The sequence below is a fragment of the Diadema antillarum genome, unplaced genomic scaffold, assembly GCF_040938485.1.
Source record: "Diadema antillarum isolate AM-2024a unplaced genomic scaffold, OU_Dant_1.0 scf00000150, whole genome shotgun sequence".
NCBI classification, from domain to species: domain Eukaryota; kingdom Metazoa; phylum Echinodermata; class Echinoidea; order Diadematoida; family Diadematidae; genus Diadema; species Diadema antillarum.
This window is the reverse complement of record NW_027271039.1, coordinates 1,059,060-1,131,148: the sequence shown is the minus strand read 5'-3', so window position 1 is coordinate 1,131,148 and position 72,089 is coordinate 1,059,060. Positions and strand designations below refer to the sequence as shown.

The 72,089-nt window shown below is 39.4% G+C and overlaps 4 protein-coding genes across 5 annotated transcripts in view; 3 read left to right on the top strand and 1 right to left on the bottom strand.

Moving 5' to 3' along the window:
* LOC139721796 (uncharacterized) overlaps positions 1–12,046 on the bottom strand; it is a 14,125-nt gene extending 2,079 nt beyond the window's left edge. The window contains exons 1-4 of one of the 2 annotated variants that reach the window (XM_071633119.1): positions 11,724–12,046; positions 5,790–5,993; positions 1,714–1,818; positions 1–603 (exon numbers count right to left, since the gene is read on the bottom strand). The exon at positions 1–603 is cut by the window's left edge and continues 2,079 nt beyond it. In XM_071633119.1, coding sequence (XP_071489220.1) covers positions 322–603; positions 1,714–1,818; positions 5,790–5,951 — 549 coding nt within the window. In that variant the 5' untranslated portion in view covers positions 5,952–5,993; positions 11,724–12,046 and the 3' untranslated portion in view covers positions 1–321. The remainder of the gene's footprint in view (positions 604–1,713; positions 1,819–5,789; positions 5,994–11,723) is intronic. The other variant, XM_071633121.1, reaches the window with a different exon arrangement.
* Positions 12,047–24,574: 12,528 nt separating this feature from the next.
* On the top strand, positions 24,575–27,451 carry LOC139721795 (echinoidin-like). Its single transcript, XM_071633118.1, has 3 exons — positions 24,575–24,716; positions 26,067–26,235; positions 26,922–27,451. The coding sequence occupies exons 1-3, from the start codon at positions 24,592–24,594 to the stop codon at positions 27,150–27,152; spliced, it is 525 nt and encodes a 174-aa protein (XP_071489219.1). The 5' UTR covers positions 24,575–24,591; the 3' UTR covers positions 27,153–27,451.
* Positions 27,452–34,070: 6,619 nt separating this feature from the next.
* On the top strand, positions 34,071–39,603 carry LOC139721804 (uncharacterized). The gene is made up of 2 exons (XM_071633127.1): positions 34,071–34,274; positions 36,017–39,603. The coding sequence occupies exons 1-2, from the start codon at positions 34,202–34,204 to the stop codon at positions 38,545–38,547; spliced, it is 2,604 nt and encodes an 867-aa protein (XP_071489228.1). The 5' UTR covers positions 34,071–34,201; the 3' UTR covers positions 38,548–39,603.
* Positions 39,604–52,539: 12,936 nt separating this feature from the next.
* LOC139721802 (uncharacterized) lies at positions 52,540–56,691 on the top strand. The gene is made up of 2 exons (XM_071633126.1): positions 52,540–52,709; positions 53,359–56,691. Exons 1-2 carry the CDS (start codon positions 52,637–52,639, stop codon positions 55,329–55,331), a joined length of 2,046 nt encoding a protein of 681 aa, XP_071489227.1. The 5' UTR covers positions 52,540–52,636; the 3' UTR covers positions 55,332–56,691.
* The last annotated feature ends 15,398 nt before the right edge of the window (positions 56,692–72,089 follow it).

Below are 72,089 nucleotides of genomic sequence, written 5' to 3'. Positions count from 1 at the left end.
TCAGAGTTTCATGTATGTCAGAGGTAAATTTCAAAATGAAACCCATATAACTGAGAGAAAATAGAACTAAGAAATTATAAAACACTAAAAGCTATTAAGAGTGAACATACAGGTGTATTCCATAAAAGTCATTTCTTTTTTAATTTTCTATTACTCTCACAAAAATACAATTACGTGGAAAACATAAGAAGCCTTAATTCATTGCCTCCTCTACCCCTGTTTCTTCTCTCTTTTTTCTGAAAACAAAGAAAAAGAATGAAAAACCTCAACTTGGTGACAACTCATGCTCTCTTCTGCCTAACAGTAGTACTGATGACACATCTAACGTGGATGACCACGGTTCTTGTTCTTCTTATTCTTGTGCTTCATCCCTTTGTTCTTCTTCCCCTTGTTCTTCCCCTTTCTCCCTCCACCGCCTGAGGAGGAAGAGGAAGAGGAGGAGGACGATGACGAAGATGATGAGGACGATGATGATGATGATGAACTTGAGCTTGATCGCCGCCGGTGCTTGTGCTTCTTGGCCTTCTTTGGTTTCTTCCCGGGGACCATCTCATCCGGAGCTCCTGACCCCTGAGGGTAATATCCACCAGCCTGCGGGGGGTACTGGGGACAAAGAGTGGGAATGTGGTACTGTGATGACATGCTGTGAATGAATATTGAATAATCTTCTACTTGCATATATCAACTACTTTTGTACAAGAATTTAAAGGAAAATGAAACCCCAAAATACATGTTGAGTGAATGCAGTAATATCAGTAGAATACAGCTGTGAAAGTTTGAGTAAATCAGAAAATCTATTCAAAACCTATATATTTTTGAAGTTTTGGTGTCAGATCATTGAGTTAGAAGACTGAATACAGATCATGACATCACAAATATATACACATGTAGCAGTACCGTACAAAAAATATAAAAAGAAATGTCAACATGTTTTCACTTTTTTCAGCATATCGAAAGAGCACAGAACTTTATCGGGAGAAAAAAACAAAACAGCATCACCGTTGACTGAGTCAATAACTTTGGGACCTGAAATTTCACTTTGTTGTGACAAATTGTTGTTATAACTGCCACACTGTGTTCGTTAAAATGGGAGTGCACTGTGTAACTAATAAACAAAAACAGTAATAATTGTGTGACAGTACTAGAGTCCTAATCATTATCGCCATAACTTTACATTATTTCATACATGAACGCTGCCTTTCAGAAACAACAAATTGATTCATACACAAAGTGATCATTAGTACTTGTGGCAGTCAATATCAAAATGCCAATTTAAACCAGCTACGGTTTGTGGAGAAAATTAGTGCGAGGATGTAACCTGTACAACATTTTTACAGACGTATTGCAGCATGGTTTTGGAGCGAAAACATATCATACTGACATACTTTTAAGTGATAGGGACCAAAGCAAGCTATCTTGAGGGAGGAGCAGGGGATAAGACGGGAAGTTGTACAGCCAGTGAGAGGGATAGAGTAAATTCTAAACATTCACATATCAAACCAAATGGAAAAAAGCTGTGGAACAAAGTGACACCCTAAACAAATAGTGGTTTTGCCCCACTTTGATACAGAAGCATTAAATGTAAAATGTCTGAAACATTAATACACAAGGAATAAAGCAAACCATTCCCCCCCCCCTCCCCAAAGTAAAAAAAAAAAAGGAGAGAAAACTAGGGCCTTAATGTCAAAAATTTGATGGATAACGAGATTATACCTGTGTGGGATAACCTTGAGGAGCCCCAGGGGTGGGATACGGCTGTCCTGGTGCCATCCCCTGTGGAGGAGGAGGTCCTGGGTTGTAGACCGGGGGAGGTGGGACCTTCACAGAATGCACGCATATAGAAAACAAATAAACAAACAAACAAACTAACAAACAAACATTAAAAAAACAAACATTAAAAACAATGTTGCCCTGATAAATGTACAGTGCTGTTTAAACATACATCACCAACTTTATTTTGAAAGCAAAATTTTATGACAAATGAAGGATTTTCTCCATTCCCCTGGATTTGATGTAGGGAAGGTGGACTGTAAATCTCAGAATGAAATAAAAATGGAGAAATTATGGTAACATTCCTATAATAATAACCATTCTTACAGATAATGAAGATTAAAATGAGATTGTGTGGTATATAGTACTGAATCATTCAGGCAGGAGGGACTGAAAAAAGAAGAAGATATATTTCAAGTTTCCATTAATAACATTAAACAAAAAAACCAAAAATATACAAAACATGTAAATAACAAGTTGATTTTCCTGCACAGGCAACTCCTATTATAATAAAGTCATGGACTCTTGATTGGCAGTTTCTTTCATTTTAGGGCAAGTCCAAGATAAGGTCCCCTCAGAAGGCTAAATTTCATCTTTGCTCAATATTGACATGTTTGGTATCATTTTGAACCTTATGAGTTGAAGTTTTGATTTCCGTGGAGGAAAAAATGATATTATGTAAATTTATGCAAATTTCAAGGGCTTCATTTGCATAAATGTGAAACACAGCGTTACGTATGGGACATTTATAAAAATTCATATTAATTCAAAGGAAAGCAAATGATATTTGATTAATATGTGGACATAAGAAGTTCATCACATAGTTTAACTTGGTATGAAAATTTAGGGATTATGCAAATGATTATGCAAATCAGCTCGTGTCCTATCATGAGATGTCCCATACGTAACAAAATGAGGTCATTTTTTTAGGTTTTTTCTGAAATTGCTTAGGTTATTTTAATGCCCTTTTGGAAACTTCTAATTTATTGTTTAGAGAAATTAAATACCTGAGAAAAAAGAAAAAAAAAGTAAAAGAATTTTTTTTTATTAGGCATTGAAATAATGTTACGTATGGGACAAATGCGTTTCGTATGGGACATCCTCATACATATTGCATGTGAATGCATGTAGCTAGCTGGGAAGGTCTCTCAGTATACAAATGGTCAATCATCCTGAAGAAAGCATCCCAACATTGTAGCTACTTTTTGAGTTACAGACACTTGAAACAATACATGAACTTGACTGAACAATTTTCAGAAAGGGGGAGGGGAAAATGGCAAAATACACAATGAAAAATCATCATTAAAGGGATGGTATAGTTTTTTTGTAGAAATGGGGATTCAGTCTTCAACATTTAAAGAGATGATTGGAAACCAAGTATATGAATTACTTATTAGAGCATAAAATCCTAAGACTAGAGGAATTCAAAGTTTATGTGATGGAGATCCAATTTGAAATGGTTGTGATATATATAATAGAAAAAAAAAGTAAAATGATTTTTTTTTTATTGCAAGTGATACACAAATTGTCCTTATTCAGTTTTCAGTAGTAGCCACAACAAAATTCATGGGTATACATACTGAGGTGTGACTCGAATCAATGACCTGACTGATAGACAGACATCATATGTCTACTCGATCACTGGGGTTCTACGCAGCAGGTATTGCTTATTTATTAAACTTAATATTTCTTGTGTCAAGTTGTTTTTTATTGAAACTAAATGGCAAACTGCCCTTCATCAATGGAAGTAAACACTTTAATAAACTATTCAATTTTTCAGTAGTAACTATTCTGATAAAAATAGGGCATACATACTCAGGTTGGTCATAAAAAATATAGAATATGATTGAATGTGATTATGATGGTAAATATCTGGGGAATATTGTTCCCTTGTCAATCTGGATCAGTATTTGAGTAATTTCAACTGATTCCACCTCAATGATTATGCAAAAACTTGTTTATGGGTATTTTGCAAAATTATTTTGCAAAATACCCATAAACATGGTTCTCCACACACTAAACGAATGGGGGACAAAGGGCATGCATACCCAGGTTGGTCATAAAAATATAAAACTATGATTGAATATGATTATGATGATGAATATTTGGGGAATATTGTTTCCTTGACAATCTGGATCAGTATTTGAGTAGTTTCAACTGATTTTACTTCAATAAATATGCAAAATACCCATAAACATGGTTCTTCACACACTAAATGAATGGGGGACAAACTGTCCCATACGTAACTGTCCCATACGTAACACGTCATGTCTGTCTTTAATTAGAACCTGTAATGAGAGCTTTTTGTCTCATGACATGAAACTTACCTGTGATAATCTTGAGTCTTGTGACTTTCATCACAGTGAGTTACAAGTTGTAGAATGATATACTTTCAGAGAGTTTTGAGGTTGAAAAAAATGTTCAAAAAAACAAAATTTTTCTGGTCCCATACGTAACAGCACTTATTTTCTCTTCTAGAATATAATTGTGAAGGTCATTTTTCTCAATTTTGAAATATTTGCTTTTAAAATTAGATAGCAAAACAGATGTATACAAGGAAAAGTAGAAATTACGCGGTGCGTAATATATGTCCCCGCCGGAAGTAGCATTTTGTAACAAAATGTGCAATTTTTATAGGTAAAAAATCAAGGTCAAAGGTCAAAGAAGTCAAAGGTCAAAATTCTGTGTAGAAGTTTTGAAGCCCTCACCTAGTGCCATCACATAAAGCAAATGGAATTGAAATTGGGTTAGAAATGGCGAAGGAGTAGCATTTTGTAGCCAATGTACAATATAGGTAAAAAATCAAGGTCAAAGGTCAAAGAAGACAAAGGTCAAAATTCTGTGTGGAAGTTTTGAAGCCCTCACCTAGTGCTATCACATAAAGCAAACGGAATCGAAATCGGGTTAGAAATGGCGAAGGAGTAGCATTTTGTAGCAAAATGCAGAATATAGGTCAAAAATCAAGGTCAAAGGTCAAAGAAGTCAAAGGTCAAAATTCTGTGTAAAAGTTTTGAAGCCCTCAACTAGTGCCATCATATAAAGCAAACGGAATCGAAATCGGGTTAGAAATGGCGAAGGAGTAGCATTTTGTAGCAAAATGTACAATATAGGTCAAAAATCAAGGTCAAAGGTCAAAGAAGTCAAAGGTCAAAATTCTGTGTAGAAGTTTTGAAGCCCTCACCTAGTGCCATCACTTAAAGCAAACGGAATCGAAATCGGGTTAGAAATGGCGAAGGAGTAGCATTTTGTAGCAAATGTACAATATAGGTCAAAGGTCAAGGTCAAAGGTCACAACTGAAATTCTGTGTAGAAGTTTTAAAGCTCCCATGTAGTGCTATCATATAAAGCAAACAGAATCAAAATTGGCTCATAAATGACAGAGAAGTAGCAAATTGAACAAATTGTAATCACACACGGACGGACGCACGGACGCACGGACGCACAGACACACACACGTACGGAGCCCGTTTCATAGTCCCCTGCTCGAACTCGTTCGGCGGGGACAATAATCATACAAAGACTTATCTGTCACATACATAATGATTTTGGGACATGAATCGTTACTCCACTGTTAAGAAAAATTCTGTTACAAGGTTCCATGTAAGGGGGGTTGAAGTCTAAGTCAAGAAGCTGTGTACATTGTGAGGTCTCTGTATGTAAAGAGTTGGGACAGGATTCCAGAGTGTCTGCTCAGTGTGAGAGAAATGTAGCACCCTCAAAGTGAATTTAAATGGTCTTCATAAAAAAGTTTCACAACTACTGCCGAGGATACAGAACTGGGCAGTATACAACTGCAATGTACCTTGCAGAAGAAAAAGAAGCAAATAATATTTGTTCAATTTCAAGACAATACATCCACTGTTATTGCAATTGCAGCATTATTGATATATTACAAACATGTACATCTACCCCATTGAGGCTGGGGTGATTTGCTATTTCCCACAGACAACTGCCCAAGCATACTTTGGATCAGTCTACAAAGGGGTAGAATACAGAATCAGTACTTATGAGATACTCACACCACCAGCTGCCGGAGGGGGTGGGTAAGCTGGGTAGGCTGCGGGTGGATAAGCCCCTGCGGCATTCGGCTGTGCTGGGGGATACTGGCCAGGGGCTGGTTGAGGAGGTGGGTATCCTCCCCCTGGATAACCATAGCCTCCATCTGGTGGGGGATAGCTCATAGTGTCTGTCTATGAGTCAATCCACAAAGAGAATCAGCTGTTCTGAGGATAAACATTACAAAAATGGCACCATGCGTTACATGTCATGTAAGGCAAATTTTTCACATACATGATAAAGGGGAAACTGGATATTACAAACACAGCTATAACGAGATATCGGTCATTACGCGGAAACTTTCCCACTCCCAAATTTCCTTCCACGCAAGTCTAAGTAAAACACTACAAAAACTATTACAGCTATTATGAAATAACCGCTATAACGAGATGAAATTTGTGACTTCCAAACAAAGAAAAACTTAATGAAACCTGCTATAGCGAGGTTAAGGGAACTCCCTTCAGGTAAAGCCTTACTTTGCCCGTGCGATCATGTTTAAAGATTGTATAGCTCGATGCGACAAAAACTGTGTCTTGTCTTCAGTGCACTCCAACTAGCACTGCATTTTGTATGTGTGTGTGTGTGTGTGTGTGTGTGCACATGTAAGTATACATTAATGCAGAGAATGTGCTAGGCGTAACTGTATGACCCTATGCATACATGACATCATCATGACGTATAGCAGGTGTGACGTAGTGATTGGCTTTCTACCAAGGAATTCTCCATCTTCAAACACGCAGGCATAATGTACACAATACAGAATGTGTCACATAAAGACACAGCATTATGCAGAACATGTTTGAGCTTTCCACACACAACACACACTTGCCATAAGCACATACCGATCCACAGATGACCGTGACACGATTGCAAACTATACATTTACAAATTTGAACATCCATTAAAGATTGATAAGAAACGCACTCTTGATATTGAATTTCATTGGCGAAAAACATTTTCGTACTCATGAAGGTGAGTAATTCCTTCAAACACATTACTGTCCCAGGTTATCAGTATTAATTGAAACGTGATGTGTACAAACTATAGCTGTTAGTCCCACATGTGCAAATTAATGTCATAATGTCATGCCTTTTTTCATGCCTACTGATATGATGAGAGCACTATATTTACAAGGAAAAAGACTCGGTCCCGAAGATCTCATCATATCGAGTTTCCCCTGTATACATGTGTAATGCATCTTCAATAAGAATCAAGTTATTGTTAACAAAGATATCTACAGTACCGTAGATATGTGTAAGAGAAAGAGAAATTTAACAGAAACATCATGACAAATAGTGCATTGCAATATTTTTTTTTTCTAGAAGCTTCAATTTTGAGAGAAATAAGCGCAAAACCACAATGTGATCAACAAACATGAAACAACATCACGCGTGTGCATAGAAGAGACATCTCCTTCACACTAACAAATTTCACATGTTTCAGGTGGAAATCTAAATTTTCTTTCATTTCTAAGATTGACTCTCTAGGTCATTGCAATTTTACAGGTCTACCTACATTACATGGGCTGTGGGTCATATCTGTTCAAACTTATGGGCTGCTAACACCCATTTTCTGAATATGTGACCTTGCACAACGAAACCAACAAAAAGTTGCCAGACATGGATTTTTAGTTAAGGGCAGATCCACAAAGAGCAGACTCTAAGCTTTAAAATGTATCTCTAAATATTGGAGAGAAAGCACACACTCTGGAAAAGTGTGAAAGAGACTCTGAAGTACAAGGTCTATTCACGAACCTAATCTTTACTAAGATGTGCTACCTGTGCAATGAATGGGAAAAAAGCAGAACAGGATTGTACAAATTGTAAACCACTGTGGCAAAAACAACAAGGAAAAGTAGAAATTACGCGGTGCGTAACATATGTCCCTGCCGGAAGTAGCATTTTGTAACAAAATGTGCAATATAGGTAAAAAATCAAGGTCAAAGGTCAAAGAAGTCAAAGGTCAAAATTCTGTGTAGAAGTTTTGAAGCCCTCACCTAGTGCCATCACATAAAGCAAATGGAATCGAAATTGGGTTAAAAATGGCGAAGGAGTAGCATTTTGTAGCCAATGTATAGGTAAAAAATCAAGGTCAAAGGTCAAAGAAGACAAAGGTCAAAATTCTGTGTAGATGTTTTGAAGCCCTCACCTAGTGCTATCACATAAAGCAAACGGAATCGAAATCGGGTTAGAAATGGCGAAGGAGTAGCATTCTGTAGCAAAATGCACAATATAGGTCAAAAATCAAGGTCAAAGGTCAAAGAAGTCAAAGGTCAAAATTCTGTGTAGAAGTTTTGAAGCCCTCAACTAGTGCCATCATATAAAGCAAACGGAATCGAAATCGGGTTAAAAATGGCGAAGGAGTAGCATTTCGTAGCAAAATGTACAATATAGGTCAAAAATCAAGGTCAAAGGTCAAAGAAGTCAAAGGTCAAAATTCTGTGTAGAAGTTTTGAAGCCGTCACCTAGTGCTATCACATAAAGCAAACGGAATCGAAATCGGGTTAGAAATGGCGAAGGAGTAGCATTTTGTAGCAAAATGTACAATATAGGTCAAAAAATCAAGGTCAAAGGTCAAAGAAGTCAAAGGTCAAAATTCTGTGTAGAAGTTTTGAAGCCCTCACCTAGTGCCATCACATAAAGCAAACGGAATCGAAATCGGGTTAGAAATGGCGAAGGAGTAGCATTTTGTAGCAAAATGTACAATACAGGTCAAAAATCAAGGTCAAAGGTCAAAGAAGTCAAAGGTCAAAATTCTGTGTAGAAGTTTTGAAGCCCTCACCTAGTGCCATCACATGAAGCAAACGGAATCGAAATCGGGTTAGAAATGGCGAAGGAGTAGCATTTTGTAGCAAAATGTACAATATAGGTCAAAGGTCAAGGTCAAAGGTCACGACTGAAATTCTGTGTAGAAGTTTCAAAGCTCCCATGTAGTGCTATCATATAAAGCAAACAGAATCAAAATTGGCTCATAAATGACAGAGAAGTAGCAAATTGAAGATTTTGATCACACACGGACGCACACACGGACACACGGACGGACGGACGGACGGACGGACGGACGGACGGACACACGGACACACACACGTACGGAGCCCGTTTCATAGTCCCCTGCTCGAACTCGTTCGGCGGGGACAATAAAGAGATTATCGGACTAAAGCTGAAATTGAGCATGCTCTATCAACACATTCTGTCCATAATTAAAGGACAAGTTCACCTTCATAAACATAGGGATTGAGAAAATGTAGCAATATTAGTAGAACACATCATTGAAAGTTTGAGGAAAATCGGTCAATCCGTTCAAAAGTTATGAATATTTGAAGTTTTTGTGCAGTAACCGCTGGATGAGAAGACTACTGCAGTGCACGATGTCACATGCGTACAACAATATGTGACCGTGCACCTCAAAACGAACATAAAGTCGCACACACTGATTTTGCGTGAGGACTGAAAAAAAGTGAAATGGGTCAATCTAGCCGAACTTGCCTTTTTCATATTTTCTGAAAGAGCGGGTCTTCTTTTACGTTATGCTAAAATTTGGCATCATAAAACGGGCAGGAAAGTGTGTTTTTTTAGCAGTGTATCTCGAACATTTTTGGTAGAATAGTGTGATTAGGTGAGTCTTTAGAATCCCTTTTTCATTTCTGAAAAACCTTGTCCACACTCTTCACTTACAACTCTGATAACTTTTGAAAGGATAGTGCTACTGCTTTGAAAGTTGGCATTAATTATGGACAGAATGTGTTGATAAGGCATGCTTAATTTCAGTTTAATCTGATAATCCCTTCATTGTTGTTACTCTCGTGGTCTACTTCCTGTTTTTTTGTCCCATTCATCGCACAGCCAGCACGGTTTGGTATTAAGATTAAGCGCTTGAATAGACATTGTACTTCAGAGCCTCTTTTCTCAGTTCACACTTTTCCTGAGTTTGTGCTTTCTTTCCAATATTTATATAGGTTAGGGGAATCCATTTGATTTGAGTTATACATCGTTTTAAAGCTTAAAGTCTGCTCTTTCAGAATATGGTCTTAACTAAAAATTCATGTCTGGCGACTTTTTGTTTGTTTTGAGGTGCAGGGTCACATATAAGGAAAATAAAAAGAGAATTTCACAAAATTTCATCTTTTGAAAAAAGTACACATTCCCTTGACTCGTTACCGACATACAGTGTGTATGTCATGGGTAATATTATTCCCCCTACCTTTAGAAAGAGGCAAGTCAAATGCTCTTTTATTATGTGAAAAAAATGAAAATATGTTGAATTTTCTTTACATTTTCTTTATACTGTTGTACTCATATGACATCACAAGCTGTAGTAGTCTCCTCGTCCAGCAGTTCCAACACAAAAAATTTAAAAATTCATAACTTTTGCATCGATTGTCCAATTTTCCTCAAACTTTCACTGATGTGTTCTACTAATATTGCTGCATTTTCTCAATCTTTATGTTTATGAAGGTGAACTTGTCCTGTAATGTCAACTTTCAAAGCAGTAGCATTATTCTTTCAAAGTTATTAGAGTTGAAAGTGAAGAGTATGCAAAGGATTTTCAAGAAATGAAAAAGGAGCCTCTGAGACCAACTGATCACACTACGTCCCTATCCAAAAAAAAAAAAAAAAAAACCAACAACAAAATTGTAGAATAACTGCAGAAAACCTACTTTCCCATTCATTTTGTGATCCCAAACTCAAGAATGATGTAGAAGTACATTGTAGAGCTCTTTCAGAAAGTATGGAAAACTAAATATTGACTTGCTTGACCCATTTCACCTTGAATCCACATGTAATATCAAGGAGCGCAATTTTTTTTTTTTTTTGTGATGCATGGTGACATATTTATACCCTCCCGTTCCTACACTTGAAATAACTTGGATTTTCTTGGTATCAGCGTGTAGATAAAATAGTAATCATCATTAAATCTAATGACCTCTTAGTGGGGAGGTGCATGGGTGGCGTACACTCGAAAGTAACAGCTGAGTGCACTCGTTCTTCCACTGCCTGTGTACTGACACAGAGATCAGTGATTAAGCTGTACAAAATTCATTAGCACCAGGGATTCTCTAGTATATATCTGGCTCAGGCCAGTCTTCCCATCCGATGATATCCACATGCTACCAGTTATCTGGAAGGGGGGGGGGGGGGGGTTAATGCTGAACTGAAATGTGATGTACATGTAGCATTTCACACTACTGGTTGTACACAGCAGTACCAGTGTAACATGATGCCTATTGATGGTTTTACCCTCTACTGATACTAGTGATAGTCAACAGTGAGTGTCCATAATGTGAGCAGATAGCAGGATCATACACTGCCTTAACCGCACCAGCGACCCAATGTTATGTTACATGTGGTACAGCCCCCCGCACCGCACTGGGATTACACTCACTGCCTGGCAGCCGCTATGGATGGTTGACTAATTATCATGGTTATGTGGTGTAGGCCTACATTTGTATATGCACCATAGTCAGGACAGAGGCTACAAATGTAGCTACCACATTTAAATTTACTGGGGTCTCAGCCATAATGATAGGATTAGAATGCAGAAGTGATTTTGCATATATGCCTACACACAGTAACCTGTCGATACTGGTGGGGCCAGGCCACACGCGCCATGCCATGGGCCTCGGGGCGCCTATCTATCTAGATAATCTACGTAAAGTTACGTACAATGTGCAGAAACGGGATAAACACTGACTTACTGACGTAGATCCCTACGCGTGGGACCATTGTATTGGTCAACTACACGCAACACATCAAATATGTAATGGATGTCACCACAGCACACAGCAGCAGCACTAGCAAGGTACAAACTTAGACTGTAATAAAGTTGATTTCCTCAAAGACAAAAGATGGGGCATTGCTATGAAAACATAATCATTGATATGACATACGGTATCTCACCTCTACTTGCTTTCCTTCACCAACTTTCTGGATGTACACTGATTTATGGAGATGACGTTCGCTACCGTCGAATAAGGTGGGTCACATCGATCGTCGGGGTGCTGCGTACCAGCAGCTGCAGACTGGAGATCCTCCGTGGCACCTTCAGTAAGGTCAGTAGGATGGGATGGGGGTTACGTAACTGTACAGTGTCACCAGTGGGTCAGTAATGTTGTACCAAGGAGGTACTAGGTCTAGTACCTCCTTGGTTGTACGTTGTACGTTGCTCGAACACAATTATGTACACTGTACTGAGTGTACTCTCTTTTACATTAGCAACCGTATAGCCCGACGATCGAGCTAGAGTGCTGTTGACCCAGTGACCGAGCGGCTCCGTCGATTTCAAGAGTGTTGAGAGTCTGTTGAGACGTTTTGAGGGAGGGCGCGTTTGCGATCAGCCGAGTCATCAACGTCATCGTCGCATTCGGCAGGCCTTATAAAATTCACCCAACAGTGTTTGTATAGTATTAGTTGAGACCTGGGACCGTTTCATGAAACCTTTTGTCGGTGATTTACACTGGCAACCGTTAAAAGCTACTGAAATCCTTGCGTCTGATTGGCTGATAGCAAATTTGTCGGTGAAAACCTCCGACGAACTCGTTGATGAAACGCCCCCCCGGGGGGGGGGGGGGGGTGTTTCATCAACGTTTGTCAGCGCTGACAACTGTCAGCGCTGACAATTTCAGCAAAATCCTCGGTTTTGATTGGATGAGATGCTCTGGTCACTGACTGTTCCTATGGTGATTGTCAGCGATGACAACTTTTTGCGCTGACAACCGGCGTTGATGAAACACCCCCCCCCCCTCCCTGATTTGAGGTTTCTAACATTATGGTGAGATATCAGATACCTCTTATGAAATAGGCCTACGAAGTATGAAAGAGCATGTAATATTCCAAGATGGATTCGCACGTTTATTATCTTGATGATAGGTCTATGGTTTTTGAAGTGGCTGAGATATCTAAAACAACGCAATCCTTATAAAAGGTCAGAAGTGGAGTACTTTTTTTTTATTAGGATAGCTTTGTCATAAACTCTTTAGGCCCTACTTTGTTTTCGGATACAGTTCCAAAACCGATTTTCATCTAATGCAATTTAAATTCCTCGTAAAATGGTGTGTATGCTCTGTATCATTTCTATAAGTGGTTTCTTGGTGATCTCGCGAATAGTTATACAAGCCCAATCCTCATCTCCACCAATAGGGGCCTATTTGGGGGGGGGGGGGGGGGGGGGGGGGTGGGGTGGGGTCGGGGAAGCTCGCCCCCTTTTTTTGTGCACCATACAAAGAAATACATAAGGTGTCATCACTTTGCCCCCCCCCTTTTTTTTTTTTGTAAACCCGGAAGTACGTAAGTGCACTAAATAGAATTTTGTCAGATGTTGCAGTGGATGTTGAAATGTGAGAGCGGAAAGGTTCTATTTTTCCGCTCGAGACTTTTTTTTTTTCTTGTCAGCTGAAGAAACCCGAAAATGGAATGGGAGAGATGGGCTGAGGACCTTTTCTTCGTTCTTTTTTTGTTTGTTTCCTTGTTTTCCCGGAAGTGCCCCCCCCCCCCCACTTTTGAAAACGCTCCGCAGGCCCTGAAGGGATAGACCTATACTCTATGGCTAAACCGGTACTGAACCAAAATGTAGGGCACAACTATTTCTTTGGTTTTTTTTTTCTTCTTCTTCTTCTTCTCTCTCTCTCTCTCTCTCTCTCTCTCTCTCTCTCGATCTATCTACTTTATCAGTATATCTTTTTTTATCTTCACATTTCGCCTAATGGCTAGTTTCCACTTTAAAATAAAGACAAAAGAAATGGAATGTATACATCTGTTAGCTTTTTATCGCATCTTTGTAGGGCCTATCTAATCACTTTCCGATGACTTGCCTTGAAAAAGGAAGAAAAGTTAAACCAAGGATTAACTTATTTGGTGGCCCTGCGAGTGCAGTGGGAACGTCGATCAGCAGTATGATATACAACTATGTTACAACAACAACAAAAATGCATCACCTACATAATATTCACGCATGTAAATTATCTTTTCTAGAGACGTGTTAAAAAGTACAGATTTTTTTTTTTCGATCTCGAGAGTGATTGGGCGTACATCGGTCATCAAAATGGTAAAGAATGTTCTTCTGCTCAAACTCTCCACGGGAATCTTTATAGACTATAAGATATTGTTTTTAGTCAGAAATTCCCAATATTCAGTCCATCCGTCCTTATACATTCTTAAAACGAAGTAAAAGTCTCTTTTAAATTATAAAGGTGAGAACATTAGACGTAGGCCTAATTGCTATCCAGATTAGATACATCTTCTCAAAGAGAAATCCGTCTCGCAACCTAAAAGTTTCCCAAATTAGCTCATGCGTCCTGTTTTCCATGAATCTTTCTTTGACGTTTCATCTAGTGTTCTTGTTGCGAATTCGTGAAGTGTCCAGGAGAAACTAATTCTATTTACTGGTTTGACAAATTCTACATAAGTCTGAGAAAGCGGGCCCTGTTACCTGTTCCAAGTTACTATTAGAAGCGAATTTCTTTACATCACATCCGCGCTTGATTTTACCTTCGGGAGCTTTCACTGACACTGCAGCAGGCTTCCCAAGACTGGCGTTGACTCATCGTAGATGGGGTGCATGCAGTATTGTAGTCCGAGAGATTGGGAAAATATACACAGTGTTGAAGACAACTGAGGGTCGCCATTCATGCAGTTCCATGCGGCCCACGCTAAATGGCCCCTCGATCCTTGTCCATCTTCGAAATTTGTTGCTGACTTTGGGCAGTATCTTGCTCCATTTATGTTGCTGTCTCAGAATAATGTGGCACACAGTGGGGTTTACACCATGGCACATAAGGAGTTTAACGTCCCTTAGTCATGTTACGGAGAGATTCATTGATCGGTGAGATTTAGAGAAGAGGATAAGGTAAATTATAGTAAACGTTGTCTCTCCTCGTGAAGTCAGTGGTCAGCTGCCTGTTTTTCAGCATAAGTACCTCAGAATAGTATGCATATGGGCGAAGTCATTCTTCCCAACCAATTGAGCTTGATAACTGCCAAAGCCCTTAATACATTAATAGTATCCTACAGACCATTACAATAATGATGCTGTTAACAACAGGGCGTAAAGGATAACCAAGGAGGTTCTAGAGATGGAGTAACAACAGTGTTATTCCTTTAGATCCCATGTTTGATGGCGCCACTATAAAGAAATATTTGAAGTATGTGCCAAACAGGATCTGCCGCACAGATACGAAGACAACTGTCTCGTGTCTCATTGCATAATCACCAGCCACTTTCAAAGGAAGATATTGATACATTGTTTGTCTTTGTGATGGTACAGTACTCTCCGCATAATCGGATGGGCTCGGGCAGAGCGTTTCATACCCGATTAAGCGGAGTACCCGATTAACAGAAGAACGCGTCTCATTCACAATGACACACACAATGTGTATTTACATGCACTGTACACTGCATCCAAACACCTACACTGTATGCTTAACACGCGTGCTTGCACGGCACATTATACATACCTTACATGCTCAGTCACGAGCAAGAATTTAATCAATTCAATCAATTCAATTCAATTGAATTGAGCAAGAATTTATACTCTTTTTATGGACAAAAATGTCTTCTGAAAACTTTGTCGTTTTACTATAGACCCCTCGCTAACATGCAGGCATTTTCCAAAATGAACACGTAACTTTGGGTGGACTAGTCACGTAAAACGTCGGGTTACTTTTCGAGAAGTGACTGAGGAAAAGCAAAATTATGGAGCTGGTGCATGAACTGATTTTCGTTGCAAACTTCTCGTATGGTGAATGTTGTTGCGGAGCAAGGGAGGAGCGCAAGATAGTGTGTTCAACTCCTGTCTGTTTATGTAGTTGTGAGTGCCAGCTACATTTGTAATGTTCGTTTACGTGCGGCAAGTCGGTACTGGTACATGTGTGTTTCATGTTTAATCACTCCCCAAAATGATAAGTTTTCTTTGCAAATGAAGCAGAGAACACGATTAGCCGTGGAAAATTTGACATTCGTGATTTATTTAAGTATTTTATCTGCGATAAATGTGGGTAGAAATTAGATTAGAAGAAAATTATTTACCCATTTATGCGGAGAGGCAACCCGATTATCAGGTAATTTTAATGTGCATTGGAATTGACTTTGACATTACTACCCAATTAAACGGAGTACCCATTTAAGCGATACCCGATTACGCGGAGAGTACTGTAATTACTTTTCGCTATCCCTTCTTATAAAATGTAGGTGGTACAGACACGAGCATGCGCGAATAGAAATCGAGCAAAAAATGCTGAAATAAAGATGAAAATTACTCGACTGGACATACCCGCGCACTAATCTGATATATCTATCAATAAAGATTTATAATTGAAGATTATTCAATATTAGTTTCTTTTGTGGAAATTAAGCAGAAAAGTGATAAGACCAGCTTTCCAGGATGGTAAAGTTTTAAACATTTTCACATGATACAGCTCTGATTTACTCCTTTGCGCAAATTTCTGGACGGAATTGACTTTTGTTTTACATGCTTTATCATTAAGTGAAATTTCATTTCATTTAATGAAATAAATAAGCAAAATATGGCCAACATTATGATAACGTTCAAAATGAATCTTCAGATTGCTCAGCAAGACGGCGGCGTCGAACATCGATCATCAAAGGCACAAGTGCACCTGTGGAATTCTTTTGTACATCAATAGAAATCTGACAACTGTTTGAATAATTACAGCCAGTTGGAACTCTATGTACAAAACCTCCTTGGGATAACCAAGGAAGTACTTATAGGCTCACCTACTACCTCATATAGGGATAACCTTCCTTATGAGTATTTGGTGCGCAGTACAATCGAAGCATGTTTTCCTTTGGTCGTGGTATAGATGTTCTCACCTTTGTTGTGATATCCCCCTCTTTTTTCATAGATTTTAAAGATGGAGACAAGTTTCTTTTCGTCATCAGCTGATGCGTCTGTGGCAAAGTGTTCCTCATTATTAGCATCACAGTAACATTTCTTTTTGTAGTCCACTGTGTTGAGAAGAAATACTGTCTTTCCTATGGCAGCTGGCACGGTCACGATACAAGTTTTTATTGGAAAGGTTCCTCAAACCTTTCATTTCTTGTGTTGTAATGTCACACCTGCATGGGAGGATTGGTATTCTTGAGAATTCCAACACTAATGATGAAAGATGGCTCTGTTGGAATTCAGACACTTGGCTTCAGGTGGTGCGATGCATGAACAAAATTAATTATTCCAGCGAAGCGTTTTCGGGAGCCAACTTCAGAATGCAAACCCTTCGCCAATTTCATAAACTAAATGGCCCGAATTCACGAAGATGGTACAAATGAAACCATGGTTTAAACCATGGACAAAAACCTTGAAGCGCCAAGTGTCGCATGGAATACAGTATTTCCTTACGAAATCAGTCATTTTGTCAATGAAATGATTATTTTGTAACGAAATGACAACATTTTTTTAAGTAAATGAATATTTCGGGCACGAAATAATAATTTCGTTAACGAAACGGTCATTTTGTCGACGAAATGACCAACAGGTACTGTCATGTGCGGATCATCTACGGGGACCTCCGGGTAGTCAAAATTGTTCTTTGCAAGTCGCACGCAATTTGAAGGCTGATGACATTTTATTTGTGACACGGCCTTAAGAATGAAGGACTTGGGTCATTCTTACATTCATATAATAGCGCCCTCTCTCATCCTTCTCTCATCTCTATAGCAGAATATCATGGATATGAATTAAAGAACGACCCGAGTCCATATAAATCAAAGAACGACCCAAGTCCACCTCACAAAATGGCCTCTCCACAATTAATGTAAATGTTAATTGTCATAATGTTCTAATTTGTACATACAATGTTGCCTTCCTATCACAGTTAAATAGAATATTATTGAACAAATAAAAAAGATATGAAGTTTTTTTTTTAGTTTACTCGAAATGGTCTTCCATGGACTTGGGTCGTTCTAATATTCATATACTCAATTACGTCGCGTAGTAATTCCAATTATGACGCGACGCAAATAATTACGTTGTGTTGCAAATAATTACAACACGACGTAATTCCAAATTACTGCTCAACGACTACCGCAGCGAATTAACGTAGCGACGTTAAATCAACCAATGAAATCGTTCGTTATTTGCTCAGTGATGCATCACGGTGCACGTGCCAAAGGGCTAGACACTCATTTCCTACAGCATGTTTGTCAGTAATTGGTTAGCGGGTATACCTTGAATACATATTCTCTGATACAATGTAGGCCCTATAATTTAGGTAATAAACATTTCATAGGATTGTACTGTCAACGAAATGACATATGGCTCGCTGTATATCAAGGAGGTGGAAAGGAACTTCCACCTCCCTGCTGTACAGCCAGCTCCGGTTTTCACCACCAGCACGCAGTGAGCGGATTGCATGCGCTTCATTCCTCCTGTTTTTTTCACACGCTATTACGAACGATCCCATTGGTTGAATTAACGTCGCTACGTTAATTCGCTGCGTTAGTCGTTGAGCAGTAATTCGGAATTACGTCGTGTTGTAATTATTTACAACACAACGTAATTATTTGCATCGCGTCGTTATTGGAATTACTACGCGACGTAATTATTTACGTTGTTTAGCATTGGGAATTGCAACACGACACTAATTCATATGTCATGACGTTAAGTCGTTGAGCAGTAATTCGGAATTACGTCGCGTAGCAATTCGAATTACGACGCGACGTAATTGTTTACGTCGCGTGCACTCGGTATGACAGATGTGCAGGTGCCCTGAGTTATGCGTAATTCATGAGGTAATCTCTCACTGGGTTTCGAGAAAAAAAAAGGCGATGTGATGGACAGATCTAAACAAGACGTCTTGCCGGTTTAACTATCCAGTCTTGTTCCAGAACCATCATTATTTTAAAACAACTAAGTTATTACACATCATAAACTTTTCAATAATTTACCGTTGAAATCTGTTTGTACACTGCCCCATAGTACATTATGAGAATTAAAATTACCGACTATCAATACTTTCGATAAAATCTCACCTTCGAAAGTAACATATTCAGAGTATCATCATACAATTCTTGCAAGGATTATAACAATTCACTACCGAGAAAACACAATCTTCAAAATATATATCAATCAGTTGTACTTATATTTCTTCGTTATGAATTCGAACTTCCTCAAACCGAACTGAGTCACGAACGTGTATCGTTACCCCTCCACCAGGTTTTCCATTTGTTTTTTCTGTTTCCTGACAGTGTGGTGTGTTAGGGAATATTCAACTCGGTATTATCGGCAAACAAAGATTCTTGCATACATATCAAATGAATTACTCCTTCATATTCATAATTCATATGTCTAATGAATTCTCATCCATGAGCATTCATCCTTTAGGCGTTCAACTGGAGAATGACCAGCGCAGTCAAGGTACACACTCACTGACAGAAACACCTGCATAATGAAATCGTCCGATTAAGGCATTAAAATCCTTTGTATAGGCCTAAAAATAGGATCCACCTCCGAGCAACGTGATATGGTTACATGAAACATTATTTTTATGATTACATGATACATGTAATTATTTTAGATATTTGGAATTAACAAAGCAAACAGATGACTCTGTTCATGTTAATATTTGCTAGACATTAAACAGTTTAAAAAAGAAAAACATAATGTATCTAAATCCAATCAGACACTCGTGTAGGCCTAAAGACATAACTATCTAGGAAAAGAAAACGGTTTTTCATTAGAAGGTAAATGTCCATTTTCCTTTCAATTTTTTTTCAATATTCTATTTGATTTTGTTCCAAAAAGCTAGAAAGTTATGTTCACTGGGCAGCTGATAGCTGATAGCAATAGCAGAGTAACAGCGGATAGAATGAAAACGAGAAGGAAAGATAAGTAGAAAGTAGTGGTTTTACAATATACATTTTCAAATAAATCATAATCATGCGCATGCCCAAATGACACTATACCTACTTCGTGTATATGCGTGTTATTTTATCTCGTAACGCCATGTAAAAAAGAAGAAGATAATAATAAATCTTTGCTGTAAATTATGTGACATTAAACGTCCGGTATCATCCTGCATACATCGTTTTCCCTGTACATGATGTACTACTACTCATATTTCGTAAAGCAGAAAAAAATGCGTTGCTTTCTCAGTGATTGACAGATATCCCCAATCTGGTACAAGGGTAGATTTTCTACGGAATATGTCTTGTTCTTTAAGTACACATGAAAAAAAAAAAACACAGAAATTCATTCTCGGAACCTATGAGAAGTGAGTTGACAGGCGAACTACTATATAAAAGAGATGAAAATATGATAAACATTTGACATAAATCAAAATTGCAAGCGTGCACCAATACTACCTGCTTCATGCGTATCATTGACATCACAACACCATGCAGAAATCGCTGCCGTAAATTATTGTGTCATAGCCGTACTTATCTTTCTTTTTACATCCTCTTTCCGTTCTCATATTACGTGAAACAGAACAAATTGCATGGTTTTCTTAACATGATTGACAGGTGTCCCCAATAAAGTGTATCTGTGTAAAGAGTGGATTTGCTATTGAACATCTTTTTTGTTTGTTTGTTTGCTTGCTTCTTTGTTGTTGTTGTTTTTTGCGCGCATGCGTGTTTTTCTTTTTTTTTTTTTGGGGGGGGGGAATTATTGTTTTTGTTAAGCGTGAAGAAAAAACCCCACAGAAATTAAGATCTCAAAATCTTTGAAAATTCTTGAAAAGAGAGCTGGCAGGAGATGATCAGGCCCGTAACTAGGGGGTGTGGTTGTTCATGTAGGCAGGGGTTCGTTCGACAACACGCACACCCACTTTGGTGAGCAGGTCACGGGTCCGTTGTAGATGTGTCACATATTATCCAAATCCATGGAAATAACCCTGATAGAGATTAAATCTCCAATGACAAGACATTAGCTCCAGCGATAACTCTTCCGGTCTTCAATATGTGCCTCATAAGGACTTTACAGGATTAGCGTTTGGGTTGTATTAGTTTTAGGTTGTGTGGATTGGGATTACGGTTAGGGTTATGTCTGTGGGTAGTTTTGTGTTTGGCTTTAATAGCTTGCAGATGTTTCATGGGAGCAATGTCTCTGGGGGCGAATGACCCCCTGACCCCCCCCCCCCCCCCCCACACACACACACTCACACATAAACACACTCACTCCCTCTCAGTGTAGGATTGAGAGTCTTCAGTATAAGAGTGAATGGCTGAGATAGATTTATGGTAAAAGAATGCTAAAGTATTGGTGGCGATGAGGATTGGGGTTTAACTTTTTTGCGAGATATCAAGAAATCCCTTAGAACATGTCATTCTAAGAGGAATCCAAAGTTTATATGATGAAAATCGGTTTTGGAATGGCTCAGACATCTGAAAACAAAGTAAAGCAAAGTCATTGTTATAAAAGGTGGGTCCAACCTTTTAGTGTAGGATCACTCTATTTGGATATCTCAGCCATTTCAAAACCGATTTGCTCTTTCACATTTTATAAGTAGTTTCTCGTCATCTCTCCAAAAAAAAATGCTAGAAATCTGAAGTTAGATCTCAACTTAAACTGTATTCAACCCCTTTGAGAACCAGTATCATGAACCAAACTCGACCATGACCGTTTATAGGCATGTTTGAGTTGTTCAAGAACATCATGCAACAGTCACAGATTTTTATGTCACAGATGTATGTGTCATGAAAATTGTTGAATTTGAGGAAAATAGCCATATGCTTGATGATAATGCTGGAAAAGAAAAGAATGAATTGTAGATTGATGCGATATCGAGAATAAAATAAATCCAAATCCGAATCAGTTCAACTCGACATCTATTTTTGCTCCCCCTGGACCACAATTGAAATTGAAATTGAAAATTGAAATTTCTGCGTACACAGCCATAAACTCGAATGAGGTCTCTTGCCCTCCTCAATTTACAGGGGTGGATCCAGGAATTCGGTAAAGGGGACTCGAGGCGCCTTTAAAGGGGATGGCTAGTAACTGATCAGTGGGAATCAGTGGGATTGCTGAGGGATGATTGTTCCAATCCTTGTGGGATTCATTTAAGAGTACATTATATATCTATTCTTGTGTGAAAACTATTTGCTTCAGAATGGTCTCATAATCATGTAATGTGCAGTTTAATGTTTCCAGGTAAGCGTCCCTGGTCAGTGACGGGGCATTAATCTGCACATTACTTGAATATGAGACTGTTCTGAAGCAAATAATTTTCACACAACAGTAGATATATAATGTACTCTTAAATGAATCCCACAAGGATTGGAACAATCATCCCTCAGCATTCCCACTGATTCCCACTGATCGGTTACTCGCCATCCCCTTTAACAAATTAAGGCCAGGGGCGGCGCACGCGCTCCCCCATTTTTTCTTCTTTATTTCTTTGCTTTAAGAAAAAATCAAGAGGGGACGCGCGCCCGGTGCGCCCCCGGTGCGCCCCCTCCTGGATCCACTGCAGTGCTATACTCATCACCAGGATGTCGCCATCCTGAAAGAAGTGGGTGACACCTTCAGCAACACAAATCAAACGGATTATGCTGAACTTGCTGAAGATACTTTTCTGATCATCTCCATGCCTATATACTAAACTATAAATCAACGTAAATAGGATAGAACAGTTGAGTATATAAACACGGAGAAGATCAGAAACTTTTCTTCATGGTAATACATAAGTGAAACCAAATTATCAAAGGTAAAAAAAAAAAAAATATCGATTTTGAAGTTGAAAATATACCCCTCCCAGAATATACTCCGCTGTAAGGTGTGGAAAGAGTGTATATTATTGAAAGGTTTCCTATTTCATAAGTTGACCCCCACCCCCATTCAAGTTCCCGTTACGTGCGGGTAGGACTAGGAGAGAGCGGAAATAAGATGATTATAATAGTAATGGTACTAATAATGATGATGATGATAATAATAATAATAATAATAATAATAATAATAATAACAGTAATAATAATAATAATAATAACAATAATAATAATAATAATAATAGCAATAATAATAATATTCATAATAATAATCATAGTTAGGGTCTTCTTTATCCAGGGTAGTGGTGTTACCACTGCTTTACCAGAGGGCCCTGCAATTATTATTACCCTAGCGTTACCAGATACCCATTTATACACCTGGGTCAAGATGGACATGGTGGGAAAAAACAACTTGTCCAAGAACGTAAGCACTGAGCGGCACGGAGTAGACTAGATACTTGTCTTTATGGTTGATACATTATAATCCATCAAACCAAACTATTAAAGGTAAAGGGAAAAAGTTATAAAATAAATTATTTGATTTTAACTTAGAAAATATACTCCCAGAAAATACACCACTACAAAATAGGAGATACGGTGTGGAAGGAGTATATAATAATTATTATTGAGAGGTCCACTTTTTCAAATTTTGACCCCCACCCTAATATAAATCTTAGTTACGGGCTGCCTGGGGAACTAGGAGTGAGATAAAATAAGATAAACATTTTCAGAAAAAGAAAATAACAAGCATACGCAAATGATATACCTACCTTATTCGTGTCATTGACATAATAACTAATTGCAGGAATCACTGCTGTAAATTATGTGATATTAAACGTCCGAACTTTCTAGTACATAAACAAGCACGTAGAAATTTGATCTCAAGAGTTGGCAGAAAAGCATCTAATAAGATAGATGGTATATGTCACTCTTGTTTTCAATGTTATGAGTGCTGATTGTGACCATACTCCTAGTATTCCATATGCATATAAATATATATACAAATCTATATATAAGGATGTGTGTACATATATATATATATATATATATTTTTTTTTTTATTGACCATACCCCCTCCCCCCATATACAAATCTTAGCTACGAACTGGGAGAACTAGCAGTGAGATAAAACAAGGTAAACATTGTCAGAAAAAATATCAAAAGCGTACGCAAATGATATACCTGCCTCATTCGTGTCTTTGACATGATAATTAATTGCAGAAATCACTGCTGTAAATTATGTGATATTAAACGCCCGATATCATTCTCAATACTATTCTTTCCTTACTTATATTTTGTAAAGCAAAACAAGTTTGTTGGTTTTCTCAAATTGATTGACAGGTGTCCCCAACTGTTAGTTGTATATAAAAAGAGTGAGATTGCTTATGGAAATATGTCTTCTTCTTTTTCGCTTTGTAGTACATAAACATTTTCAGAAAAATCTAAATCTTACACCTTATACGCAAATGATACTACCTGCCTCATTCGTATCATTAACATCATAACTCATTGCAGAAATCACTGCTGTAAATTATGTGATACTAAACGCCCGATATCATTGTCAATACCTATTATTTCCTTACTCATATTTCGTAAAGCAGAACAAGTTTGTTGGTTTTCTCAAATTGATTGACAGGTGTCCCCAATCGTTACCTGTAATAAAAAAGAATGGATTTGCCTAGCAGAATCTCTCTTCTTCTTATTTACTTTGTTCTACATGAACAAACACACAGAAATTTAATCTCGAAACCTTTGAGAAAAAAAAAAGAGTTGGCAGGAAAACGTGAAGAATATAGATGATATGTCACTCTTGTTTTCAATGTTTCAAGTGCAACAAAATAAATCAGATTGCCGTTTAAGTGGTTGAAATATGACGAGTGAAACTTTGACTTCATGAATCGGATTATTCAAAGTAATTCTGCTCCCGGATTGTCAGAGCACACGCTTCGGCATACCAGAAACACACGCAAATAATGCTATATATAGGGGTATTCTGCGAGGAGAAAAACACAAGGAGACCTATACTCACCAGACGTTGGTTTCCTGACATCACGATGGCTACTCCGAAGCTTGCTACCACATTCGTCGTCCTGCTCCTCACCGGTTTGCTCTCCGGACCGAGAGGGGTGGATGCCGGCTGCCCTGCTGGCTGGAGGCAAAACGGTAGCTTCTGCTACAGGTAATAGTCGCATAACTTACTCTTTCATCTCAGATTTCTGACGAGGTAATGAGTATTCTAATAAATTAGAAAATAAATAACTTCATATTAAAAAAAAATCCTCTATAGTATATTATATTAAGCGTTCGTTATAGAGTCATCGAGATTCGACAGTATGTTTTGCTACATTCCTATTAAAAATTGAGGTAAATCACAGCAAACGAAAGCAATGGCGACAAGAATGAGAAAATAGATCTTCACGAGAGAACCTTCAACATTAACTTTAATCAAAGTTATCTTCAAGCAAAGTGTAATCTAGGCAATTTATATATGTGGCCTTCATGCTCGTTTCACAATACGAATAATGCGAATAAGAGTATTGGATTTCCCAGCGTTTGTTCTAACTTGGTTTGTTGTGTTAATTTTTTTTTTTTTTTTTGCACATTTCAGTATCAAAAGGTTGTACCAAATTTTTGACACAAAATTTTCCCCTGCATATTTGGAACATTAGTCACTATTTTTGTGAAAGTCGCTCTCAAGGTTATACGGTCTTCGACTATGTTAGTCTCCGGCCTTGTAACACCCCCTCCCCCCCCCCCCCCCAAAAAAAAGCATTTTATATCCGAGACAGCAGTTACATAATGCGCTCAACGATTACCAAAGTAAAGACTACCTTAAAGACGTCAACTTTGTCGAAAAAAAAATCTGAAAGTTAATTTCGTTTCAGGACTAAGTATCGCTGGAAAAGGTCTTTGTTTTTGATACATGGCAGATTCACCACATGTATGCATGTATATAATAATATACATTGTATATATATATACATATATTCGTCTAAAAAGTATTCACTTCACAAAAACAACATCTGTGCAGTCTTTTGCAATCCGCCACTGATTACTATTTTCCTGGGTATCCCTTTACAGAAATCGTACCCTTATGCTATAGATGTTTTATAAGCATGTGTTTCAAAAGCAAAAAAAAAAAAAAAAAAAAAAAAGTCGTCCTTTTCCTGGCTGTCGCCTTAAACTACATTCAACTTATGCATTTGTTCTGGGACTCTACAGATTAAATTTATTTTATAGCGAACCACCCCCACCCCCCCCCCCCAAAAAAAAGGAAAAGTTTGATGAAAAATGAATGTACAGTGTACTTCTGTTTTAACGACGCATGCATCCACAGCAAACAGTGTCCTCAGACTGCCGACAAAGTCAGGATAATTTGCTCCATTTTTTTTTTCAGTCGGTTCAATTATGTTTTGCCTGTAGGACTTGTGAAAACTGCGCACTTGTCACTGTCGTCTGTTTTGTGATTTTGGTCATCATCATTGCAAGTAATAACATAATGGTCAATCCTGCTATAATGATTTGTTAGACTTTTCAACGAACAACGGACATGGGGTGCCGCCGAAAACCGTTGCAAGACTTTCAGGCCGCTCAACAGTGCAAGGTGCCCGGATGCCGCTGCGCACTTGGTGTCCATCCATTCTGAGTCGGAAAAGAACTTTGTGTACAACTACTTCAGGTCTCAGAGTGGAGTGCAGGTGAGGTTGGAATCAGCAACACAACAACAACAACAACAACAACACAGAGATACACAAATTATTACAAGAATAAAATTATAAAGCAGAGCAATTATTGATTTCTGAGTAGCCATGATGCACGAACGAACACTGGCGTTTTTGTTTGATTTTGTTTGTTGGTTGGTTTCACACAGTCTCATGTATAGACATGGGCGATCATGAATAATTACAGCAGCACCAATGAAATGAGAACAAGATAGAACCTACAAATAATACAGATTAACACTGACCATATTCTTGAAAACATAAATTTTTTAAAGAGCCATGGAAGAAACAGATCACGACGTCATCACGTTACAAAACTGAAAATTCAACGCTAATGTAGATCCTTATTGTATTACCTGGTCAAGCTTCATGACATTATGAATACGGGTTCTACGGGGTTGTTTCGGGCCTAAATACCATTGTCGTCCCTGAAAATGGAAAACGTGGGAAAAACCACTGTATCTTTATCACTACAAGCGTAGTATCATTGCAATATAACAGTTCAAAGGATTCAACATTCGTGTTTCCCCAATATATCAGATGTATCAATGGAAGTTGTGTCGTCTAAGTCCGAGCAGTTTACCTTACAATTATTATACACCACATGAAAGCAGTGAACACTGAAATAAAAGATAAAGGTCCACAATGTCCTCACTCGACAGAGCAACACTAAGATGTGGATCGGACTGAATGACATCCAGCGAGAGGGCACGATGGTGTGGAGTGACGGAACTCAATTCAACTTCAGAGCTTGGCTGCCCGGAGAGCCGAACAACAGTGGTAATGAAGACTGCGTGGAAATCGGACACAAGGCCTGTAGCCCGGCTAAGTGGAACGACCTCGCGTGCAGTAACAAATCTATTCGCCATTTCATGTGCAAAATGCGCGCCTAAAATTCCTGCCCCTAGAAGTTGCCGGTGTGCATGAGGGATGAGGCGCGTGTGCGGTCACCACTGACGGGCGAATCAATCTGACAACCGAAGGAATCAACCATTATTTGACAACAATGAGTAACCTTTATGTCTTTTATCATAATTGTAGGGAGAAAAGGGTTAAATTTCAGTGATGATCTTTTTTTCTGAAAGAGTTGAAACGAATAGCACTGACGAGTCTTGTAGTTTAAGTCATTTAATTTTCTCTCCTTTCTTGGCTAATACTTCACTTTACATTGTCCTGAATTGAGATGATGAATTTCCAAATTACAGGCGCTCGGTATCTCGTCGCATTGACTAATAAAATCAGTTTCATATATCATAACACAAAAATGTGTATTGCACGTGCTTTCGTCTTACGTCGTATAAAGAAAAGTGGAAGGATGTTGTTGTGTTTTGTTAGTAGAAAATTGGCAATGGTTTTAAGAATATACAACACTGAACATTAAACAGGACATGAAACAAAGAGAGAGAGAGAGAGAGAGAGAGAGAGACTGAGAGAGACTGAGAGAGAGAGAGAGAGAGCCATACAAAGGAATGTAGAGTTCACGATTGAATGAGATGGGTACTGTAAAAGTGGATATTTTTGCGAGACTAATTTTTCACGCTCGGCCAGGTAAGAAGAGTTTCGCGTGTTTTTAATTCCGCGGAATCAAGACATCAACTATTCGAACGTATGGGAAGTAGAAATAATCACGTACTTTTATTTTTGGGCTAGTTTCTGGGTGCAGCGAAATGCGCGAAAATTTCAACATCGCGAAAATTTCCTCTTTTACAGTAGCTGCTACAAGAGATCAGAATTATCGCTAGATATCGGGCGGAAGCTAGATCAATAAAGTTTGTAGTGAACATGACACCTGCAAATCATTTGCAGTATAAACAACATCTTACTCTACGCAAGAATGATTAATTTGGATAGTTTGATTATTTTGTTTAAAACATTCTTGTCGCCTGCAGAAAAGACAAAGTGATAGCACGTCGAGCTAGAGCTGTCTAGAGCATTTTTGCTGCATCATACATCGCTCTCAATTTCATGATAGACTCATTTCGTGCTTCCACGATGTCTCTTTTTTTTTACTTTTCTTGTCGACACATTACATAATACATGAACTGTGAATGTAATACTTAAAAATCTCACATAATGGAAGAAGGGTGTGTACAGTCTGGTTGAGGTGAGGATTTAGCTTTCAATGTTTTACGAGATATTCAGAAACCACTCTATGAGATGTCAAAGAGCATGCAATTCTAAGGGGTATCAAAAGGTTATTTGATGACAATCGGTTTTGAAATGGCCGAGATATCCAAAAACAAGGTGAAGCAAAGGGATCCTAATAAAAGGCGTGGCCCGTCGCCTTTTATTATTATCACTTTTTGGGATATCTCGGCCATTTGAAAACCAATTTTCATCAAATAAACGTTGAATACTTCTTAAAAATTACATGTTCTTTCATATTTCATAGGAGGTTTCTCCTTATCTCACTTATTAATGTTGTAAACCTGAATCCCCACCTCAACCAGTACTGTACAGTCCCTTTAACAAAGTGCGTAGGAAGTTCAAAGCCTTCTTCATCGCCATCCACAAAGTCATCCACATTCTGCCGATAGTGTAGCGCAGGTTTAGAGTTCAACGAATTCGAGTACGAGAGACAGACATCCGTGTGTGTCGTGTTTGTGGTGGGGGGGGGGGGGGGGGACTTGTAACAGTGTTGAATAAACTCATTTGCATATATTTTGCATACCATAATAGGCTGGCGTCATAGGGATGATTCGATTGGCCGCTACCATTTAGGTAGAGAGTAAACAGGTTTACTAACATATTCTGTTTTCATGTCTGCATTTCTGACAATGTTTCTTCGTGACAACATGAAAGCTTACCCGTGGGTTTGCCCAACGTATAGCAACAGCTGCACAATGTATATCAGGACGAAAGAAACATTCATGAGTTTGAATGATTAATTTATGTCAGTAGACCGGTCTATTGGCATGGGAAATATTGTTCAAAGAAGAAATCAAAACCAATAATAACGAAAAGACCGACTGGATGACCCGAGAGTTCAGTTGTTGTTGTTGTTGTTGTTGTTGTAGTGTTTGACGCGCGTCATTCACATACATCTGCGTGATATCATTATTTTGCATAAAAATAATTTCTCAGAAAGTAAACTAAATGCTTTACTCTTATTTTTAGGCACGGTATTTATCTGCTGTCATACGGTTAGGCAATGGCCTGGTGTATGCAGCTGGTGACAAACTCTGGTCAGCCCGGCTCGTTACATTGAGCAGGCTTCTCAGTCGCGCACACATGCCTAGATCACTCAATTTTCGCACTCAGGGCGCTCTGCCCAACGTATTATTATGGTACACAAGCAGACTCCCGACTGCGATATACAAACATCAAAACAATAGTTTCATATTTACGTTTAAATAAATAAACATAAAAATTACAAATGATGCTAATGTTACATTATGTAATAAGCACCCGGTTGTGCAATGTGCAAGTCTAAATCAGACAAAACTCGAATAAATAAGAACCTACATAAATCTATCAGGCTTGGGTCTTTTGGAAAATCCTCTGGTTCTCTTCACGTATAAAATCAATGCCTTTACATGGTTGTCATTTTCTGAGGATAATATCTTTCTTATGTCCCGTTGATCTTTGCCTCCAATGTCTACGATCAACATGGCTCTCGCTATCAGATTTTTTGGACAATCATGATTTATAAGTAATGACTTAAGTTTTCTTTTTCCGGACAGTGGGGGCAGTTGCCTGTTTCATGCAAATTCACTTTCCACTTGTCATAATTGAGTCCTATATTACCCATCCGGATTTGGTGAATAAGGATTTGTTCATTCCTTTTTTTTAATCTGCATTCAAATTTTCCAAAAACATGCTTCTGCACTTCTTGTAAAGGGACTTTGTTTCTTCCCATCTTTTTTGCCACTTCTTGTTGAAATGACTACTTAAAACATATCTAACCTAACGTCTTATTAAGTTCATTATTGATACCGATATGTTTCTCTTGTAAAGTTGTTTTTCCTGCTTTACTTTCAATTCAGTTCAATTCAATCATAGTTTATTTCCAATCAACGAAAATCAAAACATAATACAAAGTATACATGTCATGAAATAATTTTGTTCAAACATTTGCAAAAGATTCATGTAATATACGAGATAAATTATATATATATATTATATATATATATATATATATACATATATATAATATATATATATATATATATATATATATATATATATATATATATATATATACATATTTATATATACAATGATAAGGAGAAACAATACATACATACTTCGTGGGTGAGCGGAAAATAAATTCGATTATGGAAAATAGTGATCCACTAAAAAGCAAAGCTTGTGGGACATGGATCGCTAGATAAATAATGAGTAAATGATATATTATTCAAGGATTTTTGATAGCTATTATATTTCATATAGATTATTTAAGTCATTTGTCAAGATATACATGTAGTTATTTTGAGATACGCAGGTCGGGAAAAAATTAAAGATAAAGATACTTTATGCACTCTTTCATTGCCCATGATGCCACAGTGGTCGGACATTTATTCAAGATGCACTATCGTACTCCTTGAACAGGAGGTGCATCGAAGGAATGTGTATTTCTATCACACACACACACACACACAAAATCCTCAAATTTACATGTTCCAAGGGCCCGGAGCGCACCTAAACTGTCAGTAAAAATTACATCTCCTGTATATTGTACACATTACTTAGCTGCCTCGACCAGGTTAATGCAATAAGAATTGCAGCAAGTTCCCACCTATATAATGACGTGAAATCCTGCAGTCTTTTCGATTCAATGCATTTGTAATAGGGAATGTAAAAAGCAGCTCCTACTATGCCTGTTTTACTTCTGGATCCATCCGTGTATACATGCAAATAATAACTCCATTTCTTTTGTGTAATTTCTAAACTCCTTTGATTTTGAAACAATGGATTATCTGACTTCGATATTAACCTACTTAACTCAGTTGAGACATTCACTTTGGGGATATGCCAGAGAGGGATAGGCACATCGATGTAGACTTCCTCTTTCAACTGCATTACCCTGTTTCCAAAAGAGTTACCTGAATAAGTTTTGCTATCATAAAATCTGTATTACCAACAGTCCTTGACATCTACCAGCAAAGGGTGGTTTCAATTCTTTTTATATATCTTGCACTCAGCAACTTTCTCCGTATATCTAAGGGCATCTCTCCTGAATCTGTTTGGAGAGTTCTCAGGGAGGTTCCGACTTTGCTACCTGTTTTTTTTTTAATGATGTTTAATGAAAAATACATGTTCTTTTAAAGAAAATAGTTCGTTCCCATGGCAACGGCTGAAGACGTAATTTAAAAAAAAACAGGTGAATTCGTGTTCAGCACCAGTAAAATTGGGGAAATAGCACCAAAAAAAAAAGGAATCAAAATCTACAGAAAATTTTAAGAACAACTCGCCGTCTACTATAATACACATTATGCATGCATTGTGTCACTGAGCCACTGATCTCTATGTACTATCAGTGCACTGATCACTGTGAATGTGCATGTAATTGCTGTTCACGTCGATTGGCTGCTGAAGCATTAGGAGGGCCTGAGCAGTATGGGTGGCGGATTGTGATTGGTCAATTTAGTTTGCTGTTACCTGCTTCCTTTTGCCATTTTTTTTTTCATGCAATTTTGTGCACTTGCTTCCTTTTGCCACCCGAATATCTCAGTAATGGGCCAAAATTGTAATTTTTTGGATTTTTCAGTTAAATAGAGCATGCCTCAAATTTGCCAAATCAATAAAAAAGTCAATATCCATAAGAATGTCACTTGCTTCCTTTTGCCAAAGTAGGGCAGAATAGGCAACCATGCACCAAATAATTGCATTCAATTTAAAAGATGTTCCAAATGTAGTTTGTGTGTGTGTGTGTTGTTGATGTTGTTGTTGGTTTTTTTTTTCATTTAGCTTTGAATATAATCATTGTGATTTAAAAAGAAGATTAGTCTGCAGTGTAGGTCCCCCAGTTCATTCTAAAATGTGAACTTGGGCTTCACGGGAAGACATATACATGCACATTTAGGCACTGCATAGGCCTACAGACGAGCATTATAGGTAAGATCATTGTGTGTCAGTTGGTCTTTAAATGTATGCATTATCATCGATGGGGGTGGTTAGTGCTGGATCAAGTGCGTTGTCAGCATGCAGTATCATTGTCAATATTATTGAGATAAAAAGTAAAGAATACCTGAACATAAAACAATAAAACCATCAAAACAATCATAATTACACTACATGCAGGCCTTCATGGCTTGGGAATACCCTTTCTCCTTTCCTAAAATAAAGTCTACTTCATTTTCCTCGTTAAATTGATTGCACGAAGCAGGGACTTGATCGCCTGAAAATGAAATTGAATGCCGCCCAAACAAGCTCCACAGGACTATCACATGACTATCGCGTGAATTTGAATGCACGAGTAGGAAATGCAATGTTCGCACTTGGAAATTGAACGCCCAAGCGTGAATTTGATTTGATGAAAACGAAATAGAACTCCCATAAATGAAATTGATTGCTCAAATTTCTGAATTTGAATGCCGGAATATTTTTCGCGTGCGTGCGCTGTGTGAATTGGAATGCACGTACATGAATTGGAATGACAAAAGTATAGATTGACCGGGAAAACCTATAATAATTCAAATCATTCTTTTTTTTTTCTTTTCTCTCTCTTTTTTCTTTTTGGGTCCCATCTAGAAACGAATGGGTAGGCCTACATAACGCATGTAGATGTAGATGCAATGATGAAGCTACCGATCTATCTATTTACATTATTGTAACGATCACTTCACGTTGTTTCGTAGGCCTAATTTACAAATGTAATACATGTTGAACTTCACTGCAATACTGATTAAACTGGATATACGAGTTATTGGCTAGTATGAGTCAAAATCACAATTCAAGGTACATCAACTTTGCATGATAAAATAATAGAAACACCTGCAGAGTACCCTTCAAGAATAAAAGGCAACAACGAAAAACACTGCCCATACGTTTTAGTTGTTAGCCCTATCGTGACTTGGAATTCGCTGTTGCGAATTTGAATGCGTTGTACAAGCATTTTTAATTCGAATGCCCTTTTTACACTCTTGTGTGAGGCACTCATGAAATCGCATGCTGATGAAATGAACTTTTTACGTTTTTGAATGTCACTTTTGGGGACGGATTTGAATTTTTTTTTAAATGAAATTGATCTTTTAAAGTGTGAAAATGAACGGAAAAACCAACCTATATTACGAATATTTAATGAAGCACTTATAACAGTTACTATCCAAGAACACTCAGAAAAGGCTTAGAATTTAATCATAGAAAATATCGCCTTAGTGCTATGACAGTATAAGGTCAAAGTCGTATTGTTTAAATTTGTTAAGTCTTGTAGTTGCTTTTATTTTTTACGTGAATAGTTTTCTGCCTCACCTGCTGTTTACCGCGCACACAGGTGGCTTGACTTATCTTTTGTTTATAAATACCGTTTTGGGGGAAACACGGGGACGATACACAGGTCAACATCTCTACAGTTACTTTATTGACATGTCACGATAATTTCAGGTGTACATCGATCAAACAACGCCTTGAGCTTGCGTGATATCAAGTTATAGAAGGTGACCACTCAATCGATTGCTCGTGAACATAATCTTCTCTTAAGCGGGGTGAAGACCAACCCATTGTCAGGAGATATGGGTCAATATCTAAACCACGTTCTACAAACATAATTTATCCTGCATCATTGTAATGATACACCGTATGCTATGCTTAAAATGGGAAAGCAAGACTATCACGCCATCTCGACTCTGAAGCTATAAAAGGCTGGACACTTTCAGCGAAGAATGTGACAGGACATTTGGTCGTCGTCTGTGCAGTCAACGCCAAATCGTCTACTTCAACCCAGAGGCATAACTCTTCTTCCAGACCTGACGAACCAGCTGAGTGGCTCGAATTCGTAGCCATGACAACGCGGGTCATCTTCTACGCGCTTTTCGCTGTCTTCGCTATTTCGACCAGCTGTAATGCCTTGCCCTGTAAGTCTTCCAGTTTTTATTTTATCAGAAATTATTCATTGCCGGTTACTACTTAAGCAAGGGTAAGTCACCGGACATGGAATCGTGATATTGACTAAACTTAATTTTTTTTAATATTGTAAACTCTCAACACGCCATATTGTTTTCAAAATCCATTTGCTTAAATTGTAATACAGAACTATGGAACTCGAAAACTGCAACATAATGACACTCCGGGGGAAATCCCATTTTATCCTAATCAAAAGAAAATAATATAAATGAAATCTAATGTTGTGCTCAAATAAATAATTATGTCAACATTGCAGGTATGATAATCTACCAAAATGGCAGCAAATACCAGTAATCTGTATCAGAAGTAAAGGAGACAAATCATATTGCAAGATTAAATGTTTTACGAAAGGATTGAAACTATATGAAACGACGTTGAACTCTGTTAAAATTGACAGTAGACTACTAAGAAGGAGATTATGACATATTAAGTGATAACAAGTTCATTTCGCCTTTAAATCAAATATCAAATCGATGTACAAAATTGATGTTGCATCTTCAACATGACATAATGTTCAAGAAGATGAAGAGTTTAAATATAATCGTACACATACGTCACTTCTTTGATAAGAAATTATATTTTCAAATTGGGCAATAATAACAATAATAATAGTTATCATCATCACCATCATAACAGCCGATTTTTGTGCAAAATAAATTGAGTTTTACTATGGCGACTAAGGGCAAGTTGGCCAGTTGTGTTGGCAGCTAAAGCGGATCTAGGTTAAAGGCCTGCAGATTTCGCTTTGGAATGTACATGTGCGTCTAAGAAAAGTGCGGATCACTGTGATACTGTAATAACAAGATGGATAAATTTTTTTGTTTTTTGTTTTTTTTTCTAAACGACGAGAGTGCGAAATATGAACCAGAAATGTTCGCGTCTCAGAACTTACCCGATCATGTCAAGCTAATTCGGGCTCGTGGAAAACTCAGTCTCACATTGATGGCGGGGCCGAGTTGTCCCCTTGATTGTACAGTGTGGTACTTTGTGAGCGCTTCTTGTCCTGACTGGTCGAAGTTATGGGCAGATACAAGGTGCGCATCAAATAAACTAAAAAAAAAAATGAACGTGCGCCTATGAATACAATATGGCAATCACGAATTGCGTGTAAATTGTCTGAAATAGGGCCGAGTTGCCCCTGAGAACGAGTTAACCTGGACCTTTCTGGTAAATACCGACTTTTATTTTTGATTTCAAAGTACTCAGAAACAACTCATCATCCTGGCAAATCGCGTCAACGAGGTAAATTTCTTGACAGACTCTTTCGATATATTGCAAATAAATATCGAATGGAGCAACACAGGTTTTCCAACTCTTACTACTAGAAATATGTCTTTATTTAAAATGAGCCGTTATGTATTCTTTCTTTTACTTGGAGAAAAAATAAAAATAAACCATATACAACACAATCTGCCACTCGCAGATTTTCAATGGGCTACCACGATATACTATTATTATTATATCTGCCCAACATCTTAGGCATTAGACAGTGTACCTTATTTTTTTCTTATGCTATCTTTTACTGTGGCACCGGGCCAAAGAGTCACCGCCAACGTCTAGCCTTGTCAAAATACATGTACTTCCGCTATCGTTCACTGTATGAGACACAGAATGCACGTAGAATCATTTTCACTAGTAATTCCTTAATATTTCATTTCCGTGTTCTATACTTTCGTTGATACACGAACTACAGTTTCTCCTCGCCAACGAGATGGACGTGAACGAGTGAATGTCCAAGGCAGACCACGCTTAGGAGAAGAAGACATCATCCTCATACATCCAAATGATACACACCCACCAATCAATGGCTCAAGTCCTCCTCCAATCAATGGGACGCAGCCTCCACCAATCAATGGAACACGTCCTCCACGTCCACCACCACTGAACGGAGGAGGAAGAATTACTGGTAATGGCTTCTTCCGATCTGCTGAGCAAGGTGACTTTCAGCGTGAACAGGGATCCAGCCCACGAAGAGGTGCTGAGCAGGGAAGAAACAGACCACACCCACCCCCAGCAAACTCAACTCAACCTCCTCCTATGAATGGCACGCAGCCTCCACCAACAAATGGAACACGTCCACCACCACAAAACGGAGAGCAGGACAGGGACAGCGGTTTATCACGTCAAGCTAAGGAAGAAAACAACCAGCCGGGAGAACGGAATAGCGGTCGCCGGCAGCAGAGGCCCCGCCCACCTAGAGCTGCTGATCAGGGAAGAAGCAGGCCACGCCCACCCCCAGCAAACTCAACTCAACCTCCTCCTATGAATGGCACGCAGCCTCCACCAACAAATGGAACACGTCCACCACCACAAAACGGAGAGCAGGACAGGGACAGCGGTTTCTCACGTCAAGCTGAGGAAGAAAACAACCAGCCGGGAGAACGGAATAGCGGTCGCCGGCAGCAGAGGCCCCGCCCACCTAGAGCTGCTGATCAGGGAAGAAACAGACCACGCCCACCCCCAGCAAACTCAACTCAACCTCCTCCTATGAATGGCACGCAGCCTCCACTAACAAATGGAACACGTCCACCACCACAAAACGGAGAGCAGGACAGGGACAGCGGTTTATCACGTCAAGCTGAGGACGAAAACAACCAGCCGGGAGAACGGAATGGCGGTCGCCAGCAGGAGAGGCCCCGCCCACCTAGAGCTGCTGACCAGGGGAGAAACAGACCACGCCCACCCCCAGCAAACTCAACTCAACCTCCTCCTATGAATGGCACGCAGCCTCCACCAACAAATGGAACACGTCCACCACCACAATACGGAGAGCAGGACAGGGACAATGGTTTCTCACGTCAAGCTGAGGAAGAAAACAACCAGCCTGGAGAACAGAATGGCGGTCGCCTGCAGGAGAGGCCCCGCCCACCTAGAGCTGCTGATCAGGGGAGAAACAGACCACGCCCGCCCCCAGCACACTCAACTCAACCTCCTCCTATGAATGGCACGCAGCCTCCACCAACAAATGGAACACGTCCACCACCACAAAACGGAGAGCAGGACAGGGACAGCGGTTTCTCACGTCAAGCTGAGGAAGAAAACAACCAGCCGGGAGAACGGAATGGCGGTCGCCGGCAGCAGAGGCCCCGCCCACCTAGAGCTGCTGATCAGGGAAGAAACAGACCACGCCCACCCCCAGCAAACTCAACTCAACCTCCTCCTATGAATGGCACGCAGCCTCCACCAACAAATGGAACACGTCCACCACCACAAAACGGAGAGCAGGACAGGGACAGCGGTTTCTCACGTCAAGCTGAGGAAGAAAACAACCAGCCGGGAGAACGGAATAGCGGTCGCCGGCAGCAGAGGCCCCGCCCACCTAGAGCTGCTGATCAGGGAAGAAACAGACCACGCCCGCCCCCAGCAAACTCAACTCAACCTCCTCCTATGAATGGCACGCAGCCTCCACTAACAAATGGAACACGTCCACCACCACAAAACGGAGAGCAGGACAGGGACAGCGGTTTATCACGTCAAGCTGAGGACGAAAACAACCAGCCGGGAGAACGGAATGGCGGTCGCCAGCAGGAGAGGCCCCGCCCACCTAGAGCTGCTGACCAGGGGAGAAACAGACCACGCCCGCCCCCAGCAAATTCAACTCAACCTCCTCCTATGAATGGCACGCAGCCTCCACCAACAAATGGAACACGTCCACCACCACAATACGGAGAGCAGGACAGGGACAATGGTTTCTCACGTCAAGCTGAGGAAGAAAACAACCAGCCTGGAGAACAGAATGGCGGTCGCCTGCAGGAGAGGCCCCGCCCACCTAGAGCTGCTGATCAGGGGAGAAACAGACCACGCCCGCCCCCAGCACACTCAACTCAACCTCCTCCTATGAATGGCACGCAGCCTCCACCAACAAATGGAACACGTCCACCACCACAAAACGGAGAGCAGGACAGGGACAGCGGTTTCTCACGTCAAGCTGAGGAAGAAAACAACCAGCCTGTCGAACAGAATGGCGGTCGCCGGCAGGAGAGGCCCCGCCCACCTAGAGCTGTTGATCAGGGGAGAAACAGACCACGCCCGCCCCCAGCAAACTCAACTCAACCTCCTCCTATGAATGGCACGCAGCCTCCACCAACAAATGGAACACGTCCACCACCACAAAACGGAGAGCAGGACAGGGACAGCGGTTTCTCACGTCAAGCTGAGGAAAGAAAACAACCAGCCGGGAGAACGGAATGGCGGTCGCCGGCAGCAGAGGCCCCGCCCACCTAGAGCTGCTGATCAGGAAAGAAACAGACCACGCCCGCCCCCAGCAAACTCAACTCAACCTCCTCCTATGAATGGCACGCAGCCTCCACCAACAAATGGAACACGTCCACCAACACAAAACGGAGAGCAGGACAGGGACAGCGGTTTCTCACGTCAAGCTGAGGAAGAAAATAACCAGCGTAGAGAACAGAGTGGCTACCGCCGAGAACAGGGACCCAGCCCACGAAGAGCTCCTGAACAGGAAGGAAATAGACCACGCCCGCCTCCTTCAAACGCAACTCAACCTCCTCCTACGAATGACATGCCACCTCCAACAAGTAATGGGACACGCCCTCCACCACAAAACGACGAGGAAAGATTACCTAACAGCGGCTTCTTCCGTCGAGCTGAACAAGAAGACAATCAGAACGCAGGAGAGAATGCTGACCGCCGAGAAAAGGAACCCGAAAAGGCCCGCCCTCCTCCCGTGGATCAGGTGGCACCAAGCTTCGAATAGAGGGACTGGGAACGGCTTCTCTTACATCTATATGTGCACCAAAACACAACCTAAAGAAGCAGTTCAATAACTAATGCTACTGGCCCGTTATCATCTCGAGTTTTCATATAAAAGTGAAGCCATGTCATACTATTAGTTATAATTATCATATACCTGTATATTAACCATAACCAACTAATGATTAAACAAGAGGGATATTCAATGATAAACGCATACCAAGCATTTAATACATACAACAACTGTTCTGTCATACTGGAGAAAAGGAATATGAAGTGATTCTTCAACGTATCATTTTTTTCTAAAACAAAATATACGACGTTCTCTCTTACAATAATGAATGAACAGCTCCAGACTCTTGCTGATTCAAATCTGACTCATTAAAGAGAAGAAAGAAATGAAAATCTATTCCGGATACATTACTTTATCATTCAAGTTTTGACAGGCATGACATCTTTTGTTGGAACGGTCTCTTTTCTTTCTTTCTTCTAATTCGTTGTCCGGCTTGGCACACGTTTGTATTAGATAGTAGTACAAATAAATTAATTACTCCTTTCAAAGCATAATATCAGCCTTTGATTCTAGTCTCTTTGTGGATTTCATGTGTACCATAAAAAGTTGACTGCGTGTGCATGTGTCCATTGCTGTTCCAAAAATGCATGCCATCGCGTGTCTGAGTAACTAATGTTTTGTCTGAGTGTGTGTTTACTGGTTCGAACGCACAGGTATGTGTTGATGATGTATCTTTCCTGTTGTTGTTGTTGTTGTTGTTGTTGTTGTTGTTGTAAAGATACTGAGTATAATGCTTACATATTTCGATGATATTTCATCGACTATCAGGTTTGGATGTCATGATTTTGCATTGTACTGTCTTGCGGAGGTATTCCTTGATACATGTATTCCTTTGTCCCAACTAAGATGTGTGTTTGAATAGCACGCACACGCACACATGCACACGAACGCCAACAGACACACACCCATGCTCACATATATGATATAATATATACATATGTAGATTATTATTGAACAGGTTTTATTAAAAAATCATGTCTGGCAGCCAAAGGCTGAATTGCACATGTTTTACGATCATAGTTAAAAAAGCAGACAGATTATTTCGGTGCTCTGTACAAACAATCATATAAAGACATGATATAAAAAAAGAACAAATATTACAGAGGTCACATGTGTTAAATCAAAAGAAGTGATTAATCTATGAGGGTACCAGCCCAATCAATTCTGAAATTGCTTTTACAAAAACGAAACAAAAAAAGGTGAGATAAAAAATATCCTGTCAACATGGCAACACTAATTAACACAAAATAAAAAATCATTACTGTTTCAACTGATAATGAAATCAGTGAGGGTACCAGCCCATCAATACTCAGATTACTTTATCAAAAAGAAAAGAAAACGAAAAGAGAAGAAATGAGGAAAAGGGAAAAAAAATCACTGTTAACATATCATTACACAGCTAGTCATTAAAAAATTGCCGTTACTATTTCATCTCCATATATTGATTTTGATTTAAACAAAAGAAAAAAGTAAAACAATTTTCACACCTGCACATCACATCAATCACATGTGCCAAATTTCAATAAAATGAACAATATTTCTTTCATTCTTTTAACAATTATCACCATGACAGCTCATCCTGTAACGTAAATAAAATATATCTTTTAGGCCTACATATAAAAAAAAAAACGATATCCAACAGAAAAAAGAAAATTGATATCTCAAATCAAAATCTCAGATGAAAACATTATTATTATTATTATTATTATTGTTATCATATAAATGCCTACATAAAGAAGGCGAGCAAGGTGAAAACTAAAAAAAAAAAAGAAAGATTTTTATTACTGACAACTTTGACCAACTTTGAGCAAAGGAAACTCTTTTGTGTTATATCAAATATATAATATATATATATATACACGTATATATACAAAACTGGAACAATCGCTCGAAAATTTGTGTGCAGAAATAAACTGTAGGTGAATACAACATGAACTTTTATTCCAGTTTATTTCAAATCTTATTATCTCTCCAACACGTGGTCAACCTACTCAATATATATATATATATATATATACGTGTGTGTGTGTGTGCGTGTGTGTGCGTGTGTGTGTGTGTGTTTGTGTGTTTGTGTGTGACGCTACATCACAAAACCAACACAAATTCACAAGAAATTGATTTTTAGTTAATAGCAGATTCAGAAGTAGCAGGCGTAACAAAGCTTTAAAATGATGTACAACTCAATACAAATTGGCAATCCTAACTTGTCTACACATGGAGTCATCTTCAATGTCCTCTGGTCCTTCTTTAAACTTCTTGCACGGCTGAAAAACACATGTGCGTGACATCGTCTCATCTCCGTACACGTCCTGCAGCAATCTCAGCACATTTGACGGAGTTTTCCCCAACCGTGCCAGAAACTTAAGTTTATTCGTTGGTCTTCTCTCATTACTGAACGACCTGAAACAGAGGGTGTGTGTATAAAACTATGTAGAAAAAAAAAACAACAACAACAAACAAACTGATGGCTGCAGAGAGCTAAGATCACAGTTACATACTCCAGATAGATTACTTTGAAGATGAAATCTTTTAGGTTGAAGTGGGGGTTTGAAATAAACATTTTATGACACCCAGTCCTTCTCTGACACACCTCGAACTTTATATAGACATATACAATGTATTTGTAACCGTGCACCACAAAACGAACAAAAAGTCGCACCCCTTGATTTTAAGTGAGGACTCAAAAAAGGTGAAACAGGTCAACCAAGTCAATTTTAGGTTTTTCATATTTTCTGAAAGAGCTACCCTTCTTCTACATTATTCTTAAGTTTGGGATTATAAATGAATGGGAAAGTGCATTTTCCGCAGTTTTTCTACAACCCTTTTTTTGTAAAGTAGTGAGATCAGGTATGTCTTAGGGGCCCCTTTTCATTTCTTGATAATCCTTTGCATACTCGCTTTCAAGCTTGATAACTTTTGAAGAGATAATGCAACTGCTTTGAAAGTAGGCATTAATCAAGGACAGAATGTGTAAATAGAGAATGCTTGATTTCAATTTAATCTGATAATCTCTTCATTGTTGTTGCTCTAGCGGTTAACGTCCTGTTTTTTGTCCCATTCATTGCACAGCTAACACGGTTGGGTAAAGATTAATAAAATAGACATGAATAGACACATAGATCCTGTACTTCAGAGCCTCTTTTCTCGCTTTCCACTTTTCCAGAGTATGTGCTTTCTTACCAATATTTACATAGGTTTGGAGAGTCCATTTGTGACCTTGCATCACAAAACGAACAAGAAGTCGCACGCACTGATTTTGTGCGAGAGCTTGAAGTAGGTGAAATAGGTTAACCTAACCAATCTTGGCTTTTACATACCCTGAAAGAGCAAGTCTTCTTTCACATTATACTAAAGTTTGGGATCATAAAACGAGAACGAAATTTGGTTTTTAGCAGTTTTTTTTTTTTCTGGAACACATTTAGGTAGAATAGTGTAATGAGGTGTTTCTCATAGAGTCAGCTTTTCATTTCTTAAAAACCCTGTCCATGCTCATCACTTTCAACTCCAATAACTGTAGAAGGGATGATGCTACTGCTTAGAAAGTTAGCATGGATTATTAACAGAATGTGTTGATAAAGCATGCACACTTTCAGCTTAATCTGATAACCCCTTCATTGTTATTGCTCTGGTGGTTACTATCCTGGTTTTTGTTCCATTCATCGCACAGGGAGCGCGGCTTGTTATCTAAAGATTAAGCGTTTGAATAGACCCTGTTCTTCAGAGCCTCTTTTCTCAGTTCAAACTTATCCAGAGTGTGTACTTTCTTTCAATTTTAGATAGGTTAGGAAAGTCCATTTTTTTAAAGCTTAGAGTCCGCTCTTCCAGAATCTGGCCTTAACTAAAAATCCATGTTTGGCGACTTTTTGTTGGTTTTGTGGTGCAGGGTCACATTTATTTTCAATTGAGCTATACATCATTGCAAAGCTTGGAGTCTGCTCTTTCTGAATCTGCCCTTTACTAAAAATCTATGTCTGGTGACTTTTTTTAGATTTTGTGATGCAGGGTCACATTTATGATTAAATGTATCTACTTTATGTTTAATCGTAAAATTCGAAAATGTTGAAGGCTAATTCCATCTGTTGTGTTTAGCAGCAGTGTCATTTCCATACGGGAACCTGGTGGCCTGTGTACTAAGTCTATAGGGATTTCAGAATTCAGTATGGAACGGGTTAAAGTAAGGGATCATTGAATAATTACGTGCGCTTTAAACAGATGTTGTTTTCTACTATTGATTGGTGTCCCTTATTTTTCTGTATTGGTTTCGTATATAAAAGATGAATATTAAGACAAGGCTATTTTGAATCTTACTTTATAGTCTGAGGACAACAAATACTAACATTGAAGTAACCACCTTACCTGAACAGCCCTTTTATCACATAATTCTCGATCTTTGATTTTCGCAACTTTATAGACATGGTTATGCCATATAGAGTATTGTCTCTGGATCAAATCTAGAAAATTTTCTTTATGATTGTGAGGTCTGTGAGAGAAATCATCCAGCGATTTTTTGTTCTTTGCTTTATTCATGGTGACACAGATTCGATTAATATATAAAGCACACACATATATACACATATACAATATTTTTGCATTTGGTAGACATGCGGGTTAAACAGACTAAAAAAAAATGAACCATCGATTTCTATGAGACAGGTATCACAAAGTGCATCAACTATACCCCTTATTGTGTCAGAGACGAAAATGAAGTAATAACGTTGGAAATAAGATAATCTAGTAACGAATTGCAACAATTATAAATCATTGTACCTCTATGGAATTGCGGGCATAAAAGAAGGAGATATAAAAGCCCCAACGTCAATTTCGATTGTTATTCCTCTTTATATTAAAGTGAGGCAGTCCTCACGAATTAAAATATATATATTTTGTTGGTACCTCCAATGAACTACTTTCACCAAAAAAAAAAACAACTTTCAAATCACCAAATAAGCTCGTAAATTTTGGTTGAAAAAGTGTGAATCTGCATGGTGAATATGCTAATGAGCAAGTCCTGGCGGAGAGTCAGACGTCACCGAGGCACAACTCTTCCAAGCCGTGTTCTGCTCGTTAGCCGTACGCTCCCTAGTTACCCGGATGCATGAAGAAGTCGGTGGCTACTAGTATTTGACATTGTTTCTACGTTGTGTGTGTGTGTGAGGGTGTGTGTGTGTGTGTGTGTGTGTGTGTGTATTGTGTATTATAGTTGCACAGTTCACGTGTGGACGGTACAACTAGATCTACAGTAGATACCCCGTACGCGGTTTGCCCTTCACACTTTCCCAGTCTATCACAAGCGCAGCTGCAGCCCTGTCGCCGCTCATGCATACGTTCTAGTACGTACAGATTGTAGGTAGAAACGGTTCTACACAGCAACAGGCCTGCTAGTATACTATAGGGGCGACCGCATTCATCGTCGTCTGGTCAGGCTATCTTACATCAGTAGTTTTGCTCGAATCGTGCAGAAAATTTCCCAGGAAAATCCTTTTTTCCGTCCCAGACCCACAAAAGTATCGTGAAAGGTGAGCTGTATAGCTGGGAAATCTCGGTACAACGATGCCGAACGTAAGAAACTTAGGGCCTACAAAATTTCGATATCGTGTTGTGACCTACCTGTGCGTGGACCATTTGAGAAACGATGTTTTTACGTGGACCGGCAGGCTGTGGCCCTCGGTTATAAACCGAGAAAACTCCTGAAGCCAGATGCAATCCCGACCATTTGCTCACATGAGTTACAAAACAGAAACACCTCGAGCATCGAATTCGAAGAGAACCAAGGGAAAAAAGCGTAGAGAGGTAAGGAAAGTGGCTAGCTATGTTTCATTTACCGCGGGGCTGCAGCCGGGGTTGGACTGCAGTACAGTGCCACTGAGCTAGCTGCTGCAAGTGCCGACTGGACATGCACGGCAAAGTGGAGCGAAATCATATCCCTACGACCCCCTGTGTTTACCCTTCCCGGCTCACGTCATAGTTTTGTTTTGGTTTTTTTTTTTCGAGGAAAGGCGATATCTGACTACTTACAGAAATATTGAGATACAACAATATTTTCTTTGAAGAGTTCGACTCTCTCATGCACAGGTTATCTTCGGCAAAATCAGCTAGACGGTATGGTAAGAATTCGCGCGCAAGAATTATGCAACACAGACGGAAGATAGAAAAGGACCGTGCCTATTTGATGTCAAGTTCGTGGTATATTTGATTTAAAAATACATATAAATTTATGTTAACAATATCAATTTTTCATGAATTATATAAATCTAAGCTTGAAATATTTTGTTTGAAATAATAAAACCACAAACTTTCACATTATATGATAAAATTATTCTGATCTAAAACTAATCATTTCAACACTTAAATTGGTTTTTAGAGGCACGGCTGTCAACTTGGTGAGTAGGGCATGCATGACGTACCATCTTTTTGCCGGCTCGCTAAACACGATCGCTTGCAGGAATTTTTTTTTTTTCAAAAATCGCGTACGCAGACAGTTTTTCATTTCCACGCGTATTACTGGTGAAAGGTTATGTTTATTTACTCTTCTTAATTATCATTACAGTGAAAATCTCAGGACTGCTTCCCTTTAATACCACGTCCGAGTCTGCAGAACAACCTTCACATGTTTTCAGAGAAGCAGGACAGAGCCTGACGGTATACATACCTTAGCCTTGGATGCAAACTGGACCGTTGTGAGCACCGAGGAAGTCTCATTGGCTGCATCACTCGGAGCGAGTAGATTTAAAAGTCTGTCCGAGCCCTTTACTCACATTCTTCTGGAGGGAAGCTACGCTGAAATATCTTACCCTTGTTCTACAGCAACCAGGAACAGCAGAGCCTCATGACATTTTAGTGCGGAAAGATGAAAAGTCTACTCATGGCTTACTCACATTCAGACCGCAGAATATTATCATTTACTAATGTGGCCAATTAAAACAAACGGCTCCGCTGAACTAAGGAGGAAATGAAAGGAGCTCACTTTAATAGCGAGGGTGAATAATAGTGGATAGCGAAAATGGGCTGACGCAATTGGCTAATTTATGTAACCCCCGAACTGTTTATCATAACATACTGTCCTATGCATATTCATAAATTCAGCTGTCAGTGGCTGCTTTCGAGCGCTCTAAAGCGAACCAAAGCGAACTGAACCAAAGCGTACCGCACCGAACTGTGCCAGATTTGAAGCGTTCGAGCGCTCTGTCGAGAAAGCGTACCTCACGAGTTATTTTTTAGAAAAGGTCACGCATTTTTGTAGCAAGAATGTCATCCACCCTGAAGTAGCATTTTGACAGGTCGATCATATTGGGTATTATCAATTCGAAAATCTAATTGTAATTTTTGGGGCGACTTACTGCAGTATGTCCCCCCAAAATTACAATCAGATTTTCGCATTGATAACACCCAATTTGATTAATTCTTTTAAATGCTACTTCACGGTCTTAAGATATAACATTTTAGCTCTATTTTGCAGAAAACCCCATTCAGTTTGGTTAAGCGGTCACAGAGAAATGTGGATTGTTGTAAAGCATGTCATGAGTCTGATTCTTCCAAATTTAACAATTCAATGCTCTTGTGTGGGAATGATAGACAGAATTTGGACGGAAGAGATTCCTGACATGCTCTACAAAATTCCTCATTTCAGTTTGACCACTGAAGCAAATCGAATGAGGTTTTCTGTAAGATGTGGGCAATGAGTTATAGTTTCATACCCTGAATTTGTATTTAGATTGATACACTATTTTAAAGATATCATTGCGGAGGGCCCCGTTGTAATTTTTTGGGACATACTGTATATATATATATATATATATATATATATATATACAGTATATATTTATATATATATATATATATATATATATATACATATATATATCGAAACAAGAAAGGGAAAAACTGACCAGAAACAAATACACTGTAATGAATAGTGAGAACTTTGAGCAAAGAAAATGGGTTTTCATCGGGATTCGAACCCAAGACCTCCGGATTACTAGACCGGTGCTCTACCGACTGAGCTATTGAAAGCCCTAGATCGGTGTCCGTCCCAAACCCTTAACTCTCTTTGCTCGTGTGGTCAGAAGCTATAGTGTGTGTATGTGTGCCACATACACACACATTTCCCTGACATAAACCCAAAGGATGTAAATCAACTTTGGAATAAATGCGAGGGATCGCCGAAGCGATGCAGCTTTTTGTAATACATATCGAAACAAGAAAGGGAAAAACTGACCAGAAACAAATAATGAATAGTGAGAACTTTGAGCAAAGAAGATGGGTTTTCATCCGGATTCGAACCCGAGATCTCCGGATTACTAGACCGGTGCTCTACCGACTGAGCTATTGAAAGCCCTAGATCGGTGTCCATCCCAAACCCTTAACTCTCTTTGCTCGTGTGGTCAGAAGCTATAGTGTGTGTATGTGTGCCACGCACACACATTTGGGTTTCGGGTTCTCGGGTTCGAAACCCGATGAAAACCATTTTCTTTGCTCAAAGTTCTCACTATATATACGTATATATATATATATATATATAATATATATATATATATATATATATATATATAATATATATATATATATATATATATATATATATATATTCGTCTACATTCTGGAGCAGACAGATACTAAAAGTGTTTTCGTGAAGCATTTTCTTTTTTTCCCTCTCTCTTTTGCTTTTGCTTTTTGTTTTTGTTATGTTATGTTTTGTTTTATTTTGTTTTATTTTTATTTTTTGGCGGGCACATATCCGATATACCAGTGGTGCTAGTTCAATAATTCGATTAGTGATTATGAAAATTCAAAGATATCTCAAATTGATTATTCCCGAAATGCATTCAACATATTCTTCACATGTCCAACAAAAATGCACTCTGTCTAAAACCTGAAGTGGCAATGTACAAGAGATGAACAGATTTTACAGCAATTGCATTTCTTATTATATTATGTTCGTCTCCTAACTAAAGGAAACTAACCAAACTTTCACAAACGAACAAAGAACGGATATAACGATGGTGAAAACAACAGAACAGAAATGTTTTCACTTTGTGTGAAAGGTCTATGATAAGTAGAATTAGGGAGAGAGGGAGAGAGAGAGAGAGAGAGAGGAGGGGGAGGAGAGAATATGTAAATAAGTGGCGAGAATGCCAGAGAAGAAACAATAGAGAACAGAAGTACGTTTATAGCGATTTTATAGTTCTGGTTGAGACCAAACTTCAGGTTTTTAACATTATTTTGTGGGATATGAGAAACGTCTTATGAAATATGAAGGAGCATGTAATTCCTAGAGGAATCCAACGTTTTTTTTTTGTTTTTTTTTTATTAAAAATTGGTTTTGAAATGGCTGGGATATCCAAACCAGAGCGAAAAAGTAAGACCAACTTTGTTCTATTTTTTTCGATGTCTCAGCCATTCCGAAACCAATTTTCATCAAATTAACTTTAAATTCCTCCAAGAATGGTATGTTCTGCACTATGGTTTCTTGGTATTTCGCAAAAAGTTAAAAGTCCATTCCTCATCTCCACCTGCCCATCCTATACCATACCTTTAATACACTGTTTGTTTGTTTGTTTGTTTGCTTGCTTGCTTTTAAACTAATAGTGTAATGTTAACGTACTGAGATATTCAATGTGTTAAATTATCAACAAACAAGAGCATCAGTATTTGAAAAATATAATTGATCGGCAGAGAAACATTGTCTCTATGACATTAATGTAAAAAAAAAGGTAGAGTAATTTCTGACATGACATTTGCACATGTAAAGAATGACGAATTGTGACATTGTAAGAGAAATCCGTCGAAGATCATGTCATAATTATGAATTAATGAATGAACATTGCATCAGTTGTATCTCCAGAAGATATATTGAATTCAAAACAGATATTGAGACAGTTGAAGATGGAATGAGGTATTACTTTTGTGAAAAATGGCAGATGAGCATACTTTCATAAAGAAAAAAGACTTGGGCCCCTCTTCGTAAAACTTGTTATCAGTAACAGTAAGCGGGATATCAGAGAGTTGGGACTGGCTGATGTGTAAAAGTTTATTAATCAAACTAGATATTTCTATAAGCTATAGTCTATAAGCACATTCTGTCTATTATCATTAAATAAATACCAAATTTCAAAGTACCAACACCATCATTTCAAAAAGTTATTAGAATTGAAAGTGAAGACAGTGTAAATGTGTGTGTTTTTCAAGGAAATGAAAAGGAGCCGCTAAGACATTAATAATCACACTATTCTACCAGAGAAGTCTTCCAGAAACACTGGTAAAACACGATTTCCGTTTTGTTCTATAGGAAAAAATAGCTCTTTCAGAGAATATGAAAACCTCAAGATTGAACTAAGGTGGCCCATTTTACGTAAGATCAAGAGATGTGTATTAATCGCTTAAGTAACTATGAAAGTTAACATGAAAGCAAATTTAAGAAGATAAACCAAATGAACCATTACCAAGGAAAACACTTCACAATCTCGCAAACTTAAACATTCTGAAATTATTGTATAGAGTTCAAAAGGGAATTATGCGGTAATATTGGCAGCTTGTGTCTCCGAACACAAGACACTGACAAATTGAATGCAATCAAATGAAACAATGCTTGAAATGACTTTTCAAAATTTCTAAGCGATAGTAATTTCTTGTTAGATGAGTGCTGTTAAAGAACTATCTTTGAACATTTTAATAGGCAAACCGCAACCGAGGTCACGATCAGAACCTGACCCCCCCCCCCCCCAAAAAAAAGGGGATAAAATATTAAAACAAATAGCCAGCCAGTGGCACTGAAAGGATTGTATGTTTTATTCCTGTCATATGAGCATGATATACTACCTTCACACCCTACTTTGATGTAACCCACCCAGGCACGTCAAACAGTCAGAGATATCGCTACCTTCTACCACTACAACTCGGCTGGATACACAAACTACAATCAGGCCGTAAAAAAGATCTTGTTTAAACATAATGCTTGTGTTTGGGAAGAACACCAGCTGCTTTCTGCGCAATAATACCAATCCTCTTCATGTCGCAAAGCTGCGAAAATATCTCTTTTTTTCTCTCTCCCTTTAGTTCCTTCTCCCTGTTTCTGCACCCGCACGAACAAACATACAAACACACACACAAACGCACACATACAAAGACACATACACTAAAACTCATAATCCACAAAATACCTTAATGTTTTATTTTGTTTATGTTTTTGTTTTCTCTTGTTTTCGTTTTTCTTCTTTGCTGCTTGTTGTTTGTAGGTTTGTGTTCATAACCACAAATCATCAATTTAATCGTGATGGGTGAAGGGTCCGCTCAATAGGATATGCAAAGGAACTTAACACATACATCACCAAAGATGTTATTTCCTGTCCTTGTCTGAATCGATCGTTTTAGTATCGACAGCTGAAGCAAAGAGTGTAATAGAGTGCAGCTAAACGATAGCTCACTGTATTTTTTTCTTATCTGTTTCTTATTTTGTTTTTCATAGAACAAATTAGAAAAAAATGGGTAATTGTGTACTTTGTATTTGGATTCGATTTCTGTTGGATGAATTCAATGGAAAAAAAATGTCAGCTGAACTGAATTGAGCTGAAAATTGAATTAAAACCACACATTTCAACCAAAGAATATAAGGTATGTGTATGCATCTCTTTCAATTCGGTTATAATCATGTTCAAAAGAACATATCACCAAATCTTCAAATTCAAATACCGCAAATGCCGCAGTAGATTTACAACTATGTTTGACCAGATAAATGGAATTCTTCTTTATATATCTAGGCCAATTTAGATATATTTGTTATGGATTTGATGACATCAATGTAATATGTGCTCCACTGGACGAACGCATTCCGTTCCACTCATTAAACTTGAAGCAGGCAGTGAACTGACTGACAATCCAGACAAAACAAACAAACAAATAAACAAACAAAACAAACGACCAAACAAACAAACAAACAACAAGGATAACCACCAATGGGTATATGCTGTAGCGACGCACTAATGAATGAGGACCGACACCGAATAGATGAAGATTATTAATTACAAGACAGACTAGTTTGAAATGGCAAAGAAACCTGTTGTCAAACAGAAGACAGCTAGCCGCGATCATGATAAAGATACACAGCAAATAGAATGTGTTTATGACAGGCACAAACAAAGAGCAAGCAAAAATGAAATAAAGTGCAAATAAAAATCAAAAATGGAAAACAGAGGGGAATAAGGAAGAGAGAGAGAGAGAAGTAAAACAAGCAGTTATGAATAGCACAAAATAAGAACAGAAAATTAATGTCAAAAATTAGAAAGGAAAAGAAAAAGAGAAAGGAAATTGGTGCAAAACTTCGAATGTGAACTACAATATAAACTTTTGAATCTGTAGACCTTTGCATGTGATGTTAAAATGTCTGATGTGTCTCCGCGGATAAATTGTAAACGATTGTAAGCAAGCCGAGAATTCATAAGTTGACAACATAAATTTCAACTTCTGTTCGTTCAAAAATGAGGTCGGTTTCCTGTTTTCATACACTTTCGATGGCGTAAAAATGAAACTGCGTGCTTTAAAACAAAATAGTTTGGCGTTTGAATTTAAACTGAGGGACCGATAGACACAAAACGTAATTTATTCTTGAATTTTAATGACCATTTAATTGGAAGAAATAGATTTGCAAGAGATTGGAATTGACCGGGAAATTCTGTATCATGAATGTCATTATAATCTCTCCTTTAAGTAATGACGGTAAAATGCAATAAAAGAATAAAAACAAATGCATGTGCATTTAACATTTAAGGCAGAAGGGTAAAACATCGATGTTGTCTACGATTTGATTAGATAATGATTTGTTCTTTTTATGCGTGATGTGCTTCTCTGCAGCTGGTAATGGTATGGACGGAGATCTGAGCTGTTTGTTTGAGTTCATGTGCTTGACTATGTATGTATCTCCTAAACAAAACTGAGAGGCATATGTCGCCTTCTTTAAGTATAGAAATGACATCTGTGTTGGCTTGAAGTGTGTGTTTGTGTTTGCATGATTCTTAGTGTGGCTGAATGGGTGTGGGTAGTGTTGAATGTTTGCATACGTATAGTTTACTTCACGAAGGGAGTGTGAAACATCAATCATCGGTAATGAAACTTTGAAGCTTTCATAAACTTAACAAGCATTAACGTGCCTCTCACAAACATTACCAACTTCACAGCTTGTGTTACTTTCACAGAGTGATCGATAATCAGAATAGAACGCGGGGTAAATTTTCATCTTATCTCAAGGTACGTTACGACAAGCCTATGTTAAATACATGTAATGCTATTGATTGATATCGAGATCAAAACTGAAATGTAACCTTGAAGGTATAGGCCTAACCTTTATTCATCTAATGCTGTGTAATCAAATTGGGGTTGGCTATTCTTACATCACGTGGTTGGTGTGAATCCTATAAAACGAGCGGAGTTACATCGGGGATACTGCACATAGCTTAAACCTCCGGGTACTGTGGGTTTCAGCTCTTGAAGAGACGCTGTCTTCTAAAGGGAAAACCAATTTGGTCCTCGTCCCCAGCCATGGCGAACCGATTTTTTCTCAGTGTCCTGCTGGCAGTTTTCGTCTATCTGGCGAGCTGTGATGCATTTGTCAGTGAGTATTTCAAAGTTTTGTTTGTCACAGTAGATTGATATATGAAATAAAATGTTTTGCTGTATTTTTAAAGCAAAATCTAACACGGGTGACATGAAAGCCGCGCTCGCCTTGATACCATAATATGTATACTTCTATTTTTAATTGTTGACAAGATAAGGGAACTTGTATGAAAGTAAGAAATAAATTGGAATTGAATTGGATTGAATGTGTATGTGCGGATGTATTCAATCAAACACATTATCATAATTATCAGTGCATTTATTGTATGCAAATATTTAATACGTTTATGACATGGTGTGCAGTTAGAAACGATAAACTCAAATAATATTCAGTCGTTAATAAAGTAGGCTGAATCGGCCATCACAAAGATATCAAGAATATAAGAGCGTACTCATGATAATGTGTAGTACATAATCCGGTTTTGCTGTTAAGATCATACTACTCGTAAGGCAACAGGACACAACTGAAATAAACAAAAATGTAATAAGTGAAGTTCGCACATATCAAAACATTTCCATAAAATTCTTATATGAAAGAAATAATATTGACTATCGATGTAAACAATAAGTATTTTGATGATGATGCTCTTTAGCGTTCAAAATTAATTTCAACAATTCCTTTTTTCAACTTGTATGCTTTTCTGCAGTTAATCGTGATGAAGAAGCCACTGTGCCCGATGAGCCACGTCCTAACAACGGCTCCATAAATCCACCAGCCGAGGGGACACCACCACCCAGGGATGAGCCTACAGCTCCTCCTCCACCACAACCTACAGGACCACCTGCATCACCACCACCACCTCCCTCACAACCACCACCTGCATCACCACCACCCAATGGGGACAGTGGATCGGCAAACTTTGATAGTGCCGATGACAACCAGGCTCCCTTGGCAAACAACAGAGGTGACCAGGAACGTAGACCTCAAGGTGGAAACGGTCAAGTTGGTCCCGAAAATGCAGGCCGTCCCAGTAATGAAAGGAATGAAGGCAGAGCTGAACGTCCAGCTGAGAATCAGCAAGGGGCCGACCGTCCTCAAATCCGACAGGAAGGAGAAAACGCCGAAAGGCGTGGTGAGTCTCAGCAACAGCAAGCAGGGCGTCCTGAGAATGGTGGCAGTGAGCAAAATCGTGGAGAGCAGCAGAGGCCTGCCCAGCAAGCAGAACGTCCCTCTGAGCAGCAACGTAGAGCCCGTGATGTAAATGGCCTAAGAGGCTCACCCGAGGGCGGTGAAAACATCGATAGTCGTCCCGGAGAAGCTGACCGTCCAGCTGAGAACCAGCAAGGAAGACAAGCAGATCGCCCTGAGAATCGTCGCAATGACCAGGCACCCGCAGATCAGCAGCGTCAAAACGGCTCACCCGAGGGTGCTGAACGTCCAGCTCAGAACCAGCAAGGAGCCGACCGTCCTCAAATGCGACAGGAAGGGGAAAATGGGGAGATGAGTGGCGAGTCTGAACAGGGACGACCACAGCTTCCTGAGAATCGAGGCGACGAACAGTCTCCAGCAGAGCAGCAGGGACCTGAAGAATCCCAGGTGCCATCTCAGGAGCAACGTAGAGCTCGTGATGTAAATGGCCAAAGATCCTCACCACAAGCTGAACGTCCAGCTGAGAATCAGCAAGGGGCCGACCGTCCTCAAATCCGACAGGAAGGAGACAACGCCGAAGGGCGCAGTGAGTCTCAGCAACAGCAAGCAGGGCGTCCTGAGAATGGTGGCAGTGAGCAAAATCGTGGAGAGCAGCAGAGGCCTGCCCAGCAAGCAGAACGTCCGTCTGAGCAACAACGTAGAGCCCGTGATGTAAATAGTCAAAGAGGCTCACCCGAGGGCGGTGAAAACATCGATAGTCGTCCCGGCGAGGCTGAACGTCCAGCTGAAAATCAACAAGGAGGACAAGCAGATCGCCCTGAGAATCGTCGCAATGATCAGGAACCTGCAGAGCAGCAACAACAAAGGGGCTCATCCGAGGGCGCTGAACGTCCAGCTCAGAACCAGCAAGGAGCCGACCGTCCTCAAATCCGACAGGAAGGAGGAAACGGGGAGATGAGTGGCGAGTCTGCACAGGAACGACCACAGCTTCCTGAGAATAGTGGCGGCGAACAGTCTCCAGCACAGCAGCAGAGGCCTGAAGAATCCCAGATGCCATCTCAGGAGCAACGTAGAGCTCGTGATGTCAATGGCCAAAGATCCTCTCCACAAGCTGAACGTCCAGCTGAGAACCAGCAAGGGGCCGACCGTCCTCAAATCCGACAGGAGGGAGAAAACGCAGAAGGGCGCGGTGAGTCTCAACAACAGCAAGCAGAGCGTCCTGAGAATGGTGGCAGTGAGCAAAATCGTGGAGAGCAGCAGAGGCCTGCCCACCAAGCAGAACGACCCTCTGAGCAACAGCGTAGAGCCCGTGATGTAAATGGTCAAAGAGGCTCACCCGAGGGCGGTGAAAACATCGATAGTCGTCCCGGCGAGGCTGAACGTCCAGCGGAAAGCCAACAAGGAGGACAAGCAGATCGCCCTGAGAATCGTCGCAATGACCAGGCACCCGCAGATCAGCAGCGTCAAAACGGCTCACCCCAGGGCGCTGAACGTCCAGCGCAGAACCAGCAAGGAGGCAACCGTTCCTAGGTCCAGTAACTGTTCTAAGTAGAATAGATACCACGCCTACTTTCCATCGGCAGCAGTTCTACCTTCTTCGACGACCTGTATTTGATGTGATTATTAGCTTTCTCTCTTTCTTGACTTCCTCATGAAATCACATGCTGAAGATCGATTTTTTTTCCTGCAGCATAGTTTTGTTTAGATCAATAGGTTCTTCTTCGTGTGCTTACAACAAGAAATACTAAAATACTACCCAATAAAGACGAATCGTCATAGTGGTGACAATATAAATCTCTCAGTTTTCTATCCCAGTATCAGGTCTGTATTGTGATTTTTCTCACAACAGAGTTCCGAACATACTTTGACTCCATCCCTCTCACAAACCACTGTGTTGAACAGCAAAACTGAATAATAAACCTACCGTTATTTCTCTCGAATAGCTCCTCGGCCTCGGAATAAACCATTTAAGACATCATGGTTACACAACTTTAGGTCATGAAATGCGGTTATTGTTGTGTTGCTATGCAGACATACAAAGCGTCTCAATTGAGGTCCTATTTGCTGGATGACAAAATCTGCAACTATATCACAAAGTGTATTCTGTATAAATCTTGAGAAAAAAAAAATGTATCAACTATCTTATATCTTTTTAGGACATTATTTGCAAAGGAAAAAAATGTTTGGTTCAAGAAAAAGAAACATTAATATAAAGAGGCCTAATTGAGGTTTCCTTCTAGCGAGCAACTGGGAACACCTCTTTTCACGATGCGTACCAGCAAGAAAGGCACTCGCCAAGTACTAGTTTCTGTTAACACCTGAAAACTAGTCTTGAGTTTGGATGGCAGGCATTGTTCTTTAAGGGACGTAGGTGTCGGCTCACCTGAAATATCTTCTCGTTCTTTAATACTGATTCATCTTTTCTCCATTCCGGATTAAACTATAGTACATAAAAATATTCGAATTGTTATCGTATGTTCAATTATGTGTCCGTGTGTCCGTGTGAGTGTGATATTTAGCTGTAATTGTTAGGTTTTCCTTTATTTATAGCTTTAACCCGTTGAGGGCGAGTCCTGAGTATACTCGGACAGAAGTCTATTTGAAATGTGTGTTGTAGTACATAGCATAAAACAATCCGCCTACACGCACGCGTGGACACATACATACACACACACACACACACACACACACACCCCTAATACACACATATTTTAACTAGTACATGATTTTTCAGCGTTTTCATTATTCTTCTCGAATAAGCCCGATATGTCAATAGTCACATGATAAACGGGTGGTCATTTCATTATATTATAATACGTCTGAGAAATAACAGATTATCACCTCAAACTTTCGAATCCGTATTAGTATCAATAAATACCGCAACAATGTTTTTGGTGTTTCAGTTTGGTTGTTAGGGAATCAATAACAACTGCCGTTTTATGTATGTATATGACCGTGCACCTCAAAACAAACAACAAAGTCGCACACACTGATTTTACGTTAGGACTGAAAATAAGTGAAATGGGTCAACAAAGCCAAACTTGACTTTTTCATGTTTTCTGAAAGGGCAGGTCGTCTTTTACATAATGCTAAAATTTGGTATTATAAAACGGGCAGGAAAGTGTGTTTTTTAGCAGTTTATCTCGAACATTTTTGGTAGAATAGTGTGATTAGTTGTGTCTTTAGAATCCCTTTTCCATTTCTGAAAAACCTTGTCCACACTCTTCACTTTCAACTCTAATAACTTTTGAAAGGATAGCGCTACTGCTTTGAAAGTTGGCATTAATTATGGACAGAATGTGTTAATGAGGCATGCTTAATTTCAGTTTAATCTGATAATCCCTTCATTGTTGTTACTCTGGTGGTTTACTTCCTGTTTTTTGTCCCATTCATCGCACAGCCGGCACGGTTTGGTATTAAAATTAAGTGCTTGAATAGACACTGTGCTTCAGAGCATCAGTAGAAGAAGAACGCCGTAAAAAAATAAATTCTAGACCTTGAAGATCTTAAAAACGGAGCATAGCTCTCAAATACTGAAAGGCAAAGTCACACTCTTCATCATATATCACACATATGTATATGTGTGTGTGTGTGTGTGTGTGTATGTAAATATATGAAGAGTTTGTTCGCAAAAACCGATAAGTCCATTTTTGAAGATTTTGATGTACGGTCTCTGTCTTAAAGTACAAAATAATACCTTCTAAATGATATATTGGTCACTACATTTAAAGTACATTTTTGAAGTTATGGTCAAAAGAAGCAAAATTTTTCTTATCATTTTCTTTATTTTTCTTGACCTTTAATCACTAATATCTCCATTTGGCAAATATGGACTTATCGGTTTTTGCGAACAAACTCTTCATATAATATATATATATATATATATATATATATGTATATATATATATATAATTATGTGTGTGTAAATATATATATACATATACATATACATATATATATATATGTACATATATATATATATATATATAATTATATACATATATATATGAAGACGTGAATATAAGAACGACCCTTTTTTGGCCAAATTCAGTTTGACATGGGAAATTGTAGCTTATGCATGGACTCATCTTGTGTATAAATGATGAATCCTAATTACCCCCGGAAGTGCCTGGAATGAATGAGTTAAATCTTATATCAATGAATGTAAGAATGAAGGACTTGGGTCATTCTTACATTCATATTATAGCGCCCTCTCTCATCCTCTCATCTCTATAGCAGAATATCATGTATATGACTCAAAGAACGACCCAAGTCCATCACACAAAATGGCCTCCATTGTCATAATAATATATTTTATAATTTGTACATGCAATGTTGCCTTCCTATCACAGTTAAATAGAATATTGTTGGACAAATAAAAAAGATATGAAGTTTTTTCTAAGTCACTTTTTAATGGTCTTCCATGGACTTGGGTTATTATATTCAGATACTCATATATATACACTCAGAAGAGAGAATGGCATGAAACAAGCCTGTCATTTGTTTCTTGGATAATCTCCACAAAATAGTAATTTGGTTTTTGTATGTTTACTACAGTCATGACAGCGTTGCTACTGTCGAGGAGCAATCCTATTAGGGCGAATCGCACATGGGTTTTATGCACGTTTTCTTTTTTCTTCAGTATCATATTTGTTTGTTAATAGAACATTTAAGCTCAAAGGCGATAATATTTAGGCAAATATGAACTTCTACTTTTCTACATATTTCAGTAATATAAGCGTCAATCTTTAAAATATTACATACCCTGAAATTGGACCATCTAATCACATACAAAAGTCGATGAATAGAAGAGAGTGTTACAAGGTGCAGTTTCAAAGAAGAGGGATTAAAAAAAAATGTTGAAGATTATGGTCTCTCAATGATAACACGATCCTTACCTCAATGAAGGTATCAATTATCAAAAAGAAAACAAAAATATCTAGAAGAAAAAACAAACAAACAGTTAAACATAAATAGAAAAAAATGGTCATGAGAAATTTACTTCTCCATGTAAAGCATAACATAATATTATAAGGTAGATCCAGTAATGTAAATGGCCAAAGATCCTTTCCAGAGGGCGCTGACAACATCGATCATGGTCTCTGCGAAGCCGAACGTCCAGCTGAAAACCAACAAGGAGGACAAGCAGATCGCCCTGAAAATCGTTGCAATGACCAGGCACCGGCAGCAGCGTCGAAACGACCCACGAGAGGGTCCTAAACGTCAAGCTGATAACCATCAAGAAGACGACCGTCCACAAATCCGACAGCAAGAGGAAAACGGAGAGATGCGTGACAATTCGGGACAAGGGCAAACAGAGCTTCCTGAGAATAGTGGCGACAACTAATCTCCAGCAGAGGGTGAATGCCAAAGGGGTTCACCCGAGGTCGCTGACGAAATCGGCAGTCGCCCTGGCGACGCTGAACATCAAGATGAGAACCAGCAAGACGCCGGCTGTCCTCAGGTCTAGCACGAAGTCAACGATTCGACAAGCGCTGTGATCGGCCATAGGACGGCTAATAACCAATGCTACATTCCGCGACCTGAAGGGTATTACCTCGTACCTCCGAAATGTGACATACATACAAAGCGAATTCCATTGAACGCCAACCTTCCGGCAACGCTTTGACCTTCTTTAAACACATGTATTTCAACCAAGTGACCCCCCCCCCCCCCCCTCCGCCCTACTTCCACAATGTACATGTAGCCCTATATGATGTACGATATAACCATGTCAACCAATTGCTCTTTTATACTCTCTAAAAGAAAATCGAGTGAAAATATTCACTCTTTAAGGAGTGAATACCAAAAAAGAGTGACTTTGGGAGAAATTGGAGTGAATTTTGAGTGAAAACGTTGATTTTCACTCATTTTGGAGTGACCTCAGGAATCACTCAACATATGGAAAGGTTTTTGGCCAAAAGTCTACTAAAATCATTCTAGGGCTCACACCTGTAAATAAACTGGACTGTCCCAGACCCCTTCACAAATTCGTACCAAAGATACCAAAATAAATGAAGAAAAAAATTAATTAAAAATCAATGATGTAGTTTGGAAAAAAACTGAATAGCTGTAGATATTGAGTATGAATTCCTCTACAAACTGCATTTTGGTTGGAAGATGAAAGCTTTTCTGATGGAATTTGAGGGGACTATATTTCATTGGGTACGTGTACGGAAAATAGGTGATTTTTTGAGTGACAAGAACTCGTAGTCTGGCTTTGCGGACCCCTGGACAGAATTAGAGCAGAACAACCCACCCTGGCAATCTGATGGATGAAAGGTAATATCTCACTTATTCAGGTTAGTGAAGATGAAAAACCTCATTTCTCCCAGCTATTTTACAGAATTTTTTGAAATTTGAATTTTAACACACGTCTCTATGGGGAATTATTTACCCGTGTGAGCCCTATAGAGAATGCACGCAATACATGCAAGTCTATGGGAAGTATTCATCCCATACAAGCTCTGCTGGTTTATGTTGATCTTGTATTGTGTCAGATCTCTCTTCCTCCCTCCCCCTTCTCATCCCTATTCCCCACCCCCGCCTCCCTCTACCTCTCTCCTCTACTCCCCCCCCCCCAACTCTATCTTGCTACAATTTCTTTTCTTAGTTCTTGTGGTACTAGATCTTAGTACTGTAAATAGCAGTCATCAGTATCACACAACTTTGAATGACTTCTTGTATTGTGTATCTTGTATTGTATCAGATCTCTTCCTCCCTCCCCCTTCTGCTCCCTACCCCCCCCCCTGCCTCTACCTCTCTCCTCTACTCCCCCCCCCCCCACTCTTCCTTGCTACAATTTCTTTTCTTAATATTATGTTCTTGTGGTACTAGATCTTAGTAAATAGCAGTCATCAGTATCACACAACTTTGAATGACTGTGTTAATCTTGTATTGTGTATCTTGTATTGTGTCAGATCTCTTCCTCCCTCCCTTCCCCTCCATACCCCCCTCTCTCTACCTCTCTCCTCTACCCCCCTCTCCTCAACTCTGTCTTGCTACTATTTCTTTTCTTAATATTATGTTCTTGTCACTAGATCTTAGTACATAGCAGTCAGTCATCAGTATCACACAACTTTGATTGACTGTGTTATTTTAATGTATTTCTTTGTTTTGGCTACCACTGAAACAGCTCAAAATACATAAAGTTAGTCTGTTTGACAAAACAAAGTCTTATCAAGTACTTTGTAAGCTATAAGGTGATGATGACACACCCACAATCAAGGATAACTGCCTGGATCTATGTATTCATCTTATGAAGAACTGATCAAAACTGCAAGATTTATTTTAAAAAAAACCTAAAGGGCATGATTTTCTAAAAGTGTCCCTTTGAGAAGCTTTATAATCCTTGAAAGTGTAATTTCTCATATGATGTAGGGGCAAATATCATAAAAAACACATTTATGATGTTTAAAAGTCAAATAAGAAATATGACCTCCACTATAGGGCTCACACCTGTGAATAAAATGGACTGTCCCAGACCCCTTCACAAATTCGTACCAAAGATACCAAAATAAATGAAGAAAAAAATTAATTAAAAATCAATGATGTAGTTTGGAAAAAAACTGAATAGCTGTAGATATTGAGTATGAATTCCTCTACAAACTGCATTTTGGTTGGAAGATGAAAGCTTTTCTGATGGAATTTGAGGGGACTATATTTCATTGGGTACGTGTACGGAAAATAGGTGATTTTTTTGAGTGACAAGAACTCGTAGCCTGGCTTTGCGGACCCCTGGACAGAATTAGAGCAGAACAACCCACCCTGGCAATCTGATGGATGAAAGGTAATATCTCACTTATTCAGGTTAGTGAAGATGAAACACCTCATTTTTCCCAGCTATTTTACAGAATTTCTTGAAATTTGAATTTTAACACACGTCTCTACGGGGAATTATTTACCCGTGTGAGCCCTATACAGCTGAGAGTGCACGCTGCCCGCACACACAGAACGCGAAGGTTCTTGCTTTGAATTATTCATGAGCCTACACGGTCTGCCGCACACGTCGTGCACACAGCAGTGATACGGACTGGTCCATTGTCGAATATGGGTAAAATGCTGCAGAAACAACATAGGGGCAGTCATTAAACATAGCATTATATGGATAAAACCTACATTGACAACATGAATTACATGCTTTTCATGAAATTGTTTATATTATCTGTTTTTTAACTGACCACACACTCTCTCACACACACACACACACACACACTGACTGAGGTATCAATCATATATTGCTGACAGTCGTTTAATTCTCATACATGTGCAGCAACTTCAGTAAATTAATAGCAAAACCCAAGTACACTCTAAAAGATGCACAAATAGAAACTGAAAGCTGAATGTAGTGTAGATTCACAATCACGTTGGAATGTTGACCACTGCAAGTTCCACCGGCACTGCACTGCACTGTGCTTCATGCTCCACTCGCGGTTACCTGGGCACGTTCACCCCCATTACACAATGGTGCACTCTGCGTATATGAGCTTGCCGAGAAAGATATGATTATCGAACATCATCGAAGAAGAAAATTCCCGTTTTCTATATCTTCCCAGCAACATATAAAGTCATAACTGGTACAGTAGGTGGTCAGTTAATACAAGGGCTCACCGCTGACTTCAGGAAACTTAGAAATGAGAAATGCATATCCAATTTACGTTAAAACTCACGGTATATGAAATCATAAATCGTCCAAATGCAGCCACGAATAAACAGTGACGTCATGTTTCATATGATAATGAGCTTCTCTGTGTCGCTGATTGTGATTGGATTGAGGACGGGACCTTCTCAGTTTTTTGCCAATTCCGACAAGACCTACGATTCAATCACAATGAGTTTGACATATATGATAGAACATTTTTTTTGGCGCGTAATATGGTAGAAGCCCCAGCTTCATGTGCCATTTGGTTGCGGAGATACAGCCTTTCAAATAGGGAGGTATCACTGCATCACTTCAGGAAGTGTGTACAATCCTATGGGGCAGTTATTCTGAAGTGAACTCACAAAGCTGTTTTTGAGCAGCCAGTCCGACGTTATTAGAAGTCAATTTATCTTGTAATTTTAGTATTCTATAGAAAAATGTCCTAAGACTAGAAAACCACAAGCCCCAAGTCCACGGACATTACTTACTTTATGATATTTCTCCATTAATGACAGTGTCGGGTTTTGCTTGTGCGTCTCCATAGGTTATAACACAGGGTGCGCGCGCGCGTGTTCTGTGTGTATTAAAAGAGACAACCTTTCCATATGGATTTTGGAGTGATCAATGAGGTCACTCTAAAACGAATAGAAATGAAAATTTTCACGCAAAATTCACACAATTTCACTCGAAATTGATTTTCACTATTTTTTTTTTAGAGAGTAGCATGCATGTTAAGATATGCCAATATTTCAAGCAAAAACAAATTTTGTGTTAATTTTATTTTGATCCGTTTCTTTAAGATTTCAATAGATAATTAACAACTGCGGAAAGAACAACATAATTGAATTACATTCATGAAAGTATACTGTCCAAGCTGTTTATCCCACTAAAATATCTGTTTCGTCAGTATCAGTTTCTGGAAAAAAGTTATAAAAATTGCTTTACTGTGTCCCTCCCCCTATCGCTTGCACAACGAAAACAATAATGAAACATTGTATCTCGAATTACTCCCTCCCCCCTTGGGTAAATCTTTGTCGAAATCACGCATACTGTACATAAATATACAGAACAATAATTATAGCTTAAAACGACTTTTACTGCGCAAACATGTGTACAAGTATCTCCGCAGGATATTTCATTCGATCACACAGAAATCTTCCAATAGATATGTATTTCATATCTATCTGGGAGGAATTGCATATAATTATTATATATATAGTGCTAACAAGAACACACCTTCTGCTGCAGTGGGAGAAAACTTGACAAAGCTGTTTTTATCGGGGTTTTTTTCAGTCTATGTAATCTTGTTTCATGGTGCTGCTTGCCAGCAATAATGACATCGTGTAAACATTCTTTCCTGATCAATCCTTGTAAACCACATTCTATGGAGTGAAGATGGCACCAGGTATAGGACGTATGCGTGCGTTCACCTGTAATTGCTGCATGTCTCCCTATTTGATACTAATTTGCCTTTAAAACTCCATTAAAAAAAAAGAATCATGTTATTGTCTTCTATATTTGTCGGTGCGTTTGTTCGTGTGAGTGTGCGCGCTCTTGGATTTAAAGGTCAATAGGGTAATGCAGTTTCTTTTCTCCTTAAGATTAAAGGTTTGTATTAACTTTGATCTAAACAGTATGCCATCGAAACGTCGTTTTATTACTCTTTAAAACATTGTCGTATTCCAAAAAGGAAAGAAAAAAAATCTGCACACATACGCACACACACATATTATACCATGCATATAAAAAAAAAATGGAGGGCTACCATTTCATAATTGTCAGCTCTGGAGAGTGCAGTATTAGTTGTGAGGAAAAAGGAACTCTTTCTCTATACATTGATACCTAATTATGTTGAAAATTTCAAGCATGACTGAGCAAATGAACTTAAACGACAACAATCACAAATTGCGATTTTTCCAGCTCTGAGTGTTATCGTAAAGGAACAACGCATGTCTCATGCCGTTTTCATAATCTCATACATTTTCGGCCTGCTCCTGGTCCGAGCTAAATTACCCGCGCGAAGAAGTAAAAATTGCGTTCAGTAACTATAGCAGTGCCGCGCTACTTTTACGATGACCCAGTCATAAACTCGGTCACGTAAAGAAATATATGCCATGGTAACTGAACGCGTCATGGACAGAGCGGAAGTGCATTTTCGCGCGACAATTGATGTGCGTGTCGCGCGCTTATGAGCTGAGCAGCGGAGCTGTGACCTTTATTAAAGGGAAGCAGTCCTGAGATTTTCACTGTACTGATAATTAAGAAGAGTAAAAAATATAAACTTTCACCAATTTATACGCTTGGACATCAAAAATTGTCTCCGTATGCGATTTTTGAAAAATAATTCCTGCAAGCGATCGTGAAAGAGCCGGCAAAAAGATGCTACGTAGTGCATGCCCTACTCACCAAGTTGACAGCCGTGCCTCTAAAAACCAATTTAAGTGTTCAAATGATTAGTTGCAATTTTATCATATAATGTGAAAGTTTGTGGTTTTATAATTTCAAACAAAATATTTCAAGCTTAGATATATATAATTTACGAAAAATTAATATTGTAAACATAAATTTATATGTATTTTTAAACCAAATATACCTTGAACTTGACATCAAATAGGCACGGTCGTTTTCTAGCTTCCGTCCGTGTTGCATACTTCTTAGCGTAGAAACCACTCTCGCGCGCAAATCCTTACCATACCAATGTATACATACACAGTACACTCGACTCCGTCCAGTCGATTTTGGCATTCAAACCGGAGATAACCTGTGCATGAGAGAGTCGAATTCTTCAAAGAAAACATTGTTTGTATCTCAATATTTCTGTAAGTAGTCAGATAATCGCCTTTCCTCGAAAAAAAAAAAATATGACGTGAGCCGGGAAGGGTAAACACAGGGGGTCGTAGGGATATGATTTCGCTCCACTTTGCCGTGCATGTCCAGTCGGCACTGGCAGCAGCTAGCTCAGTGGCGCTGTACTGCAGTCCAACCCCGGCTGCAGGCCCACGGTAAATTAAACATAGCTAGCCACTTTCCTTACCTCTCTACGCTTTTTTCCCTCGGTTCTCTTCGAAGTCGATGCTCGAGGTGTTTCTGTTTTATAACTCATGTGAGCAAATGGTCAGGATTGCATCTGGTTTCAGGAGTTTTCTCGGTTTATAACCGAGGGCCACAGCCTGCCGGTCCACGTAAAAACATCGCTTCACAAATTGTCCACGCACAGGTAGGTCACAACACGATTTCGAGATTTTGTAGGCCCTAAGTTTCTTATGTTCGGCATCGTTGTACCGATATTTCCCAGCCATACAGCTCACCTTTCACGATACTTTTGTTGGTCTGGGACGGAAAAAAGGATTTTCCTGGGAAATTTTCTGCACGATTCGAGCAAAACTACTGATGTAAGATAGCCTGACCAGACGACGCTGAATGCGGTCGCCCCTGTAGTGTACTAGCAGGCGCTAGGCCTGTGTGGAATCGTTTCTACCTACAAATATGTACACTGTGTACGTACTATAGAACATGCATGAGCGGCGACAGGTAGGGCTGCAGCTGCGCTTGAGACTGGAAAAGTGCGAAGGGCAAACCGCGTACGGGGTGCGTACGCGTATCTACCGTAGATCTATCATCTAGTTGTACCGTCCACACGTGCGAATATAATACACAATACATACACACACACACAAACACACACACACACACACACACACACACACACAACGTAGAAACAATGTCAAATACGAGTCGGTTCATGAGTAGCCACCGACGTCTTCATGCATCCGGGTAAACTAGGGAGCGTACGGATAACGAGCAGAACACGGCTGGGAAGAGTTGTGCATCGACGACGTATGACTCTCCGCCAAGACTTGCTCATTAGCATATTCACCATGCAGAGTCACACTTTTTCAACCAAAATGTACGAGCTTATTTGGTGATTTTAAAGTTTGTTTTTGGTGAAAGTAGTTCATTGGAGGTACCAGCAACAACATATTTTTTTAATTTCGTGAGGACTGTGTCCCTTTAAACCGTGAAAGGAATTTTGGCCCGTGCCTGGCGCTGCTATCGTTCATAAACTCTTCAATCAGCGCCAGGTCTAGCGCCACGTCCGCACCCGAGTGCTAGCTGCAGCAGCGCCATAATAGTCCGCACCTGGCGCGAGCCACTTTGGCCTCCACCCAAGGGCGTAGCGAGGGGGGGTGTTTTGGGTGTTCAAACACCCCCCCTTTGCCAAAATGGGGGTGTTTGAGGTGTTCAAACACCTCCCTTGGGCAAAAGGGAGGTGTTTGAGCTGTTCAACACCCCTCTTCAACAATGTTTAGATGTTGAAAAATGAAACAAAAGCTGTCTTTACCGCTTTTATTTCCGTTTTGAATTCCGCCTTTCCTTTCTTTTGTGTTCATTTTTTTTCTCTCTCTCTCTTCCCTGCTTTGCTTTCTGGCCGAATCGCGAAGATACAATGCGCATAATGTTCACCGTTTACCGGTGTTATGCACTTGTCAATGTAATGACGCACCCCACTACCCCCGGACATGGGTGCGTCATGGTCATTTTTTGACTGACCACACGGGGTTTTTGACGCACCCCCACAGTCACTTTTTGACGGACCACACGGGGTTTTTGACGAACACCACAGTCACTTTTTTGACGGACAACACGGGGTTTTTGACGAACACCTAGGTCACTTTTTTGACGGACATCCTCGGTACATTTGACGCACCCCCGTAAATACTGAAAGGATTTTTGCATACGCTTTATTCAAGCAATTTCGTTTTCTTTCGGTTCGTAAACACAATTTGTCAAAGTTTCAGCAAGTTTCCCTTACCCTGGCCCTGTAAGCACCGTACCGTCATTCACCGTACATCACTCTGCTGCTGCTACGATATTCCGAATGTTAATGTGCATGCATGCAATCCATAGTCACCTGGCCATACATATGACTGTCTGCAGATGCGCTGTATGTGCGCGGCCATTTCTAGTCCGGTTGAATGCAACACATGGACGATGTACGTTCGATGAGGAATAACGAGCACGCTGCTCACTTGCGACTTGCACAGCGTTAGCGAGCGAGTCGCGCACCACTAACACTCGACTTGCCTGCTACTGAGCTGCAGGTACACGCAGTACGCACCACGCAACGGTATACCAAAGATCGTAATACGGAATTCCGTATACGATCTTTGATTTTACTAGTACTGTGAGGTTGAAATCGTTATATCGCTAAACAGTCCGTCTGGCTTGAGATTGAGTATGCGTGATTTCATGAGTTTGTTGGAAAGAAAATGTGAGGAGAAAGGGAGGCTTTTAAATCATTTGCTTGCCAGATTCGGGCAAGCATTTTTCCCTCTTAGGCCTACTCCAAAACGCTTCCCGACTTTGATTTTCACTTGCCGCGGGACAGCGCTCACTGTAAATTCACTCGCGGTACGTACGTGTATCCGGTACTGGTAGCGTGCAAAAATGCGTGCAGTTTTCCATAGCCAAGTGCATACCATGACGCACCCCTCGGTTCAGAATAATGCGTGTTATTTTCCATAGCCAAGTGACGTACCATGACGCACCCCTCGGTCAAAAATTTGACGACAATGATGGGATTTTGACGCACCTCTCGGTCAAAAATTTGACGGACATAGCTGGTAAAATGACGCACACCTGGGTCACAAATTTGACGGACCAAACGAGGAAATGACGCACCCATGTCCGGGGGTAGTGGGGTGAGTCATTACATTGACAAGTGCATTATACTGTACGCGGTACCGTAAATTGTGTATGATGCATAATATTATGTGTGTACGCAATGCATGCTGCGCTGCAGCCTATATTATAGGCACAATTGCATGCTAAGTTAGTAGTATCAACTACCAAGTACAGTCAGTATAGTAGCCTACTGGAAGCAGCTCAAGCACGTTTTCCCGTTTTCACAGAATCTCAAGGTAAGCTAACTTACTAGAGGTCTAATTCTGTTTATATCCGATGGTTTTCAACGTAATTCGCATAATGATTTTTAACACAGCAAACTGACAATACTGTACTTCGGTAGTTCGGTGACATATCAAAGTTAGACCTAGGCATACTGCGAGAGCAGCCGCCGCACGCTGTGCTCGCGGTCCAGGGGAGGGGCGTCCGGGGACCGCGCGCGCCGCGCAACGTGCAGCGGCTGCTCTAGCAGTTCAATAGGCACAAGCTAATCCAATATTGTTTTGTTATGAGTCTGGGAGTAGCAAGTTACTTGCTACTCAATCATGGGCGTCACCAGGGGGGGGGGGGGGGGGTGCGCTGGGTGCGAACGCACCCCCCTTCTGAACCTAAAAAAAAACACCAAAAAAAAAAAAAAACACACACACACACACGCACAAAAACGCTTCAGTCTGCCAGTGACCTCAACGCCGGACGCTAAATAATTGTTCTTTTTTTTATTTTTCTTCTTATTTTTTTTTTATTTTGCACCAGGAGGAAAAAAACAAAACAAAAACAAAAAGCATAAACAATCGCACCCCGGATCTGGCAGCACTGATGCTATACATACAGTGTTTACTATCTATCGATCGTACTGTATATATAGGTACGGTATCATTCATTGTGCAACGGATTATCAATTCAGAAAATGCAAAAGCTCCGTCGCATGGGAGGGAGATACCCTGCCCACACTCTCCCCCGTTATAGGTCTCCAATCATCCAATCAGTGGCGTAACGGGGGGGGGGGCACCGCTGGTTAAAAAAAAATCAAAATTGTAATTCAAGGGTTAGTAAACTGCTTTTGAAATTGACATGAAAGGGTGAGCAAGAAATTATTTTTTTTCTCTACTCTCTAAAAAAAAAATCGAGTGAAAATATTCACTCTTAAAAGAGTGAATACAAAAAAGAGTGAATTTAGAGTGAAATTGGAGTGAATTTTGAGTGAAAATGTTCATTTTCACTCATTTTGGAGTGACCTCGGGGATCACTCGAAGATTTTGGAGTGATCCCTGAGGTCACTCTAAAACGAATGAAAATGAACATTTTCACTCAAAATTCACTCCAATTTCACTCTAAATTCACTATTTTTTGTATTCACTCTTTTAAGAGTGAATATTTTCACTCGATTTTTTTTTAGAGAGTAAGATTTCTTTTAACCATAATCAAAGCGGCATCAATAGTGTGAAACGTTCAAAAAGCCCGGAGCCGACAAAAGATTGTGATTCAACGTGATTCCTGGTTGGCATTCTGAATGAAAGCTGGATGGAGCAGTGTACTCAGAACATCCGAACGGCAAATAGTCGCTGCAATGTTGCGCAATGTGATGCAGAATTTACACCTCTGTACCTTACACTTCGTTATATCAAAGCTATATAGATCACCGAGTGTTGCTTTACATACTATATAATACTTATTAAAAGGCCTTGCATTGCTAATAATAAGCCTTGACCTGGGCTATTTCCCAACTTTTCCATGTATAAAACACACACACACAAACACAAACAATTAGGAGATGCTCTAAAGTGCAGATTTTGCCCATCCTTCCCCCGCTTGGTCACTTCGAAGCCCCCACGCTGGTCATACCTCCCCCAGTCATGAACATAAACCGACATCCTTGACTACCGGTGGCGCACCGCCCCCCTTAATTTCCTAAGCGAAAAAAAAAAAAAAAAAAAAAAAAAAAAAACATAGGTACAAACGGCAGTTTTTGGACAGTAAAATGTCAAAATTTTCACTCTCACTCGCTCCGCTCGCTCGTATTTAATCGCTATGCCATTCTCCTGATGTTGCTGCCAGTATCAAATTGCCAGCAGTTGCACCCGGTGCGCCCCCCCCCCCCCCCCTCCTTAATTTCCAAAGCGAAAAGGATAGCTACAAACGGCAGTTTTTAGACTGTAAAATGTCAAAATTTTCAAGCACCAGGAGGAAAAAACCAAAACCAAAACAAAAAACATAAACAATCGCACCCCGGATCTGGCAGCACTGATGCTATACATACAGTGTTTACTATCTATCGATCGTACTGTATATATAGGTACGGTATCATTCATTGTGCAACGGATTATCAATTCAGAAAATGCAAAAGCTCCGTCGCATGGGAGGGAGATACCCTGCCCACACTCTCCCCCGTTATAGGTCTCCAATCATCCAATCAGTGGCGTAACGGGGGGGGGGGGGGGGCACCGCTGGTTAAAAAAAAATCAAAATTGTAATTCAAGGGTTAGTAAACTGCTTTTGAAATTGACATGAAAGGGTGAGCAAGAAATTTTTTTTTCTCTACTCTCTAAAAAAAAATCGAGTGAAAATATTCACTCTTAAAAGAGTGAATGCAAAAAAGAGTGAATTTAGAGTGAAATTGGAGTGAATTTTGAGTGAAAATGTTCATTTTCACTCATTTTGGAGTGACCTCGGGGATCACTCGAAGATTTTGGAGTGATCCCTGAGGTCACTCTAAAACGAATGAAAATGAACATTTTCACTCAAAATTCACTCCAATTTCACTCTAAATTCACTATTTTTTGTATTCACTCTTTTAACAGTGAATATTTTCACTCGATTTTTTTTAGAGAGTAAGATTTCTTTTAACCATAATCAAAGCGGCATCAATAGTGTGAAACATTGTTCAAAAAGCCCGGAGCCGACAAAAGATTGTGATTCAACGTGATTCCTGGTTGGCATTCTGAATGAAAGCTGGATGGAGCAGTGTACTCAGAACATCCGAACGGCAAATAGTCGCTGCAATGTTGCGCAATGTGATGCAGAATTTACACCTCTGTACCTTACACTTCGTTATATCAAAGCTATATAGATCACCGAGTGTTGCTTTACATACTATATAATACTTATTAAAAGGCCTTGCATTGCTAATAATAAGCCTTGACCTGGGCTATTTCCCAACTTTTCCATGTATAAAACACACACACACAAACACAAACAATTAGGAGATGCTCTAAAGTGCAGATTTTGCCCATCCTTCCCCCGCTTGGTCACTTCGAAGCCCCCACGCTGGTCATACCTCCCCCAGTCATGAACATAAACCGACATCCTTGACTACCGGTGGCGCACCGCCCCCCTTAATTTCCTAAGCGAAAAAAAAAAAAAAAAAAAAACCATAGGTACAAACGGCAGTTTTTGGACAGTAAAATGTCAAAATTTTCACTCTCACTCGCTCCGCTCGCTCGTATTTAATCGCTATGCCATTCTCCTGATGTTGCTGCCAGTATCAAATTGCCAGCAGTTGCACCCGGTGCGCCCCCCCCCCCCCTCCTTAATTTCCAAAGCGAAAAGGATAGCTACAAACGGCAGTTTTTAGACTGTAAAATGTCAAAATTTTCAAGCACCAGGAGGAAAAAACCAAAACCAAAACAAAAAACATAAACAATCGCACCCCGGATCTGGCAGCACTGATGCTATACATACAGTGTTTACTATCTATCGATCGTACTGTATATATAGGTACGGTATCATTCATTGTGCAACGGATTATCAATTCAGAAAATGCACAAGCTCCGTCGCATGGGAGGGAGATACCCTGCCCACACTCTCCCCCGTTATAGGTCTCCAATCATCCAATCAGTGGCGTAACGGGGGGGGGGGGCACCGCTGGTTTAAAAAAAAATCAAAATTGTAATTCAAGGGTTAGTAAACTGCTTTTGAAATTGACATGAAAGGGTGAGCAAGAAATTATTTTTTTCTCTAAGATT

Coding starts and splice junctions, on each gene's coding strand:
- LOC139721795 (XM_071633118.1), top strand. CDS start 24,592: ATGGCTACTCCGAAGCTTGCTACCACATTCGTCGTCCTGCTCCTCACC. Junction 24,717..26,066: donor AACGGTAGCTTCTGCTACAG/GTAATAGTCGCA, acceptor ATGATTTGTTAG/ACTTTTCAACGAACAACGGA. Junction 26,236..26,921: donor GGTCTCAGAGTGGAGTGCAG/GTGAGGTTGGAA, acceptor CTCACTCGACAG/AGCAACACTAAGATGTGGAT.
- LOC139721804 (XM_071633127.1), top strand. CDS start 34,202: ATGACAACGCGGGTCATCTTCTACGCGCTTTTCGCTGTCTTCGCTATT. Junction 34,275..36,016: donor CAGCTGTAATGCCTTGCCCT/GTAAGTCTTCCA, acceptor CACGAACTACAG/TTTCTCCTCGCCAACGAGAT.
- LOC139721802 (XM_071633126.1), top strand. CDS start 52,637: ATGGCGAACCGATTTTTTCTCAGTGTCCTGCTGGCAGTTTTCGTCTAT. Junction 52,710..53,358: donor GAGCTGTGATGCATTTGTCA/GTGAGTATTTCA, acceptor GCTTTTCTGCAG/TTAATCGTGATGAAGAAGCC.